This window comes from Vigna angularis, chromosome 1 (genome assembly GCF_016808095.1).
Source record: "Vigna angularis cultivar LongXiaoDou No.4 chromosome 1, ASM1680809v1, whole genome shotgun sequence".
NCBI lineage: Eukaryota > Viridiplantae > Streptophyta > Magnoliopsida > Fabales > Fabaceae > Vigna > Vigna angularis.
Window position 1 is genome coordinate 40,162,147 of NC_068970.1, and position 72,089 is coordinate 40,234,235.

Genomic DNA, 72,089 nt, shown 5'->3' on the forward strand with positions numbered 1-72,089 from the left:
TGATCACCTTCATCCTTACACACAGCCAATATCATCATCCATCTTTTGACCGTGGGCCATTGCCTCAAACAGCCATCGTCTTCATCCCTTACTGTACTGATAGGTCCTCCCAGCATAGACCGAGCGAACGGTTAACAATGCCGCCCTCCAAGATGGCAATCAGGACGAACGTCCAAGAAACCGAACGCGCTCCCATAGATGGGACGTACGCCCAAGCCCAAAATGGCAATCAGGACCAAGGCCACTCGAGCGCCACAAGGCCGAGCGTTCACCCTTGTTAAGTACCAAAGTCGAGCGCCCACCCAGGACGACTCGCATAACACAAGAACCGGACGTCTATCTAAAGTAGCACGTCCGCCCGAGATTGGACGTCCGCTCAAGGTGGACGTCCGCTCAAGGCTGGCACGTCCACCCAATAATCTGGACCGAGCGTCCAGCCAGTCAAGAACCGGACGACCGCCCAAGATGGCACGTCCGCCCAAGAATCAGGGACGAGCCTCCCATCATTCATGAACCGGACGCCCGCCCAACCGACCCTCACTTTATTGGTTACAGGTTAAATGCTAATGACACATTAAAGTCCTTAATAAAGATTAAGGCATTATTGGGCCGTTTCCAGGCCCCCAAAAGGTAAAAGCCCATTACGATCAGTATAAATAAAGGTCTCAGGTATGATTTCGAGATAGATTGCTTAGAACGCAACACATGCATGCATTATAGAACGCTCTGTCATATTACTGACTTGAGCGTCGGAGTGCCTTTAGCAGGTACCCGGCCCCCCGGCTTGGAGCAGAGGGCGAGCGCCTGGAGTAGGAGGACGTCCGCCCGGCTTGGAACACAGAGCGAGCGTCTGGAGTAGGAGGACGTCCGCCCGGCTTGGAGTAGAGAGCGAGCGTCTGGAATAGGAGGACGTCCGCCCGGTTTGGAGCGTGGAGCAGCGACCGTCCATCTTTGTGCCGCCCGCCAGTGTAGCTTGCTTCGGTTCGTGGGATTCAGCAGTGCCCGCCCGTCCGTCTTCGACAGTAAGTTTGTGTGTTTTTACAGGGTCCCCACCGATCCAGTCGAAACATGTGGCGCCCACCGTGGGGCCGTGGGATTTCAAAGACCCAAAGATGACCACGAGATATTAGCATCCGGCCCCCATTCCCGGCCGTCCGACCTCAAGTATTGGCCGTCCGGCCTCGACTTTAGCTAAATTTGATACGCCATCCGGCCATTTGGCCCCCAAGGTGCGTATTCTAGATTGTACCAATTAGCCTTTCGGCCCAGGTACTTAGCCAAATTTGGCCGCTCGGCCTCAAGTATCGGATATTAGGTCCCCATCATGGCCTCGGCCGTTCGGCCTCAGACATATTCTTGACCGTTCGGCCTCAACATATTCTCGGCCATTCGGCCTCAACACCTTCTCGACCGCTCGACCTCAACGTCATCTCGGCCGTTCGGCCATAAAGCTTTCTGCCGTCCGGCTATTATTTTCTGCCGTCCGGCCTCAACAAACTCCCGGTCATTCGACCTTAACTTCGGACCGGGCTCAGATAAGGTTGGCGCCCGCCCTCCGGCCATTTGACCTCCAAGGTACGTTATATTTCTACCACTCGACCATTCGGCTTTAGGTGCTTAGGCAAATTTGGCATCTAGAATGTGGTCATCCGGCCTCAACTCCCGGCAGTTTCAACTTCACTCCCGGAGGTCGAGAATGAGTCTCGTCCATCATGGATCAAAGGGCGCTCTTCCATCCGCCCTCAGCGAGCGTTTGCCCGTCCGGCTTCAATTAGCGCTCGTCAATTAGGCTTCAAAGAGCGCTCGTCCATCCGGCTTCATTGACCGACCGTTTGGGCCGGCCTCAAAAAGCACTCGTCCAACCGACTACAACGTACGGTCGCCCGTGCGGCTTCAACGAGCGCTCGACCGTCCGGCCTCAGCAAGCGTTCGACCACACGAACCAAATGTTGGGACGTTCGCCCTCAGAATCACCATTCGTAATTCGGCCATTCGATTCTACAAAAGCACGTCCGGCCTCGAACTTTCTATCGTTCGTCCAAAGTTACCAGGACGTCCGTCCACCAACCGTCCGGTCACTCGGCCTCCAAGGTACGTATTCGACCTCTATCTTCCTGGCCGTTCGTCCGTCCAGCTTCAAAGAGCGCTCGTCCAATCTGGACTCAAGCGCTCGTCCGTCCGGCTTCAAAGAGCGCTCGTCCAATCTGGACTCAAGCGCTCGTCCGTCCGGCTTCAAAGAACGCCCGCCCACTTGGCCTCAGCGAGCGACCGGCCGGAAAGCTTACAGTAGCGCTCGTCCATCATGCCTCATCAGGCGCTCGGCCATCAGACCTCAACTCTCGGCCGTCCGGCCTCAACATGCGACCTCCCATTAATTGGGCCATTCGACCATTATTCTCATAAGTGTTCTTTGGGAACAACCATTCTCATCTGAGCATGTTCAACCCACCAGTCCACCTTACAAGGTATGGACACATACTTTCTTTAAACTTGAAATTCGCCATATTCCCTTCATAATGCAGGTAACCCGCAACAATGGCATGAGTGCATGTTTGCAAAAGGGGCTCTCTTCAATCATCCCGCATCAAACATAGAAAAAGTCCAAGTTGATGAACGGAGAGTTCCACCGAGAACCACGACCGTCCGCCCCATTAAGACCAAGTTGGCGAAAGAGTGTTCCTCCGGGAACGGAGTGTTCTTCCGAGAACAACTCCCGGCTTGGTTGGGCCATGAAGCAAAGGACCGTCCGCCCCATTAAGACCAAGCTGGTGAAAAAGAGTGTTCCTCCGAGAACAACTCTCAGCTTGGTTGGGCCATGAAGCAAAGGACCGTCCGCCCCATTAAGACCAAGCTGGTGAAAAAGAGTGTTCCTCCGAGAACAACTCTCAGCTTGGTTGGGCCATGAAGCAAAGGACCGTCCGCCCCATTAAGACCAAGCTGGTGAAAAAGAGTGTTCCTCCGAGAACAACTCTCAGCTTGGTTGGGCCATGAAGCAAAGGACCGTCCGCCCCATTAAGACCAAGCTGGTGAAAAAGAGTGTTCCTCTGAGAACAACTCTCAGCTTGGTTGGGCCATGAAGCAAAGGACCAGCCGCACGTAACTTAGCCAAATCTGGCATTCAGCAATCGACCGGCCGTCCACAACTTAGCCAAATCTGGCACTCAGCAATCGACCGGCCGTCCATAACTTAGCCAAATCTGGCATTCAGCAATCGACCGGCCGTCCATAACTTAGCCAAATCTGGCACTCAGCAATCGACCGGCCGTCCATAACTTAGCCAAATCTGGCATTCAGCAATCGACCGGCCATCCATAACTTAGCCAAATCTGGCATTCAGCAATCGACCGGCCATCCATAACTTAGCCAAATCTGGCATTCAGCAATCGACCGGTCGTCCATAACTTAGCCAAATCTGGCATTCAGCAATCGACCGGCCGTCCATAACTTAGCCAAATCTGGCACTCAGCAATCGACCGGCCGTCCATAACTTAGCCGAATCTGGCATTTATCATCAATCTGGAGTAGGAGGACGTCCACCAAATATGACATGAACAATCAACCGTCCGGCCATTTGTCCTCCAAGGTACGCCAAGTCGACCTCCACGTGGACCCAGCAATTCGGGGGCCATCTAAAAAATCCCTTCGCACAATAAAATTATACTCGAGCTTGGGGGGCTTATGTACTGCGAGGTCCTCCCGGCATAGGACGAGCGTCCAACCATTCAAGAAGAGACGTCCGTCCAAGATGGCATGACCGTCCAAAATGACGAGCGTCCAACCGGCATAGGACGAGCGTCCAACCAGTCAAGATGGAATGTCCGCCCAAGATGGCGAGCGTCCAGCCAACCAAGACAGAACGTCCTCCCAAAGATGGGACGTCCGCCCAAAGATGGCAATCAGGACGAGCGTCCAGCTATTTGGACGTCCACCCAAGATGGCATGTCCGTCCAAGATGACGAGCGGCCACCCGTGTCAAGTACCAAAGACCGAACGTCCAAAAGAACAATTGTCCGAGCTTTCATGGATCCAGCGGTTTTCCAATGTCGCCTATCCAGGCGTGGACAACCCCTTCGCACAATAAAATTATGCTCGGGCTTGGGGGGCTTATGTACTGATAGGTCCTCCCAGCATAGACCGAGCGAACGGTTAACAATGCCGCCCTCCAAGATGGCAATCAGGACGAACGTCCAAGAAACCGAACGTGCTCCCATAGATGGGACGTACGCCCAAGCCCAAAATGGCAATCAGGACCAAGGCCACTCGAGCGCCACAAGGCCGAGCGTTCACCCTTGTTAAGTACCAAAGTCGAGCGCCCACCCAGGACGACTCGCATAACACAAGAACCGGACGTCTATCTAAAGTAGCACGTCCGCCCGAGATTGGACGTCCGCTCAAGGTGGACGTCCGCTCAAGGCTGGCACGTCCGCCCAATAATCTGGACCGAGCGTCCAGCCAGTCAAGAACCGGACGACCGCCCAAGATGGCACGTCCGCCCAAGAATCAGGGACGAGCCTCCCATCATTCATGAACCGGACGCCCGCCCAACCGACCCTCACTTTATTGGTTACAGGTTAAATGCTAATGACACATTAAAGTCCTTAATAAAGATTAAGGCATTATTGGGCCGTTTCCAGGCCCCCAAAAGGTAAAAGCCCATTACGATCAGTATAAATAAAGGTCTCAGGTATGATTTCGAGATAGATTGCTTAGAACGCAACACATGCATGCATTATAGAACGCTCTGTCATATTACTGACTTGAGCGTCGGAGTGCCTTTAGCAGGTACCCGGCCCCCCGGCTTGGAGCAGAGGGCGAGCGCCTGGAGTAGGAGGATGTCCGCCCGGCTTGGAACACAGAGCGAGCGTCTGGAGTAGGAGGACGTCCGCCCGGCTTGGAGTAGAGAGCGAGCGTCTGGAATAGGAGGACGTCCGCCCGGTTTGGAGCGTGGAGCAGCGACCGTCCATCTTTGTGCCGCCCGCCAGTGCAGCTTGCTTCGGTTCGTGGGATTCAGCAATGCCCGCCCGTCCGTCTTCGACAGTAAGTTTGTGTGTTTTTACAGGGTCCCCACCGATCCAGTCGAAACACTTACCTTCTTCATTTTCAAGACCTCACCATCAACAGCTACTGCCAGGTCCACTTCGATCACCACCATTCATCGTCAACTCCGACAGTCTGCCACTGGACCAACACTTCCACCTTGCTTCCGCCGCTATCCCCAGGTCGCCTCGACTCCACCTCCGTCGACTCCGCGAGAACCTCTCCACCCAAAACACCTCTTTTCCGCCATCCGAGGCTCTGCCTCAGCCTCTTCCCTGTCGCCCTCGATCCCAATCCGAACCACCATCATCTTCTCCATGCCTCAGCCCTTTCTCCGAAACCACCGAACAACCATCTGCTGCGTATCTCTGTTTCTCCAAATCGCGACCGTGTAAGCGGAGGCGGCGACGCGTCCGAGAGGAGACCGATGCCTCTCTAGGATTCCTACTTCACAGAGGAGGAGCTCCATTCTGTCTGGATTCAAGTGGAAGAAGAAAGGGACCCTGATTTTTGAACGTTAATGGCAAAAATGAAAAGATTCATTTGAACCTCTAATGGGTTTCTGAACAAAAAAAAAGGGGCTTTGGGCCTAGCGTCTACTGCCTCCTTTCTGTCTGTTAAGGTGCAATTCCATTTCACACCCACTTTAATTTGGGGCTTAAGCCTCTGTAAACAAAAAAAACAAAGAGAAGTAAAAGAGAAAAAAGAAATGGGCCTCGGTATTGGGCCAACATTCACCAGCGGCACCCCAAATTCCATCCTCACACCTGGACAGATACAAAATTGAAGAAAAATTATGTTGACCCAAACTAAGGAGCCTCAAGTTTATTCTGCACTTCGTTGGGTTTGTTTCTCTTGCGTTTATTTTTATTTTTTTATTTTTTTTTATTTTTTTTATTATTATGCTTTGTTTCTTTATTTTTATTTGTTTGGTTATTAACTTTTATTATGTAACCCATTTGTATGATAGCCCCCACCCCTCCTTTGTTTTCTTTGTATCTATTGGATTTTTTTTGTTTTGTTTTACATAAAAAAAATAAAAAATATATATAAAAAAATAAACAAAACAAAGTCGTGTGAGTGCTTGTGCGATCGTACGCATGAGCCTAGTGCTCATTACGCAAACAATAAGAAAAAAGTCGTGTGAGTACTCGTGCGATCGTACGCATAAGCCTAGTGCTCATTACGCAAAAATATAAATATTTTATAAAAATACCAAAAATATTTTAAAGGTTAAGCACATGTGTGATCGCATGCATCGTCCTTGTGCGAAAAACCTTTTCTGTTTATTATATAAAAATACCAAAAAAATATAAAATCTTCAAAAAACCAAAAACAGCAACACTTTCAAGCAAACAAACAATCTTTCTGGCCAGAACTACGTGATCCTTGATTCTCCATCAAAAGTGGAGATACGTAGGAGCAAGGCTAGTCCTTGTCAGGTTCACTCTCCCAAAAATCCAAATTTATCCATAATCAAAATTCTCAAACAATTCCTTAAACAAACTTTTCAAACAATTTCCAAAGAGAACTACGTAACCCTGATTTCTCATTCTGAATGAGAATACGTAGGAACGAGGTCAATCCTTGTCGGGCCCAAAAAACTAAAAAATACATTTTGTTTCTTTAGAATTTTATTTTAGGGGAAAGTTAAACATTTTGAAAACCACATCATATTCGCGTATTTAGTTAAAGGTATTGCCTTAGGGCAGATGTTGTAGGGTGCTAATATCTTCCCTACACGTAACCGACTCCCGAACCAATAATCTCAGTTTCACAGACCATGCCTTATCATTTTATGGTTTTTCCGTAGTTTTCCAGAATAAACTATGGTGGCGACTCCAAATCTCTTTTTCAAAACCGTTTTATTTTTGGATCGTCGTCCCGTTGCGATTCCGGTTGTGACAGATGGCGACTCCGCTGGGGACGCTAGAGAGTCAGGCCATTTAATTAGATATGCGAATTCGATGTGGTTTTTCATTATGTTTTCCTTCCCTTTTTCTTTATCTATGTTTGATATTTGAAGTAATTACGTGTGGATTATGTTAATTGTTTTATATTGAACCCTAGGATAGACAAACATGTTTATATCTGCTTGGATTTTTTCTGGTTTGTATTGCGGGTGAGGGTTTGGGTTTTGCATTATAATCTCCCTCCACACACTTTATGCATATCATGAGTGGGGCCCTATACCCGGGTCTGAGCGCAACTTAGAATTAGAGGGGTTGTGTAGCAGTGTCACTCTGGGATGTACTTCCTGTTTGGCTATCGTGAGAACCCCAGCTAGAGTCTGTTCTCTTCATTTGTGTCTCCGCATCTAGTTGATTACTCTGACTGTTGTGGAGAGACGGTGAAAAGAGTCATAGCTCTGGTGGCCTTGATTTAAGCATTCGGGAGCTATCCTTGTGAGTGCATATATTTGGCCTTAGAACTTTAGTCATTCAACCTCTGATAAGGCACGAAAGGGAGACTACTTTGTTTTAGTTTATCTGTCATTTCTTATTTTACAATAAATGTGTCATGTTTCTTCTGATAAAAAAAAATATATATAAAAAAAATTAATTTTGTTCTCGGAATCATTCTAAGAAAAATTTAGAATTTCTTAAAAATATTTTTGGGACATGAAAAATCTTTGAAAAAAATTATTTAAATTGTACATATTTTGGGGCAATATACACCATTGTTTCGAATTTCTGAACATTATTTTTCATACAAATTGTTGTTATCTTTCAAAAAACAAAAAAATTTGCTTTGAATGTGTAATATTTTCCTCTCAAATAAGAATTAATTAATTTTTCTCACATGTATATAAATTTATTTTTCTTAAATTTAAAAATAAAAAAAAAAAAAAACTTAAATCATTTTTTTAAGCTTTGAGAATAGTTATTGGGTCCGTTAGACTCAATTGACGTGCACGTTTTTGCTTGAGTCGGATTTCATAAAACCAAATAAAAATCATAAACAAAAAGAAATTTGAATTCATATTGTTCAATATTGTTTTTCATAGTTCATGTTTTCGTTGGTCCTCATTTCCACCATAGGCTTACCTTGAGCCCATTTTTTCATATAAATAATCCATTGAAACTTTTTCACTTCAGATCTCATTTTTTATTTCGAACATACATTATTTTCTTTTAAGCCCATTTCTTCATTTGTTTCATACGAACAATTATTAAAAATGTAAGACTTTGGAAATTTAACACTGTAACCTACCTGTCAAATCACAATTGATGCGATAAAACCCTGCTCAGACCATTAAAAATCCACTCACTAACTCTGACGCGCAACTGCCAAGTGTCAAATTGGAACATTCTGAAATCAGTAATGGAAGACAGGTGTCCGTATGAGAGAGTGTGTCCGTTTGACATTGGGAAGAAAATTGATTTTTCTGAAACACTTCTTCCTACTCTCTGCATGCACCCTTCTTCTTCCTAAAAACTGACTTCTCATTTCTCTCCACCTTCTCTCTAGAAAGCCTCCATCTTCTCTCTACTGTAACTCATTTTTCTTTCCTCCGATCACGTTTCAGAAACCGTAGAACCGTTCCCGGTGTCTTAAGCTTCGTTTTGAACCGACCACTTCAACGATCTGATACTCGTAAGTCCTCTATTTTTTTAACCGTTCGTTCTGGCCAGCATGCAAACCAAGTTCTGGTTTCATGAGTCCTTAGTTTAATTCTGAATCACTGTTGAACTGTTATTTGATTTGGTTCGTAGAGTAGTTGAGCTGTTAAGGGTAGAAGGAAACCTTAGTTCTTTGGCAAACCAACTTCAGTCAGTAGGACGTCCGTCTACACTAGAGGTAAGGGAAGCTTATTAATTTAATTTATATGACTATGTGTTGCATGAGCGTTCGTTGAATTGATTGGATATGAAAATTTATGATGCTATGTTATGATGCATGAAATGTATGAGATTTCTGTGATTTGATGATATAAGATATGATTATTTGAATATGGTATGATTGTAGATGGGTGAGACTATATGTTAAAATTGAAATTTGATAATATTGACTATAATAAGAAATTTCCCTTATGATTGTGTACGTACGTTACTGGACGGTCTTTGACCGTTCGGTTTTTCCAGTGAAAATGATTTGGTAAGGGATTCTTTCATTCGGAAAGAATCCTAGTTGTCGCAACCGGAAATTGAGACGGGACGACGATCCATAAAAAATAATCATCTTTTGAAAAGAGATTTGGAGTCGCCACCATAGTTTATTCTGGAAAACTACGGAAAAACCATAAAATGATAAGGCAAGGTCAAATAGAACCAGATTCTTGGTTCGGGAGTCGGTTACGTGTAGGGAAGATATTAGCACCCTACAACGCCTGCCCTAAGGCAGTACCTTTAACTAAATGCGCGAATGTGGATGTGGTTTTCAAAGTGTTTAACTTTCCCTTAAAATAAAACTCTAAAGAAACAAACAATATTTTTTAGTTTTTTGGGCCCGACAAGGATTGACCTTGCTCCTACGTATTCTCATGTGAGAAATCAGGGTTACGTAGTTCTTTTGAAAACTGCTTGAGAAAATTGTGTCTTAAAAATTGTTTGAGAATTTGTTTGGAAAATGATTTGGATTTTTGGGAGAGTGAACCTGCCAAGGTCTGGCCTTGCTCCTACGTATCTCCACTTTTGGTGGAGAATCAAGGATCACGTAGTTATGGCAAGGCGATATTGTTTGTAATTTGAAAAGTAGATGTTTTTTTAGTTTTTGATGATTTTATATATTTTTGGTATTTTTGAAGAAAGAGAAAAGGTTTTTGGCACAAGGACGATGCGTGCGATCACACATGCGCCTAAACCTTTAAAACGTATTTTTTGGCATTTTTGAAGAAAGAGAAAAGGTTTTTGGCACAAGGACGATGCGTGCGATCACACATGTGCCTAAACCTTTAAAACGTATTTATTTTTGTATTTTTGAAGAAAGAGAAAAGGTTTTTGGCACAAGGACGATGCGTGCGATCACACATGCGCCTAAACCTTTAAAACGTATTTTTTGGCATTTTTGAAGAAAGAGAAAAGGTTTTTGGCACAAGGACGATGCGTGCGATCACACATGCGCCTAAACCTTTAAAACGTATTTTTGTAATTTTGAAGAAAGAGAAAAGGTTTTTGGCACAAGGACGATGCGTGCGATCACACATGCGCCTAAACCTTTAAAACGTATTTTTTGGCATTTTTGAAGAAAGAGAAAAGGTTTTTGGCACAAGGACGATGCGTGCGATCACACATGCGCCTAAATCTTTAAAACGTATTTTTGTAATTTTTTTGAAGAAAGAGAAAAGGTTTTTGGCACAAGGACGATGCGTGCGATCACACATGTGCCTAAACCTTTAAAACGTATTTTTTGGCATTTTTGATGAAAGAGAAAATGTTTTTGGCACAAGGACGATGCGTGCGATCACACATGCGCCTAAACCTTTAAAACGTATTTTTTGTAATTTTGAAGAAAGAGAAAAGGTTTTTAGCACAAGGACGATGCGTGCGATCACACATGTGCTTAAACCTTTTAAAACATATTTTTTGTGATTTTGTCAAATTCATTATTATTATTATTTTATTTACTTATTTTTGTGATTTTTGTTCATTATAAAAAAGTGAGTGTATGCAGTGTTTGACAAATAAACAAGACAAATACAGTACAGAGGGATGGGGGTTATCTTACAAGGGGATTACACAATAAAAATTAATGACCAAACAAATAATAATAAAATTAAGAAACTAAAGCGTAAAAGTAAAATAAGAGAAACGACCCAACAAGAGTAGGGTAGGGGTGCAGAGATAAAACCAAGAGGTGTGGAGAGGTATGGAGAAAAATTGGGCTCTTTTGCATCTGCCAGGGGTGTAAAGATGAAATTTGGAGGTGCGTCCCGGTGTTTGCTTGTCAGACCCGAGGTACCTTTCTTGTTATTTGTGGGAGTGTGAATAGGAGTTACGCTTCAACAGCAAGAAAGGAGCAGCCCACGTCGAGCCTTTCATTTCATCATTCAGAGATATCTTCTTCTTCAGCATGGGACCAAAGGAGGCTGGGGTTTCTTCATCATCCACGGCGGCTCCATAGCCAGCGCCGCCGCACAGCTCTTTGACCAGCCGGGAAGGTTGTCGGCGACGTCGCCTGTGCTGAAAGCACCACCACTCATCGTGGCGTCCTTCCCTAGGTGCGCGTAAACTCCGCCACCGCGAAGTATAGACAGCGACACCGCTGCTCGCACCTCCACCATTCTCTGCTGCCAAGGTCATCGCCGGTCGCGCGCCAGCTGCTGCTGTCACCGAGTCAGGGTCCTCGCTCTCCGTCGAGCTCTCTCCACCATCATCGCAGGGCCGCCACTGTCGAACTTGTGTTTGGGTGCTGGAAACTGGTTTCTGTTAAGTTCAATGGGGTGAGGATGATCAAGGGTTCTTTCGGTTGAGGCAGGATGACGGTGCTTTTGGGTGGTAGGTTTGGTAAGAGATGAATGATGGATGTCCTCGGTATAAGGTGTTGGATGTAAAACAATGGAAATAAAGTTGGGATGGTTACGGGTGAGGGTGATGGCCGCGAGATGTGTTGGAGATGAAGGTGATGATGTTGGCTGTGTGTGAATATGGAGGATGGGTGCTTGGCCGTGTCAAGATGGCTGTGGTAGTGGGTGAATATGGAGGATGGGTAGTTACTAGTAACAGTGGGCGTAGGGATGAAGAGATGGATGTTGGAGGAGGTGAGGAATTGGGAGTGAAAGGGAAGTGTGGTTAGGTGGTTGCGAACAAGAGTAGCAGAGGGAACCAGCGTCCCTAGGCCATGGTCATGAGGTGTTGGCCGTGTGTAAATGATAAAGGTCGAAGTATCTGGGGAGGTGCCGCAGGGGATGGATAATGATGGGTGTTGGCTGTCCGTGATGTATTGGTAGTGGTTATGAGTATTGGGGCTCAAGAGTTGGGGCTAGGCCGTGGGGAATGAAGATTAATGGAAAGGTGTTCCTAATAACCGTGGGCCGTGATATCAAGTATTGGAGGTGGTATAAGGATAGAGGTATGGAAATTCCAGTGAATACAAGTGAGTAGTGTGAGGGGTGGAGAATTGAATTTTCAGAGAAGCTTGGAAGTGAGGGGAGTGTGGTTGGGTCACGATGGAGGCAGGATGATGACGGGAAATATGGTGGAGCAGAGGTTTATGAAGAGGAAAGGGATGAAGATCATGAGTTGTTTGGAGATTTTGGTTCAGAGATGAATATGAAGAGGTGATGATGCTGGAGGTTGACCCTGGTTTGGTGTGGTTCACGGTGATCAGCGGAGTGGAGAATCTGAGCGGTTGATGGTGGCTAAAGAAAGTAGGGGGAAGTTTGCTTCTTAATCTAGCGTTGCATTGGGTGAGGGAATGGAAGAAACTCTTGAAGTCGAAAAAAAATGAGTGGATGGTTTATTCATTGCAGGTGTCGAACATGGTGGAGACAATAAAATGACCGTGATACATACATACGCGGTTTGGAATATTCAAGCAACAAATCACACACAAGCAGAACATAGCACACACAAGAAGAGCAAGTTATTTCAACAGTGATTGTAAATTGGAAAATTGGACGTTACTTACCTCTTGGAGCTCCAAACGAAATTCTTCTTCTTCTTCTTTTCTTGGATTGATCTTTCTTGTTCCTAAAAAAAACGATCCTCCTCGTCCCAGGATGAAGATAATGATATTGATGTGTATAAGGGTTATAGGTTCAGTGGTGGAACAATGTTGGAGATGAAAGTGATGGCCGAAGGGTAGGGATGAATATGGCGGGCTGAAAATGGGTCTCCGGCAGTGTGTGTTGGTGATTGAAAAAAATGAAGATTAGGTGAAGTCAGTTTCCCCAGGTGATGGAGATGATTGAAGAAGGGTCAGGAATGTAAGCCCTTTTTTTTTTCTTCTCCTTCCCCCGCGCTCTTCAATGCCTCTGCTTAAATTGGCAGAGGATGAAACTGTCGGCAGGCTTCCATTGGAGGATGGTGGGAAGTGGGGATCGTGGAAGTGGGGAATCATTAGTGGATTTGAAGTGGGAATTAGTGGGATGGTGGAAGTTGTTACGGTGGTGATGAGTGGAGCACTTAGTGAAGTGGGAGGTTGGTGATGGTGAGTGGAGCACTCATTGTGGGAGGTTGATGATGGTGAGAGGGACGAACCGGACGAGCGGCAGAAGATGGAGTATGATCAGGACGAGCGGTCGATGAACAACGAGTGCTCAGGACGAGCTGTAAAGAGGGAGCAATCGGGACGAGCGGTAGAATAAGGGAAACGAACAGGACGAGCGGTAGTTTGAAAAAAAACCGAACGTCTGTGATATTCGGTCTTTGCAATGAAAGGAACGAATGCCTCAGACTGTTGGACGAACGCTAAGAGATCATGCGAGGCCGAACGTTAAAACCGAATCAACTGGATCCAACGTTATTGGGCCGAACATTGTCATCAAACCGAAACTAGACCGAACGCCCAAAACCGACCGCGAAACATCAATCATACACCAAGAACGAACGCCCAAAACCGAACACTAATCATCAGTCATACACCAAGACCGAACGTTCAAATGAGAATAAATAATTTCAAAACCGAACGTTCACTAATATGACCGAACGCTATTTGCTGAACACTATTTGTTGATCAAACCATATTGGGCCGAACGTTCAAAATCGAACGTTGGATGAAAATACACAATCAGTACGAACGCTGAAGAATAACATCATGGTGAAGTGACCGAACGTTCATTAAAGAAAAATGACCGAGCATTAAACGAACGGTAAACTTGAGAAGCCGAACGGTCCAATGGAGCAGTGTAGTAGCCGAACGTCAATGAGAATGGACGAACGGTTGCACGCAGGGTGAAGGGGACGAACGCTGGATCATAGGGGACGAACGGTCGTAAGCTTGAATACTTGAGGCGAAGGATGACCGAACGGTATGGGACGAGCGTTCAACAATTGGAGCGCTAGATGGGCGCTCTGGACGAACGTCCTCTTTCTCTTTGTTTTTTTTTTATTTTTGATATTATTTTTGTTTTTTTTGTTTTATTATTTTTTATGATGAAAATAAATTTATTAATCAACCCGGACGAAATTGAGTGTTGACACTAGTTAAGGACGAACGCCCTCTTGTATTAGTGCTACGTTTTAGCGTTCGGCCGAACGTAGATGCCCCGAGTGTTATGTGAGGAGTTGAGAAGCTTATAACTATACCTTTGGACACTTAGTCATTTCTAAATTCTATCTTCACCATCTCGTATTACCTTTATTTCTATTTCTATTATGAGTACAAATCTGCGATGGGTCTCGACCCAAAGCGTTTGTTATGAGTGGCGCTCGGTCTTGTACCGAACGCTCGTCCTAGTATTAAACTACCAAATGGGTGGAAAATAACGTTCGTCCAAATTTTAGTAAATCCATGTACCGCGTTCGGTCATTGACTGGCAGTCGGTTTTTATAATTAAATTATTCTCGGTATGGTCATCTAAACGTCTTGAGGGTTTTTATCTATTTTGGATTCGGTCAAGAGCCTTCCTACTTAACTTATTCTTTGAATAATGATTTGATCTTCCTAGAGTCAGTTCATTCAACTGATCCGAGTAGAAAATGACGTTTGGAAAATCTGATGTGTCGGTTTTATTCGGTTCTGAAACGAGAATCTCTCGGTCTAGTTTTTCACGTTCGTCCTCGTTATGAAGAGGGATGAACGTTCGTTATTTTATGTAACTGTAATGAAAGACGAAAATGAGGTTAAAGTGAAGAATGATAATGAACGAACAATATATGAGATGAAATAATTGTTGTGGAATTTGAACGAGCGTTCTAGGGAGGAACGACTCATGTATGGATGAATATGGAATTTTGTAAAGTATGACTGTGGGCATGCTAATGTTGGCTGTTCATCCTGATGTTCCGTGAGTACTCGTCCTCACATAGAGGAGGGTAGGTCATGTCTGGGAACGACAGGAGGTCCTAGTCCTTAGGGGTACTTTGGATAGGGCTAACCTCGGGTGGCAGCTGATGTGATTATTCCAGTTACTTCATCACCCGGGTGCAAGAACGCCTGTAGCTACACAGATTCATACAGTCTGGACGGTCTGTCTAGTAATATACTTCGTATGATGTTATATGTTGAACTATATGTTTGTGTGGATTGAAATGTTTATTTTATATGTTGATGTATGGATTAAATTACATAAGCTTACCCTTTCGTTTTTCCTTGTGTTGTCTGTTGTCTTTGTACGTTCGTACTGTCGTTGCAATGATCATCCGTGTGGATGTGAGCAGAAGGCGAGGCTACTTTGGAGGACGTTATTGAAGAAGAGAACCTAGTAGACGTGGAGGTTAAAGCTGAACCCTAGAGCGTTCGTTCATTTTAGAGTTTAGCTGTTTTAGTTTTTGAACGTTCGGTTAGTTAATTTTGTAAAACCATTCGTTCTAAATTTCTAGTAGTACTGAATTACTGTATGGAATTCTGTAATTAAGCCTTTTGGCTTTTGAACCTTGATTCTAGTGTAAGACTGCATTGTTTAACTGTTTAATGTAATTAATTCTATTATATGGTGATTACTGTATTTTGGGATGTTACAAAAAACATCAAAAAAACAACAAAAATAATAAAAAACATAAAAAAAAATTCAATCAAAATTTCAGAATAAAAAATATGAAAAATGTTCAAACAATTTTTGAGCCCATCTGGCCGCAGTTCGTGCATAATTTTCATTCTATTTCTAATATTTTTCACATTTTGTAGATAAATAAAAAATGAATGAAAAAAAAAACATTTTTAAACGTTTTTATAAATCAAGCTTTCTCATATCAATTTTTGCATTGCTCCCCCAAGCCCAGTTTTCTATATTGGCACCCAAGCCCAGTTTCCACACTGGCCCGCAAAGCCCAGTTTCCTCACTAGCCCGCAAAGCCCAATTTTCACACTAGCCCGCAAAGCCCAATTTCCACACTGGCCCCCAAAGCCCATTTTCCTTACTAGCCCGCAAAGCCCAGTTTCCACACTGGCCCGCAAAGCCTAGTTTCTATACTGGCCCACAAAGCCCAGTTTCCTTACTGGCCCACAAAGCCCAGTTTCCACACTTGCTCCCCCAAGCCCAGTTTCCATACCGGCACCCAAAGCCCAGTTTCCTTACTGGTCCGCAAAGCCCAAATTCCACACTGGCCCGCAAAGCCCAATTTTCATACTGGCCCGCAAAGCCCAATTTTCATACTGGCCCGCAAAGCCCAGTTTTCACACTGGCACGCAAAGCCCAGTTTTCACACTAGCGACCAAACCCAATTTTCTCTAAAAATTTGCAAAAAATAAAAAATAATAAAAAAATAAAAAAATAATAAAAAAAAAATCTTTTTTTTAGCTAGTATCATCATTTTACTTCATATTACATTTCTTCATTCATAAAACCCAAAAAAAATATGCATATCGTATTAAATGTTGAGTCAATTATTTTCGATGCAAATCATCCACTTTATGACATTTCATAAAAAATGTAATGGATGTCATAATCTCCTATAGTCAAATGATTAAATCACATATTCTTAAGAAATATTTGTGTGTACATTGCTTGGAAACATCATCCTGGAGCCTTCAATAAATCAAAGATTGACCCCAATCATGTTCTTTAGTCTAAATAAACGCAAACTTTTACACTGGGGCAGATTTTCCATGTTAAGATTACTTTCATTGGCTTTCATTCGGAAGATCCTTAAATCCGTTAGTTCAAAAAAATGAAGAAAAAAAAACAAAAAAATGACTCTTGTTGGGATCATTTAGTTTTGTCTTCTAATTAATCTTGTGAAAATAAAACAACCAAATTTGAAATGATGTGTGGCCATCTTTCTTCATCCAAAAATAAAAAAAGAATATATCCATTGATACCAAATTTGAGCCAATAAGAAATTTCTTTTCAAAGTTTACCTAAACAAGGGTTACCATCACATTAGAAGTCAACTCAAATTGCAAAAAAAAAAAAACACACTTAGTGATCAAATGAAGAGAATTCCTCAAAAGTGAAGCAAAAATAGGAAGAATCACAAAGTGATGACAAACAAAGAATGAAATTTGAGAAATGGCAAAATAGTCAAAACAAATTTGACGAATAGTTGATACAAGGTGTAGATGGTAACTCTTGTTTCAAATAACCCACAAACATTTATTAGGGCCTTCATATCTTTTCTTTCAATACCCTTCAGCCCAAGCCGCATTACAAGCTCAATAAAAGTCCACACAGATCGAATTATGGTTGCTTACATTTTCATAAAGTTTAATTTTGAGACAAGACAAAATGACTAACAATACAGTTGTAAAAAATGATGAAAAAAAATGTCCTCGGAAGAAAGGAAACTCCCTATTGATCAGAATTATAGGAAGGAAAATCAAGCCAATTGGGGCAATCTTTTCAAGCTAATCATTTCCATATCCATCACACAGTTTTGAACACATTCATATCCCATTCGAACTCCTTCCCCGATTCCTAAAGTAGGGGGGCAACTTTGTAGGTTTTACATAACCTTTTCGCCCGTTCTCCAAAACTAGGGCAACTTTGTTGAGTTTTATGTTTTGGCCCATTCAAAATATTAAGCAACTTTGTTAATCTCAAATTTTTCATCTGTATATTCAAAGCTCATACCAAGATTGGGGCATCCCTTGTTGGGCCTCACATGATCTTGGTTCGCCCTAAATTTCAAAAAAATCTACCACCACCAAAATTGGGGCTATTTTGTAAATCTCACATGATATTCTCACTCCCTGATTCATAACTTATCCCCTCACATTCCTTTTCCCAGACACCAAACCAAAGTAACCTTTGGGTATATCATATTTCACATTGACATTCATATATTGCATCTTCATTGATGATTGTATGAGCAATGATGTGCCCCAAAAGCCATTTCAGTCTCCTCTAAATCCTTCCAAACATCTCTTACCATTTTAACCAACCTCTCATATCAAGCATGTACACACTAGTATTTCATCAAGAAATGTCTAGCACACAAGCTTCATTTTGAACATTTGACTTTAGAATTTGACATCCATGATAAAAAAAAGAAAATGAAAGTCTAAATCTTTATAGATTTGATGATTTCAAAGAAAACAAATTGACTTAGTAAAAAAAAAGTGTCATAGTTTCATAATCTTCCATCACGGATCAAAAGTCAACATCATGTACACATTTTCATGAATGTTTATCAAATCTTCTTCCTTCAAAAAGACAAAAAAAAAATCAACATGCATCAAAGTTTTCTCTTCCAATTTTAAAATTACATATTTTCATCAAATCTTCTTCCTTCAAAAAAGACAAAACAATCAAAATGCATCAAAGTTTTCTCCTCCAATTTCAAAATTACATATTTTCACCAAATCTTCTTCTTTCAAAAAGACAAAAAAAATCAACATGCATCAAAGTTTTCTCCTCTAATTTCAAAATTTACAACAATCATGTTTCTCTTGCATATCGAAGCTTCAAAATCCTAATCCTTGTACAAAATTGCAACACCTTGTTTTTTAGTTTCGACCTTATTCAAAAAAAGGATACTCATTCCTATTTAAAAAAAAAAAATCAAAATCAAAGAAAATCGACATCTCAAAATTTCAAAACAAATTCAAAGTTTCCAATTCAAAACCATCACACAATTTTTCTGTCATTGGTATTCCAGCCCTCTGTAAGACAATGGTCGGACCCAATTTTACTTTCTATCATTGGTATCTTGACCCTCTGCAAGGCAATGGTCAAGTCCAGATTGTCTAACGGCCCTTTGCATGGCAATGGTCGAATTTAAATTTTCCTCTGCGATCTTGGCCCTCTACAAGGCAATGGTCAAGTCCAGATTGTCAAACGACCCTCTGCATGGCAATGGTCGAATTTAAGTTTTCTTCTGCGATCTTGGCCCTCTACAAGGCAATGGTCAAGTCCAGATTGTCTAACGGCCCTTTGCATGGCAATGGTTGAATTTAAGTTTTCTTCTGCGATATTGACCCTTTGCAAGGCAATGGTCAAATCCAGGTTGTTGTTATGCGATCTCGACCCTCTGCATGGCAATGGTCAAGTCCAGATTTATCTCGACCCTCTGCAAGGCAATGGTCGAGCCCAATTTTACTTTCTGTCATTGGTATCTCGGCCCTCTGCAAGGCAATGGTCGAGCCCAATTTTACTTTCTGCTATTGGTATCTCGGCCCTCTGCAAGGCAATGGTCGAGCCCAATTTTACTTTCTGTCATTGGTATCTCGACCCTCTGCAAGGCAATGGCCGCGCCCAATTTTACTTTCTGCTATTGGTATCTCGGCCCTCTGCAAGGCAATGGTCGAGCCCAATTTTACTTTCTGCCATTGGTATCTCGGCCCTCTGCATGGCAATGGTCGAACCCAATAAAAAAAAGAAAACAAACAAAAAACAAAATCATTCACTTCCATAGGGTTGGTACACCCTCCACGAGGTTTTTTACACCTCATCAACTTCATCCATAGGGTTGGTACACCCTCCACGAGGTTGTTACACCTCATCAACTTCATCCATAGGGTTGGTACACCCTCCACGAGGTTTGTACACCTCATTCACTTCCATAGGGTTGGTACACCCTCCATGAGGTTTTTACACCTCATCAACTTCATCCATAGGGTTGGTACACCCTCCACGAGGTTATTACACCTTATTCACTTCCATAGGATTGGTACACCCTCCACGAGGATTTTACACCTCATCAACTTCATCCATAGGGTTGTTACACCCTCCACGAGCTCTACACACCTCAATTCTCTTAACCTAATTCTAAAAAAAAAAAAAAAAAAATCTCGTTGTTCCTTGTTCATTTTGAAATACGGACGAAATTAGTGTTTCTTTCTTTACTTAGTTTTTACTCCGATAATACAAAAATCTCAAATTTTCATATTATCCAGTAATATCTAAGTAAAGAGGGGCAACTGTCAACACTCAATTTCGTCCGATTGACTAATAGATTTATTTTATTGGTTTAATCCTTTTTGACGTCCCTATTTGTGTAGGAATGTCTCAGATAGGTCCTCGTTTTCTAAAGTGTATCAAAATGGTCCTTAATTTTGAAAATTGAGATCAATTGAGTCCTTCCCGTTAAGTTGGGTGGACGGCGTTAAAAAAATTGATGAATGGGATGCTGAGATGGCGAAATGTTACTGACGTGGCATTGACCTGGCTTAATGGTGAGTGATGAGTCAATATTTTCTCAATTTCACTTAGCTTATTGTACCGAATTTAATCAGGGAATTGTGCTTAAATGTCCAGTATTTTCCCATTTTTCTTAATTGTGCTTAATTTGATCAGAAATTCTTATTTTAATTAATTTGAATTATTTGAGCTAATTATTTTTATTATTAATTGTAGGGAAATTATTGGACAATATTTGGGACATTTGGAGGTGAAAAGAAAATGCCACATCAATTATAATTTAAGTTAAAATGATTGAGCAGGTGTGGATTTAGTTTTTGGAGGTGCATGCGGTAATTTATTCTTGAAGAAAGAGAGCATGCGGTGGCCCAACTGTGGAGGCGACATTCAGCAATCCACACGGCCCACAAGGGGGAGCGTCCAGCAGATGGCACGCACAGCCTGGTTTGGGAGACAACGCACGTCCAGCAACTCTGAGAGAACGCACGTCCTGATTTGGCTTCTCGCGGATAGCACGAGCGTCCAGCTGGGGAAGCGAGAAGACCTTCATTTGGCGGTCCAGCACAGCAGCTGCACGCGGAGACACGGCCCTGGACTAAGCACACGCCCACGACGAACGGTCCAGCAGCTTGGGAGACAGCGCACGTCCGCACACATCCAGCACGAGCGTCCAACAAAGATGAAGTGCTACGTCCGCACACATCCAGCACGAGCGTCCAGCAGTGTCCAGCGCAGCCCACATCTTCATTCACGCATCCAGCACGAGCGTCCATCCAACAAACGTCCAGGAGCAATACGCACGTCCAGCAATTTGAAACGAGCCACGGTCCAGCACGCTCATCTTCCAGGAGGATCACGGCTGGAGCAGCAGCAAACGCTCCAGCTTCAACGAAGTCCAGCAGTAGCTTGAATGAAGGGTGAGGCACACAGCACACATGAAGAATGAAGTTGGAGAAGAAGAAGCCAGCAAGCACACCAGAGAAAGAAAGAAACTCACGATCAATGGAGGAAGCAGAGAGTTACGTTCCAGCACGGTGAAAAACTTAGCAGTAGAGAGCGTGTCTCGGCCTTGAAGAGTACACCAATTTTACCAGGGAGTGCCGGACGCCGTACGGAAGGACGCCCACATAGACGGCGCCCGCCAGTTCAAAACCGGACGACCGCCAAAGTTTGCATGTCCGCCCAAGGTTGGCACGTCCGCCTAATAATCTGGACCGAGCGTCCTCAGGAACCGGACATCCGTCCAAAGACGTCCGCCCAAGGTGTCTAACGAGCGCCCACCCATTCGGGAGCCGGACGTCCACCCAAGATGGCATGTCCGAGATGACGAGCGTCCACCCGGCACAGGACGAGCGTCCAACCCGGCACAGGACGAGCGTCCACCCGGCACAGGACGAGCGTCCAACCATTCAGGAGCCGGACGTCCACCCAAGATTGGACGTCCGCCCACCAATTTGGCTGAACGTCCAATCATCCATAAACTGAACGCCTTCCCAAACGATCCGCACTCAGTTGATAACATTGTTAAAAGCTAAATGACACATTAAAGTCCTTAATGAAGATAAGGTATTATTGGGCCGTTTCCAGGCCCCCAAAAGGTAAAAGCCCATTACGATCAGTATAAATAAAGGTCTCAGGTATGATTTCTGGACAGATTGCTTAGAACGCAACACATGCATGCATTATAGAACGCTGTGTCATATTACTGACTTGAGCGTCGGAGTGCCTTTAGCAGGTACCCGGCCCCCCGGCTTGGAGCAGAGAGCGAGCGTCTGGATTGGAGGACGTCCGCCCGGCTTGGAGCATAGAGCGAGCGTCTGGATTGGAGGACGTCCGCCCGGTTTGGAGCACAGAGCGAGCGTCTAGATTGGAGGACGTCCGCCCGGTTTGGAACGTGGAGCAGCGATCGTCCATCTTGGTGCCGCCCGCCAGTGCAGCTTGCTTCGGTTCGTGGGATTCAGCAGTGTCCGCCCGGTCCATGTATCTTCGCCGCCCGCCCGTTCGTCTTCGACAGTAAGTTTGTGTGTTTTTACAGGGTCCCCACCGATCCAGTCGAAACAAAGTTGGAGAAGAAGAAGCCAGCAAGCACACCAGAGAAAGAAAGAAACTCACGATCAATGGAGGAAGCAGAGAGTTACGTTCCAGCACGGTGAAAAACTTAGCAGTAGAGAGCGTGTCTCGGCCTTGAAGAGTACACCAATTTCAAGCAACCTTGAGAAAAGCAAATGTTTCTAAAATGGTGCACTGACAAGTAAAAGTGGGGTGCAACTTTCCCTTATTTTCAGAAAAGTGGAGACTCCCTCCTACATACGGGAGCACAGCACGTGGAAGAGAAGTGTTGAGGTGGCAAAAGAAGAGGTGTCCAGCAACACTTGGGCTTCATGCGGAGAAAAAGAGGTGTGCTGATTCACAGAGAGCAGGGGGTGTCCAAAGAAGAAGCGGCACACGCGGCCTTGGTCCAGCAAGCAAGGGTGTGAGGGGCAGCTTTCTTAGGTGGCAAAAGAAGAAGCGGTCAAGAGTTTTTGAAGAAGTAAGCACACAGCCGCGCGGAGATTAGAAGACCACGGTCCAGCAAGCAAGTCCAGCCGCAACCTTGAGAAAGGGAGGGCTGTTCACGTTTCTTGCAGAGTTCCAGTAGGGTAGTGTAGGACAGTGAGAGGATGGGGGGCTACGGCTGAAGGAGGCCAGCCGCCACACTCTCATACTTTGTTTTCTTTTTCTCGGGCTTTTGAACACTTTCTCTTTGAATGGAATGAAAGGCTGGAACGTTTTATTCTTGAAGTTTATCATTGAATGAAGCTTTGGTTTAGCACTTTGCATTATTGAAGTTTTATTTTATTCTAGCTCTCATTGTTTTTCCATTTGAACACTTGGAAGCAACAGCACGTTGGTGGAGGAAGTAGGTGGTGTGCGGAAACGGGGAGAAGGGAAGAAGCAACAACACATGATTTCAAATGGAGAGAAGAAATGAATTTACTTTCTTTTAAAAGCCACGATCAAGCTACTTGATGAAATTTTGCAGGGAGAAGTGAGGCACGGTGCCCCTTGCCACATGTAACATCCCAAAATATAGTAATTACCATAATCAGAATTAATTACATTAAGCTAATAAAACAGTGCAGTCTTACAAAACTGAACGAGCGTTAAAAGTCGAACGACATAACATACAGAAATAACGATCGCGATAAAGACAGAAGTTCAGAGACGAACGGTCTTACAAAACTATGACCGAACGTCCACAATTAAACTTAACAAAACTAATAAAATAAACATGCGAGCGCTCTAAGGCTCGGCTTTAACTTCCACATCCACCAGGTTAGCGTCTTCCAAATTTTCTTCTTCTAGCACTTCTTCAAGTGACGCACCTCCATCTGCTCACATCCACACGGATGATCATTGCAAGGACAGGACGAACGTACATATACAAGACGACAACACAAGGAAAACGAAAGGGTAAGCTTAAGTAATTTAATTCATACTTCAACATATTCATCAACATTTCAGTTCAAACAAACACATAACTTCAATATATAACATCATCCAATATATATATATATAAATACTAGACCGACCGTCCAGACTGTATGAATCTGTGTAGTTACAAGCGTCCTTGCACCCGAGTGGTGTAGTAACTGGGATACACCAAACAGCTGCCACTCGAGGTCAGTCCGTTCTTACGTCGCCCATGTTAACTTATGGGCTAAGGACCTCCTGCCGTTCCCACACATGACATACTTCCTCTACATGAAGATAGTATTCACGGAACATCAGGATGGATAGCGAGTCTTAACTTATCCACAGTCATACTTTACCAAATTTAATATCCAATATATGAGTCGTCCCTCCATGGAACGCTCGTTCAAATACCAAAATCATAATTTCCCTTCTTATAGGGTTCGCACATCTTAATATTTCCTTTTATTTACATTTTCATTCTATGTTCCACTTCCATAAGAAGACGAGCGTTCAATCCTCTACACAACGAGGACGAACGTCCAGAGTGAGACCGAGAGATCTTATTTTCAAAAATAATCAAGTTGATGTTTTGAACATGACGAACGTGACTTTCGCTAGAATCAGTTAAATGAACCGACTCTTAGCGATATAATATAAATGATTCAGAATAATTTGGATTTAAAGACTTTAGACTAAATTCAAAAGAATAAAGATACAACAAGACGAATATTTAGTACTCTGAGAACAAGTGTTTAACAGGATCGACCGCCAGTCAATGACCGAAAGCGAATATTCATTTACTGATAATTTGAGACGAACGCTATTTACGTACGTTCTGCAATTCAAAGGTATGGACGAGCGTTCGGTATAAGACCGTACACTTCTCAGGACGAACGCTAAATATAAGACCGAGCGCTATTTAGGACGAACGCTCAGTGTAAGACCGAGCACTACTTAAGACGAACGCTTGGTGTAAAACCGAGCGCTATTTAGGACGAACGCTCAGTGTAAGACCGAGCGCTACCGTTTTATAAATATAAGGGATAATGACTTAATTTAATTTACAAGATTACCACTAGGCTGAGCCGAACGCTCAACTTGGTGTTTCACGGGACGCTTGTTAAATTTCAGAACTCTTTTCAAATAAAAGAATTCCTTTTTAAGTAATTGACTAGAAACCGAACGGTATAAGACCGTACAATGACGAACATATTTTATCATAGAAAGGCTTATCAGATTCAGATTTTTCATCTATTCTAATTCAACATTTCTCATACAATTCATGATCTTATAATTTCCGATTCATCATTTAATTCACATACTTTATAGAATTCATATTAACCACTCATACTATACTATAATCAACCAGTATCTAATTCATACATATCAATCCACACATACCATATTCACTCAGGCATAACAGCGATCATTCAGGCATATTCAACCACAACATACATCTCATACATTCTATTTCTATCATGCTCGCACACAATCATATACGTATAAACTAAATTATTAAGCTTCCGTTACCTGGATAGCAGTGTACTCCACAAAGAGCAAGATTTAGTGCGACCTCTAACAGCGTCCTACCCTCAGGTTTCGCTCAACAACTTTCACTTAATCTAAAACACCAAAAATCATAAACGACTCAGACCTAAAACTCATGCATGCAACCAGAACTAGGGTTCGCACGAAACTAAAGGACGAACGCTTAGAAATGAGAACTTACCAGTACCGATCCAAATTCTGTTCGGTCCAGAATGATGCTCACGTCTCCAAGAACGTTTCTACGGTTCTGAAACGTGATCGGAGAAGAAGATGATGAGTTACAGAAGAAAGAAGGTGAACTGGTTCTAGAGAGAAGTTGGAGAAAATGAAAGGTTTGGTTCTGAGGAAGAAGAAGAGTGCGTGCAGGTGAGAGAGCGTTTTTCGAAACTCAGTTTTGTTAATTTCCACGCCCAAACGAACGAGCGTCTCCTCTGCTGACACTTGCACTCTCACTTCTGACTTCCGAAACTTCTACGTGACACATGGCGCTCGTGCATGCAGTGCAAAGTGCGTTTTTAATGCACTGGACGTGTGGCGCGGTGCATTTATGGAAGCAGCCAGGTGACTCAGCAGTGAAATAATGACAGATTTGACAGTAATCATGGTTTAAATTTCCGAGATCTCACACCACATATTATATCATAGTATATTCACCCTTCATTTTGGAAAAAAGGAGGCAATTGTTCAGGGAATGAAGAAGAAGTGCCCACGGCTGCAGCGTCCAGAGAATGGGTTTTCGTTCATATTTTTTATATATTATATATTATTAAAATTTTGCTTTATTGTGATGATATTCATTCAAAGCTGCTGCAACGTGCATTTCAAGTTAGCTAAGTTATGATTTTTTCATTTCCAACCACCGTGCAATTTACAAGCTTTATTCCAACGTGCATTTAATTTTTTAGCTCATCATTGCATTTTAATAGTTTTGGATTCCTTTTTCTTATTTCTCTAATGCATTTAAATTAGCTTTGGCTTTAGGAATGTTTAATTTACTGTTATTATCATGTTGTCTGTTCTGTTCAGTTTATTTATCTTCTTGTATTTCCAATTTCCTCACTTATTTTAGAAACCGTTTGGTATTCACGTTTTGTTAATTTATTTCACTGTTTTCAATTATGTTTGGTTGTATTTAATATCCAGTTTTAATTTAGTTCACTTGCATTCTCAAAAAAATCTTCACAAACCCCCCCACTTCGTGTTTGATCTGAGACTCGAACCACAATTTGGTCATTGAGAGACGACCTAGGAGTCACTTCCTAGTACTGTACTGCATTAATTTTGCAATCAAATTTTGTGTGAGGTGCGACCCTCTCAACAGTGAGTTTTTCAGATTTAAAAAAGTGAAATTTGTAAATCAAAATGCAACGTTTTGATTTTTAACATAAACAGCGAATGTTTTATGAGAAGGAGGAATCCTTAAATTGAAGAAATCCCCAAATTGGTTGACGAGAGCGAGGTTGGTGTTGGAGGTTGTTGACGCAGGTGGGTGGGTTTAAGAACGTAGTTGTTCGAAGACGATGTCGAAGGAGCATTCTTGTTGTTCGTCGACATGCACTGTGTGGCGGAAGGAGTACCGTAATTTGTGTTCACCGATTTGCCACTATGGACTCAGATGTGCGATGAGAACTGCTAAAACTGTGAAGAATCGTGGCAAGCAATTTTGGGGATGCTCGAAGTATAAGGTATGATTTATTTGACGTTTGTATTATGTGGAAGTGTTTTTGAGAATGGATTGTTGTTTATACAGAGTGGTGCTGAAGAGGGTGGTTGCAACTACTTCAAATGGTTCAATGATGTTGTGGAAGAGGAAATGGGCAAATGCTTGAAGTGTGAAGGAAAGAAAGAAAGTTCGGTGCACAGTGAAGAAATGGATAATAATAGGAAAATTTTAGTTAAGTTTGAGAAATCTTTGTTGGTTGTTCAGAACTGGATGAAGGTGTTGATATTTTTGGTTTTTCTTTTATGTGTAATAAATACAATTTGCGTATCAATGTTGATGAGAATGGGCTGATGGGTTGTAACCGTGTTGTACTTTTCTTCCATTTCAATGAAAGTCAGACTTCTTATTAGTGAAAACTTTATTTTTGTTATGAAATGTGATGAGTTAATAATGTTATTATGTTGAAGTTGTAATGTTTTTATGAGTCTAAAAAAATCTGCATATCTGAGGTGTTTTTATGAGTCTCCTATCATACACCTGCGTCATGCATATATGAGGCGTTTTTATGAGTCTAAAAAAATCTACATTGCTTAGGGTCACTTTTTTTCGAGCGTCCTATTCTCGCTGGTCGACCGTGCACTGAGCGTTCTCTGTGGATGAGCGTCCTCTTTTCGCTGAGGGAGCGTTCTCTAGTGCGTCCACATCTTTCTGAGCGAGCGTCCAATGTGTGTCCAGACTCAGCGAGCGTCCTCTTGTCGTTGGGCCAGCGTCCTCTCGTGCGTCCACAGGGCGAGTGTCCTGTTCTCGCTGGACGAGCGTCCTCTCGTGCGTCCACAGGGCGAGTGTCGTGTTCTAACTGGACGAGCGTCCTGTCGTGCGTGCACAGGGCGAGTGTCCTTTTCTTGCTGGACGAGCGTCCTCTCTTGCGTCCACACTGGACGAGCGTTCGTTCGGTGGTAATACAATTATTTAGAAAACAAGAAAAAAGAGAGGATTTAACATAAAAATTAGCATTATCAGCTGTGTAATAGAAAAAGATTACCAAAGTACTGTCTAATACAAAAAGAGCACCAAGTTGCTGTCTAATACAAAGAGACATAAAAAAAAACATTAAATTTGTTCAACTCCAGGGAATTTCTTTCTAAAATTAGCGTATAAGTGCCTAACACAGAAACGTTGATCAACTCCAGGCACCACTTCTTGTACAGCTTGTAGTAGTCCCTGTTGAATGAAATTATCACAGTGTTGTTAGAGATATGATTTCAACCTCAAAGATAATTAACATAATCGGGGAATAGGTCATGTGCATTACCTTTTGCTGGTCCGACATGAATGTAAATGATGAACTTACTTCCTCCACACCGAGATCTTCAACCAGAAGTTGAAGGAACCATTTCCAAGTATCCTTGTTCTCTACTTCCACCACGGCATACGCAAGCGGTAACATTTGATCATTTGCGTCTCTACCAACAGCAGTTAACATTTCACCACCATATTTTCCTTTCAGAAAAGCACCATCCAACCCAATTATTGGCCTGCAGGACACAAAACTATCCTTGCAGGCCTTTAGACATGTATAAAACCTCATAAAACTAATTCCATCCACATTCTCTTCAACTTTGACTTTTACTGTGGATCTTGGATTACGAGCTAAAACCTCATTGGCATAATCATAAATCCTTCTATATTGGTCTTTGAAAGACCCATCAACATGGTCTGAAGCAATGGCCTTTGCCCTATAAGCCATACATCTAGATACACCTACATTCCATTTTCGATTTATCTTCTCACGAATTTCCTTTCCCTTTACTTGGGGATTTTCTCTAACAGTTTTTTCCAACCTTTTCTGAGCCATTTTGCATTAAGTAATCTTAATTTGTGCTCTCTACTACATCTGTGGTCATCAACAATAGTCCTTAATTGCCACGTATGAATGGCTTCCATATAAGCACAATATGCCATCCAGGGGCACTCTCCTTTAGAACCCATACATTTTAGCCTCATTCTCTTCTTATCATTTTTAATATATTTAATATTTCTGCCATTTTCTATTGCATATGTTTTCATGGCATCCACAAAGTCTTCCTTCTTAGCAAAATAAGTTCCCACATCCCATTTATAATCTACCATTGTCTTAGGCATGCAGAAGGTTACAAACTTCCCATAACCCTCCTCTTCATCATCTTCTGCTTCACTTTCTGCTCCATTGTCTAATTCATCGGATTTCCATTCATCATCGGACAAACCTCTATGATGATCACTATTCATTCCATCATCCACATCACTATCATCAGATTGCACATCAACTTCGACATTACCAAACCAATCTGCCACTCTATCTCCTACCTCCTCTTCTAAATCACACTCAACATTAACATCAACCAGACCTTCCATACAGTCGTAATTAACCTCCTCATTGCCATCATCATGACCACTACTGGTCCAGCTTCGAACATCACAACCATCCTCTTCAACCTCACCCACACCAACATGTGTTTCAATTTCTCCTTCAACAACATCATCATCCTGACCTCTCTCACCTTCATTGACAACCACCTCAAATTGTCTTTCACTGTGTTGTTCACATTCACCCCCACCAACCTCTCTTTGAATTTCTCCTTCAACAACATCATCAGCCTCAACTCTTTCTTCTGAAACCACAATAGTTTCATTAATTCCATCACACTGCCCTCTCTCACCTTCATTAACAGCCACCTTAAATTGTCTTTCACTATGTTGTTCACATTCACCCCCACCAACCTCTGTTTCAATTTCTCCTTCAACAACATCATCAGCCTCAATTCTTTCTTCTAACATATGTATCACCTCAGGTTCAGAGACATTGTGAACAACAAATAGATGAACCTCACCATTAAGCCTGGCTAAGGTAATCATGTGCATGGCTCCTATGTCATCCAACAAAGGTTCCAACCTATTTTCCAAAACAGAACCACCACCAACGCAGTACAACAACTCCTTAAACCCATCATAACCTAGACCTTTTACTACACTAACTACAAGGAAATAGCTCCACATGTCTGGGTCAAAGGATAAACTTGTACTCTCCCCCTCATACTTAAGTTTTCCTTCATTTATGAACTTCCCACCATGGTGAAAAACAACTTCAAAATTTCCTTCCATTACGTACAACACAATAATTATATTTTAACCTATAAAGTAAGAAAAGACTTTAACAATGGGGGACCACATTGCAACCGACCACAAAAAAAAGCATTAACAATATATACAAACCACAACCCACTGAAAAAGACAATCAAACAACACTTTAATAACGAGGGACCACATTGCAATCGAAAACGAAACAATATACAACATACAACAGTGTACGACAACCATAAAGGACAAAATCATCACAAAATTCAATCAAAAGCACATTTACTAACCTGAACACGTGGTTCACTTCGAACACTTTCGCCACTGCTTTCCACGTGCTTCACCGCCAACACCTTCTTGATTCTACCGAAATACCACTGATAGATCACTCGTAAATCTAGAAACGATACCTATTGTCCGCCAAATTGGAACCACAAAAGACAACCCTCGACAAAACCCTCATCAATTTAGGGATTCCTCCTTCTCATAAAACGTTCGCTGTTTATGTTAAAAATCAAAACGTTGCGTTTTGATTTACAAATTTCACTTTTTTAAATCTTAAAAACTCACCATTAAGCTAGGTCAATGCCACGTCAGTAACATTTCGCTATCTCAGCATCCCACTCATCAATTTTTTTAACGCCGTCCACCCAACTTAACGGGAAGGACTCAATTGATCTCAATTTTCAAAATTAAGGACCATTTTGATACACTTTAGAAAACGAGGACCTATCTGAGACATTCCTACACAAATAGGGACGTCAAAAAGGATTAAACCTATTTTATTTTCATCATGAGTGTAAAATAAAAAATAAAAAAATAATAGAAAAAATAAAAAAAAAAGAAAAAAAGCGTTCGGCCTTGTACTTTAGCTTTACGACCGTTCGTTTTCTCCCGTGCGTCGTTCGGCTCCTCACCTTGCGCGACCATACGTTTGTGATCAATTTCGCTGACCGTTCGTCCTCTACCATGCGCTTCTCATCTCCATATCCTTTCGACGTTCGGCTCCTTCCCTATGCTAATTCGTTCGTCCTCTACCGTGCGTTGCTGTTCTCCATATCTTTTTGACGTTCGGCTTCTTCCACCTACATGCAATCGTTCGGTCTTTATTGAACAATACCACAGACATTCGGCCGCTCGTCCTCAACTGTTCGGCCGTTCCGTCTCATTGACGTTCGGCAATTCTCAAACTCAAGCGTTCGACAGTTCAGCCTCGCAGGTTTACCGTTCGTTCTTTAATAATTGTCAACCTGATGTCTGTTAGTAGATGTTAGCGTTCGATCTTGATTAGAGTCTTAGGATTCAATCTGAAACGTTCGGTCATATTATGTGTTAGTGAACGTTCGGTCATGTTTATTCTTAGTGAACGTTCGGTCATGATGTTTATTCTTAGTGAACGTCCGGTCTTGATTGAGCGTTCGCCCTAACAGTATATTATAGGTTTCAAAATGGTTGGCTGTGTTTTAAAGAGGTCTGAAGACGCTCCCCTCATCTACCGCTCGTCCTTATCACTCTCCCCTCTCGCCTTGGTCGCTCCCCTTGTTTAGGGCCCCAGTAATGATTCCCACGATCTTCCACTAATGATTCCCATTTAACAAACTTCCACTAATGTTTCCCACTTCACCAACCCTCTAATTATCTGTCTGCCTACCAAATTCTTCCACCAATTCCCACAATCCTCCAATCAAAGCTGCTGACAGACGAGCTCCAATGAAAGCTGCCGACACTTACCTCCTTCTGCCAATTTAATGGGTGCAGACCTCACAGAAGATAGGGGAAATTCCTCAGCCCCTCACCCGTAACCATCCCAACTACACTTCCATTTCACCCGTGATCACCTCCAACAGCCCATCATCTTCATCTTAACCCCTTATCCCACGACTATCCGGATCCTCCTCTTCGAACCCCATCTATCCTCATTTTTTCACCTCTCTGATCACCTTCATCCTTACACACAGCCAATATCATCATCCATCTTTTGACCGTGGGCCATTGCCTCAAACAGCCATCGTCTTCATCCCTTACCTTCTTCATTTTCAAGACCTCACCATCAACAGCTACTGCCACGTCCACTTCGATCACCACCATTCATCGTCAACTCCGATAGTCTGCCACTGGACCAACACTTCCACCTTGCGTCCGCCGCTATCCCCAGGTCGCCTCGACTCTACCTCCGTCGACTCCGCGAGAACCTGTCCACCCAAAACACCTCTTTTCCGCCATCCGAGGCTCTGCCTCAGCCTCTTCCTCGTCGCCCTCGATCCCAATCCGAACCACCATCATCTTCTCCGTGCCTCAGCCCTTTCTCCGAAACCACCGAACAACCATCTGCTGCGTATCTGTGTTTCTCCAAATCGCGACCGTGTAAGCGGAAGCGGCGACGCGTCCGTGTAAGTGATCAGAGAAACGATAAAGAGAAAACCAGAAAGAACAAACTGAAAATGAATTGTATTGAAAAAGTTGCAGAAATTACAATAAAACAAAGTATTTATACAGGAAAAAGAAGAAACAACTAAGAAAAGTAAAACGCAGACCGAGCAGCTTCCTAGACCGATCGTCCTAGAATAGAGACGATCGGTAAAGAGCAGATAATCGAATGGAACGACCGATCGTCCAAGAGTCCTTACCGATCAGTGGTGATGATCGGTAAGAACGATCGGTAAAGAAAAGGATTACAATCAAACCGATCGTCCGAACAGTAATGACGAGCGTTAAGGACGATCGGTAATGTAAAAGGTCTCTATCACCCTCCCTCAAGATGAACATGGATATTATGCATCTTGGAAGTAACAGTATTAAAAGGAGAAGGATAGAGAGATTTGGTAAAAACATCTGCAACTTGATTGGTAGAAGAAACATGGAGAAGTTTGATAAGACCATTGATGAATCAATATTTTCTTCACTTCACTTAGTTTACTGTACTAAAATTAATCGGGGAATTGTGCATAATTGTCCAGTATTTTCCTATTTTACTGAATTGAGCTTAATCCGATCAGAAATTCTTATTTTAACTAATTTGAATTATTTGAGCTAATTATTTTCATTATTGATTGTAGGGAAAATTTTGGAAATATTTGAGGACATTTGGAAGAAGCTAAACTACATTGATTTATTCTGTGTGTTGATCTATGGAAACTTGAGATGAAATATTTTTGTTTGGATTAACTAAAAAATTAGAAGAAGTGCACGGTTGGAAACATCCACGTAAAAGGGAAAAATCATGTCATTCACTCTTTACAATTTTAAAAGCAAAATTGGCTTGGAACTCACATACACAACACACGGCAATTGGATTTAAAGTAGGAGCCACCTTGGGAGCTCACGGTTCTTGGCCATTAATTGTAGAAAATCACACGGCCTTAAGCAACCAGCCAAGGAATCTTCTTTCTTGCTTTGTAAATTGCACTAATGAAGGGGCCACGTAGAAGAATAGCTCACGGTTTTGAAGGATACACGTGCAGAGATTGGAGAAAATTATACACAAAGGGCCCACAAAGGAATTAATTTTGGAAAATGTTATTTGGACAACGTTTTTTTAACACTGTTTTGACAACGCCACGTGTCAGCGCTTCATTGGCTCAGTAATTTGAAATTAAAACAGAGAAAGGGTTACGGGGCGAGGGGTAGTTTGGGATTTCCAGGTTAAAATTTTAAGAATTGGGTTTGGCGGTTTAGGGTGGGAAAGACGTTCGTTCTCTCGCTCTCTCGCTCTCACAATCTCTCGGAAAGACGTTCGCTCTCTCGCTCTCTCGCTCTCACGCTCTCTCGCTCTCTCGCTCTCTCGCTCTCACGCTCTCTCGCTCTCTCGCTCTCTCGCTCTCACGCTCTCTCGCTCTCTCGCTCTCTCGCTCTCACGCTCTCTCGCTCTCTCGCTCTCTCGCTCTCTCGCTCTCTCGCTCTCTCGCTCTCTCGCTTTCACGGTCTCTCGCTCTCTCGCTCTGTCGGTCGTTCAATCTTTACTGTAGTACGGACGTTTATTGGTGTAAGTAAAAATGGGCGAGCCCTGGCATTGTGTTTTACATTGTGTTTTTGGCGTTTCGTTAAGTTGAATGATATAACTGAGTGTGGAATGTTATCTTGTTAGGGCCGTTTCAATGGAAGGGAAAAAAGCAAGTGTAAGAAAAATTTAAATGTTGTGTTTATATATTATTTAATTATGGTATTAATTTTTGTTAGTAATAAATATTTATCATTTTTTTTGTAGTGGCGACTTCTTATCTCGATGGATTCATCGTTGATTATTGAAATGAATCGTTTACTACGACAATGTCATGTTGATCGGATTAGGATGACTCCATTTGTGTGGTGTTTGAATATTCAAAGCCCTTTGGAGGTGAATTTGAAATTATTGAAGGTTATGGTTTGCAGGTCGGTTGGGCATGATAACAGTTTTAGAGTAAGTCAAAAGTTGGTGCCCTTTAGAGTTATTGATGTGTTCATGAGCGTAGGTTTAGAAATAGGTGGTTTAGAGATTCCTTTTGATGAAGTAGTTGTTGGATTGGTTGGTGAAATGTTCAAATCAAAAACCATCAGTTTGAATGACTTGACGGACATGTTTAATGTCATTGTTCATGATAAAAACATTGATGTTGATGTAGTGTGTAGGTTATATATATTAGTTTGTTTGGTTGTTTTCTATTTCCCTAGGAAATCAAGGCATGTTTGTAACATGCCTTTTGTAGTGTTAGATGACTTAGACAGTTTGTGTCTATATGATTGGTGCACCGGTGTACATAAACATATTGTAGAGAATTTAAATTAATGTAAGAAGAAAATTATGGGAGCAGGTATCCCCCAGTCAGTCACTCTTAGTGGCAATGTGGCAGTGTTGCAGGTAATATGATTTGTAGTTCACTATTTTGATGTACTGCAGAACATTGTGAAATAGGTTTGAGGAAATGATTTTATGATATTGTAGGCTTGGGCGGTTGAAAGACTTTCTTTGCATGGTCATCCTTCGCACAGGTTTTTCCCGCGCATAATGCGATGGTTCCCGTATAAATCAAGGACCGAAATAATTGAACATATTTTTATGACCGGAGATGTAAGTGTTTTTTTTTCCTTATTTTGTATGTTAAAATGGATTGTGTATTTTTGCCTGAATTTGTTGTGTGATATTGGTGCAGTTAAATATGGAGTGGTATCTACGAAAGGAAGATCGTCATAGGCCGGAAATCCGTGCAGCTTTCAACATGGATGACGGAGGGATGAGTGAAGGTTCCTTGGGTGAAGGATCCAAGGTTGAGAAAGATGATGATGATGACGAAAGCTCTGATGACGGGACATGGGAAGCAGGTGCCGAGGAGAGATTGAGGAAAAACAATGAAGATATCAGAGCATTGAATGCCAAGATTGGAGTTCTTACTAGGGAGTTATTTGAAATTTGTCAAACTCCAATCTTTCATGAAGCAGATGCATGTGGCACTGATGAAGAGGTTGGTGGTGGAGTTGATGAAGCACCTGGAGTTGGAGGTGAGGAGAAGCCTGAAGTTGGGGGAGACGAAGAGGCTGAAGTTCGTCCTGATTGTGGATTTGAAGAAGAAGGTGATGGTAATGCAGTTCATGACCCCCTAGGTGCATATACTGAAGTAAGAGGGGAGGATAAAACCGCACATGAAGAGGAGATAGTTTCAAGAACTGTTGATAACATTCATTTTATTGAAATAGATGATGATGGTGATGAAGAAGAACGGGAGGTCGTGCCATTGGTTATACCCCCATTGCGCAGTTTTGTTGGTGATCCAAGCACCACTGTTGATGTAGACCAATTGTACACAGCAGTCAGCGTCAGAGAGATGACCGTATACAGGTGGTACGGCTGTCGCGGCCGATCAAATTTGATGTGCAATTAAGAATGCAGTATAACTAGGAAGTGACTCCTAGGTCGTCTCTCAAGGACCAATTTTTGTCGGTTCAGTCTTAGATTCTACACAAAGGGGGGGGGGGTTGTGATTTTTTTTGTATTTGTGCGGTAAAATTAAAATGAACTGGAAATTAAACAACACAAAATTAAAAATAACGTTTGAAATAAATTTTAACGATGGTAAAAACTGAATGGTAAAAGATGGTAAAAACGGAAAATGGAAAATTACGCAGTGTTTGAAATTAAAATGCTGGAACTGTAACTATGCATAAAACGTAACAGCAGACTGTAAAATAAAGAGAGTTCAGAAAATGGTAAATTCATAAAACGATAATTTCAGAAAACGGTAAATTGCAGAGACGGTAATTTGTAGAAAACGGTAAATGAAAATAAAATTCAACCAACATTGAGAAATGCATAATGGTAAATTCAATTGAAATTAACTGGAAATTAAAACAAGCACAAAACCTCCCCAGAGGGGAGGAGGAAGCAAGAACGTAAATTTTGCACTCCTAACTCTACTCCTAAAATCTAATGAATCTTCACTGACTGCATGCTGCTCTTTTATAACCAATTCTCTGAAGCTACTCCCGTGAGGCTTCTTGTCTTTGAGTGAGTATCTTTTCCTTGCCTTGTGAGAAAATAGTTACTTGGCTGTGAGAAAATAGGGTGAGGGCCCCTCCATCATCACCTAATCTTGTCATTTTTTTTCATTTGCATGGACTGGCTTCTCCATCCCTTCTATTTCCAGCAAGGCCGAGAAGTTGTGGATGTGCTAGATGGAAGCTGAGTTCTTTCTTGCTCTCGGTGGTTGCTAGACCGTGTGTCATCTCTGCTTCTAGATTGGTGCCAACATGCTGGGTCAAGAACCGTGAGCTTCTACTGCCATGGGGAGTGACCGAGAGCTCCACTCCAAGCTACTGCCAAGCCAGAGAAAACCGTGAGCTTTCAAGGTGGTCTCCGTGTGTGTTCTACTAGACCGTGTGAATACTTGAACTTGGATGTGGCTGCTGGATGCCTCTCCAACAAAACCGTGACAGCACCTTCTGGTGTTGGTCTCTCATGCTGCACCTTCAGCTGCTGGAATTTTAAGATCATTGCTTCTTCACGTGGACTGTGAGTGCCTCCCAAGCTCTGGATGATGCAGGTTGTGCTGCTGTCCAAACACTTCTCCTCTTGGTGGCTTCTCTTTACTTTCTCGGTTGCTGGTGGTGATGAAGCCTTGCAGGATGATGATGGACCGTGAGTGAAGATGGTGGGCGTGTGCTGGTGCAGCTGCTCCGTTCTCTTCTCTCCCGTGTGCTCCTCTCCTTGGCCTTGCTGCAGGTGGCTACTCCAGCTTCAAGCTGCTCATGGGTGTGTTGCTTCTTTCCCTCAACGTGATGGCTTTGATGGAATGAACGGGTACATGTGCTTTTGTTATCAATTGAAGACTCAAAACCGTGTAGTAGAAAAACATGGGAATTAAAATCTGCACATGTAGTCAAAGTGGGCCGTCCACTTCCCTCTGTGAGTTGCAGCCAAAATGTATAGAAAGTGGTGAAGTGCCCCCTTCTTTCAGCAAGTTTCACGTTAATTATTGGATGTGCAATATGGAAAGCAACGTGGTCCCTCTCTTTTCTCTTACTTCAAATAAAATTCAGAACTTCTTGGTGCTCACTAGCCATTAACTAAATGCCAAAATAACCTTGAATAGGGAATAAAACGTGAGTGGTGGCTTTTGTGGAGTGGAAGAGAGTTAAAAATCTGAACATCTTTTGCACTGGGCCGTGAAACCACTTCCCTTAATAACATTGATTAAATTAAATTAGATTCAGCATTTCATTCTTGCAACTCTTCCATGTGTGAACGTTAGCTTCCAACGTGGGCCATGAAGCATCTTTCCTTTTCTTGTTAATTGTTGGATGGCAAACACGTGGTCCCCTTCATTTCCATTCAGCATTCACGCTCATTTTTCCAAAACCAAAGAAACATTCTCCAATCTCCATAAAGAAAACCGTATGGCCCCTTCTTCATTTCATTTGCCAATGTGAATTGTACACATGGCCATGCTATTGTCTTCCAATTCATTTGATAAAAACCGTGGGCTGAATGCAAGGTGTAGGTCGTGTACTTGTTGCTGGTTCCATATGTCCATCATAAAATTTTCAATTTCGAATAAGCTTAGTTACGTATGGAAAGTGAAAATCTCATTTTAGTTTAGCATGTAATTGATGAGAAATTTCTCTTTCAGTCCCAAATTATTATCCAACAATTTTCCTGCATTCAATAATGTAAATAATTAGTCTCAGACAATTCAAATTAATTAAAATAAGAATTTCTGATCAAATTAAGCACAATCAGTACAAATGGGAAAATATTGGACAATTAAGCACATTTCCCGATTAAATCTAGTACAATAAACTAAGTGAAGTGGAGAAAATAATGATTCATCAACAGGTATATGGTATGAATTGTAGTTGTGGTTGACGAATCTATATTGTTTGTGATTGACTAATATTTGGTATGTTTACGGTTGTAAGCGAGATAATTGGGCAAACGTTGAGCACGACTTCATTCTATACTTTGGCCCCGATAAAATACGTTGATAACATGGTTAGTATTGTCACATTTGGTTGTGTTTCATGTTTTAGTTTATGTTAGTGATGTGTTAATTTTTTATTGTGTAGGTGGTGTTATTTGCTTGTACGATCTTTATGTACTTTGAGAAAAGGTTGTGCGGTGTTGTTAAGAGGATTCATTTTAGTCCGTTATACTTGGTAAATAAAATTTGATATTGTATGATATTTATGATTGAAGAAAGTATTTTTGATTGATTTTTGATTGATGATTTTGAAATTGTCCACAGCACCATATTCTTACAGATTACAGGAAACGTCCACAGAATCGCCATGTTTGGACGCTTCATAACTATAACAGCTATTTGCGTTCCGATCATTTTGGACTTGGAGACATTGCCACAGCGGACTTTGTGAGTAACCTTTACTTTGGAAATTTTGTCGACTTTTGGTTGTAAATGTGTTAATGAAATTGTTTATATTGTAGTTGTTTCTGCCATTTGTCCACGACGATCATTGGTGGTGTTATTCAGTGAAATTGAGGTCATTGGAGATTTTTGTGATTGACTCATTGGGTAAGGGGATCAGAGACCGCAAAAGGATAGATACAGCTGTTGTAAGATTCGACATCTTTCATTGTTCATCACCGTTTGATTATGACATAACCCTGTATTGTTTAAGTATTTATTGTATTTGTTAACTGGTAGGCTGAAAATATGGCACGATTTTTTTGCATCTTGATGAATACACCGGAAGGTAGTATCGGTCCTTTGACTGTTAAACAAGCAAATATCCCATCCCAACCAAACTTGTAAGTTTCTTGAACTGTACTGCCGGATTATATTGTGCTGTCATGTATATGGGAAAAAGTAATTTGATGTTGTGGGTATATTATTTTAGACATGATTGTGGAGTCATAATGTTGAAAGTAATGGAAATCTGGGATGGAGACGAAAAATACAACGGGAAAAGCATGCCTGAATATACAACTGTAAGTTGGAACTGTGTGTTTGATTATATTCTTGTATGTGCTGGTTTGTAATGTGGAACATGTTGGTTTCAGGAGGAGCTGCTTGGGATTAGAAAGAAATATGTGTGTGACTGGATCCTGGACAACGAGAACATAAGAAGAATGGAAGCCCTACAGTTATATGGCATTTTTTAGGATTGCTAAGAAATGATAAAATTGTACATGTATAAGATGTTGAAATATGTACCTAATGTTAGTTGACAATGTACAGTATGTGTTTGTAATAAGATTAGTGGTTTGATTTCGAAATGAATTGTTTTTGCTTTGTGTTTGTGTTTGTTATAATGACAAAATTAGTGATTCAAAAATGAACGCAGCAGTATAAAAAATTTTTGAAAAGTACGAGACCATTTTCAGTAAAATTAATGGTAATTAATGGGAAGGAGTTGATCAAGTTCTGAGTGCTGGGATAGGGTGGTGGGTGATGTCATGTGAGGCCAAGGAGTGTGGGGTGACCCGTCATGAGTTGGAGGAGCAAGGTCTGCAAGGGATGAGTGAGCGTGCTCAAAATAGGGTGTGGTAATCGTTTACAGCATCCCTGTAAACGATTACCCGAGAGGAAATGTGATTTTGTACAGAAAGTCCAACACAGGTACTCAGTCAGGTGAACTAGGGTCAGCAATGGGCAAAAAACTGACTTTTAGGCTGTTCTGCACCTGTCTAAGGCTGGTCCAGGTGTTTGAGTGCTGGGATAGGGTGGTTGGTGATGTGATGTGAGTCCAAGGAGTGTGGGGTGACCCCTCATGAGTTGGAGGAGCAACCTCTGCAAGGGATGAGTGAGCGTGCTCAAAATAGGGTGTGGTAATCGTTTACAGCATCCCTGTAAACGATTACCCGAGAGGAAATGTGATTTTGTACAGAAAGTCCAACACAGGTACTCAGTCAGGTGAACTGGGGTCAGCAGTGGGCAAAAATCTGACTTTTAGTCAGTTCTGCACCTGTCTGAGGCTGGTCCATGTGTTTGAGTGCTGGGATAGGGTGGTTTGTGTTGTCATGAGAGTCCAGGGAGTGTGGGGTGACCCCTCATGAGTTGGAGGAGCAAGGTCTGCAAGGGATGAGTGAGGGTGCTCAAAATAGGGTGTGGTAATCGTTTACAGCATCCCTGTAAACGATTACCCGAGAGGAAATGTGATTTTGTACAGAAAGTCCAACACAGGTACTCAGTCAGGTGAACTAGGGTCAGCAATGGGCAAAAAACTGACTTTTAGTCAGTTCTGCACCTGTCTGAGGCTGGTCCATGTGTTTGAGTGCTGGGATAGGGTGGTTGGTGATGTAATGTGAGTCCAGGGAGTGTGGGGTGACCCCTCATGAGTTGGAGGAGCAACCTCTGCAAGGGATGAGTGAGGGTGCTCAAAATAGGGTGTGGTAATCGTTTATAGCTGTTACCAATAAGGAGTATTGGTAAATCTTGAAGAAATTTGTTTTGATGATGCTACAAGAAGTTTTAGTTGAAGAAGATATTAGAATTAGTTAAAAGCAATTTGTAGAAATTAAATGTAGTAGGAAATTCTTGTAAACCTTGTAAACTTGCATTTTTAACTGCAATAATCGATTATGGAATGGCAATAATCGATTATCACAAAGTCATACAGGAATAATCGATTATCTCTTCATATAATCGATTATCACATTTTGAAAACCCTGTAACGGACTTGAATAATCGATTATCACTTACAATAATCGATTATTCATGGCAGTTGGGAGCTAACCTTTGGCATTCAGTGTACTTGGCTATATATTTTGATTTGGAGAAATAAAAAAAAAAAAATGTTGTTGAACAGAAGCTCTAGCAGAATACTGTTTGTCAGAGGAAGTTCTCAGAAGCTATAGTTCAAGTTCCCTTGCTTGGTCTCGTGAACAGGAGAGGCTCGCGTTTCGTGTGTCGATTGTCGGAGCAAGCTCTCTTCGAGTTAGCAAGGTGCTCTGCCTGGTCTCGTGAATAGGAGAAGCTCGCGTTTCGTTTGTCGATAGTCGGAGCGGTTCTCTTCGAGTTGGCAGAGTGTTCTTCTTCCGGTTCGTTCGTCGAAGGAAGGTTTATTTATCTGCTTTATTAACTATTTGTTGTAATCTGTTAAACCATTTTTAGTGAAAAAGGTTAATCACTATTTATAGTGATTAACGACTGGACGTAGAATCTTTTGATTCGAACCAGGATAAAAATTCTGTGTTGTTCTTCTTATTCCCTGCACTCATTTTATTTTACGTATATCAACTGTTTGATAAATTTTCTCAAAGAAAATTATTTTTACTAAAAGGACCAAATTAATTTTAATTGTGATCGAACACGCTTTCCACTCTCTTTCAAGTTTTTAATTCCGCTGTGCGACTCTATAACGGTACCGATTGTTCCAACAATTGGTATCAGAGCTTGCTTTGATAGTTTTTCAAAATTTGCGAAAATGGCCGGTCACAATCAAAACCATGTATATGCTGAGGGTGCTTCCATTAACAGACCTCCATTGTTTACTGGTGATAACTATGCTTTTTGGAAAGTGAGAATGGAGATTTTTATGGGGTCTGTTGATAGAGGTATCTGGGAAGCTGTACAAAATGGCCCTTATATTCCTATGAATACTGTTGATGGTGTAGAGACTGAAAAACCTTATTTTAATTGGACTGCCAAAGAAAATAGACGAGCTCAGTTTGATATTAAGGCTCGGAATATAATTTTATCTGCACTAACCATTGATGATTTTTTCAAAGTATCTGTTTATAAAAGTGCTCAGGAAATGTGGAAATTTTTAAGAGTCACTCATGATGAAGTATTGAATGTGGCTAAGTTGACTTGTTCGAACTCATGGTCTACATTAAACTCCTCAAGCTCAAGCGATTCTAATGAGCAAGAAAATCTATGCTTGATGGCCAACGATAAATCATCTGAAAGCAAAATCTTGAAGGAAAAGAAGGACTATCAAGGTTCCTCTTCAAGCTTCAAATGTTATGGATGTGGTGAAAGAGGCCATCTGAAAGCTGACTGTTCAAGCAACAAAAGAAGTAAAGAAAGAAAAGAAAAGAAAATTCACAAGAAGAAGAAGGTTCACATTGCCTCGAAGGATAATGCATCAACCACCTCTAGTTCAAGTGATTCTGTTGAAGAAATAAACTTGTGTTTGACAGCTAATTTTGATGATGCTGGAAGCCAAGTAAGTAATTCTAGCTATGAATCTAATGAATTTGATTTACAAAAGGCGTTTCTTGAATTACTTGATGAATCTGAAACATTGAATGCTGCTTATAAAAATATGAAAAAGGAATTTAAAGAATTGAAATGGAAATATGAAAATGCATTAGATGAGGAAGTCATATTAAGAAACAAAGTTAGTAATCTTGAAACAAAATTGTCTGAATCTAATTCAAATGAAAAACCTGTTGAGTGTTTATCTTGTAAAAGTCATATGTTTAACATTGACATACTTGAAAATTTACTTTCTAAAGCAACCAAGTCTGTCTCACATGTTTTTAGAAGGAGCAATGTTAGAAATAAAGAAGTGCATCATAAAAAGTCTAAAGTTAAGAGAACTCGTAGAGTTTGGGTTGAAAAAGGAACAACTGTAAAAACCAAACTGCATGGTGTTTGTTGCTTCTATTGTATGAAAAAAGGACATACTTCAAATAAATGTAGTATCAAACATTTTGATGTTCCTGATGGAAAATGTGCTTGGATTCCCATTATAAAGTAATTTGTCTCTAACCCTGAGGACCCAAATGAGATTATGGGCACCAAACCTCTCTTGGATGGTTTTGCAGGTTAAGTTCTCAAAAAGAGAGGAGAGATCCATGGTATTATGCTTTCGGAAATAATGATCTAAGAGCAGGAAGTGAATCCATCAAATGGCATTCAAAGCCTTGGTTCGAACTCCATGTGATTGAGCTAAGTGTTGTTTGAACTGTGTTATTGCACTTTGTTCTGGTTATCTTTCTAATTTTCCATTATTTGATTATTGTTATATTCATTTAAATGAGTTGGTTGATAGATTTTCATTGGCATTTTTAGATAATTAAGTTATTTGATGATTGAATTGGCATTTCCGTTTCAAAGATGTTTTCTGTGGAGATCTATTTATATGCATGCCATATGAGCTATGATTTGCTCCACATAAAGCTTGATTACAAACTGTGAAAATCACTGTAGAATAGTCTTTAAAAGCAGTTGTCAAAACTACATTTCCTTGTTTGAGTCAATTTTCCAGTTTTAAATTCTGGTTTGCCAATATTTCATGGATAAAATCCATTGAACCAAGATAAACAATGTTATTGAATTAAATCTGATTACTGCATATTGATGTTTTAATTTTTATATATGTTGTTTTATATGCAGAGTTGAATTCATTGGGTTGAACAGATTGGGATATGAGAGTGCATGAATCATAGCTGTTGTTTTGAAAGTTGTAAATTGTGTTGTCAAAGTTAGTTTTTTGAACTGATTGTGCTAGCTGAAATGCTTTCATATCAAACCTGTAGCAGCTGTGATAATTTCCATTTAAGCTACTGTTGCATTCATTTTAGTTTATAAATTGGTTGCTTAATCATTGATATCTTAATTGTTTGAAAAATGGTTGTTGATTTCGTGGGTTAATTGAGTATGCTAAAAGTTAAATTTGAATTGCATATTTAAGGGGGTATCTTTACTTTATGAACTTAGAAGAGAGGTTGGAGTGTTAGACATATCTTAGAATCAAAATCTATGCAAATTTTTGCATTTTTCGTAAACTTAACGCTTCATAATCGATTATCATCAAGTCATAATCGATTATTCATGCATTAAAATCAATTCTGGAAAATCTTGAGCAGATAATCGATTATCATTATGCATAATCGATTATCATGCAATTCTGGGCAGTAATTATTGAACTGATAATCGATTATCACAAGCCATAATCGATTATCACGCTGACATGTTCAAAAATAGAGTCGTTGGAGCATCCCATAACGGCTATAAACGACCATAAACGGCTAGTTTGTCCATTCTTCTTATAATGTAATATTTATTTTCATAAATAAAATGATCTCTTGATTATATGCATCCTTTGATTAATTGAGGGGGAGATCATATTTAGGGGGAGCCTTCAACATCCGATCTTTTTGCTTCTGATCAAAAAGGGGGAGAAGAATAATACAAGGGGAGAAGTATAAATTATTACAGGTATTGCTAACCTTGTTGTTGTTTGTTAGCTTGTATGTTTTGCAGGTAAGCCAAACTTGCTTTTAAAATTGAATTTTTGATCATCATCAAAAAGGGGGAGATTGTTACCAATAAGGAGTATTGGTAAATCTTGAAGAAATTTGTTTTGATGATGCTACAAGAAGTTTTAGTTGAAGAAGATATTAGAATTAGTTAAAAGCAATTTGTAGAAATTAAATGTAGTAGGAAATTCTTGTAAACCTTGTAAACTTGCATTTTTAACTGCAATAATCGATTATGGAATGGCAATAATCGATTATCACAAAGTCATACAGGAATAATCGATTATCTCTTCATATAATCGATTATCACATTTTGAAAACCCTGTAACGGACTTGAATAATCGATTATCACTTACAATAATCGATTATTCATGGCAGTTGGGAGCTAACCTTTGGCATTCAGTGTACTTGGCTATATATTTTGATTTGGAGAAATAAAAAAAAAAATGTTGTTGAACAGAAGCTCTAGCAGAATACTGTTTGTCAGAGGAAGTTCTCAGAAGCTATAGTTCAAGTTCCCTTGCTTGGTCTCGTGAACAGGAGAGGCTCGCGTTTCGTGTGTCGATTGTCGGAGCAAGCTCTCTTCGAGTTAGCAAGGTGCTCTGCCTGGTCTCGTGAATAGGAGAAGCTCGCGTTTCGTTTGTCGATAGTCGGAGCGGTTCTCTTCGAGTTGGCAGAGTGTTCTTCTTCCGGTTCGTTCGTCGAAGGAAGGTTTATTTATCTGCTTTATTAACTATTTGTTGTAATCTGTTAAACCATTTTTAGTGAAAAAGGTTAATCACTATTTATAGTGATTAACGACTGGACGTAGAATCTTTTGATTCGAACCAGGATAAAAATTCTGTGTTGTTCTTCTTATTCCCTGCACTCATTTTATTTTACGTATATCAACTGTTTGATAAATTTTCTCAAAGAAAATTATTTTTACTAAAAGGACCAAATTAATTTTAATTGTGATCGAACACGCTTTCCACTCTCTTTCAAGTTTTTAATTCCGCTGTGCGACTCTATAACGGTACCGATTGTTCCAACAATAGCATCCCTGTAAACGATTACCCGAGAGGAAATGTGATTTTGTACAGAAAGTCCAACACAGGTACTCAGTCTGGTGAACTGGGGTCACCATTGTTAAAAAATATGACTTTTAGTCAGTTCTGCACCTGTCTGAGGCTGGTCCAGGTGTTTGAGTGCTTGGATAGGGTGGTTTGTGTTGTGATGTGAGTCCAGGGAGTGTGGGGTGACCCCTCATGAGTTGGAGGAGCAACCTCTGCAAGGGATGAGTGAGGGTGCTCAAAATAGGGTGTGGTAATCGTTTACAGCATCCCTGTAAACGATTACCCGAGACAAATGTGGATTTTGTACAGAAAGTCCAACACAAGTACTCAGTCAAGTGAACTGGGGTCACCAGTGGGCAAAAATCTGACTTTTAGTCAGTTCTGCACCTGTCTGAGGCTGGTCCATGTGTTTGAGTGCTTGGATAGGGTGGTTGGTGATGTGATGTGAGTCCAGGGAGTGTGGGGTGACCCCTCATGAGTTGGAGGAGCAACCTCTGCAAGGGATGAGTGAGGGTGCTCAAAATAGGGTGTGGTTCTCAGTCACCAATTGAGAGACAATTTCAAGTGGAATACACACATGCAAAGTTTGAGGAGGTCCAAACTGAATTCCGTTCAAGGATGAATTGTTTCATCAAAGACACCTTAAAGGAGGACTTGTGGAACACTTACACTGTTAAAGAGGAACGAATGTGGGAGGGTAATCGTGTACCAGATAAATTTTACAAAGTTGAATTTGATCCCATCACACAGACAACCACTTGCTCTTGCCAACTCTTTGAGTTTAGAGGAATTATATGTCGCCATTCCCTCTTGGTATTTGGTCAAGAAGATGTTTACAGTGTTCCCTCACAATACATTTTGAGGCGCTGGAGCAAAAACATTCGAAGAAGACACACACTAATAACAGCATCCTATAATAATTCCACAAATGAACCACGCATGCAAAGATACAAACTGTTGTGCAAACGTTTTTATGAAATTGCTGAAGTTGCATGTGAGTCTGAGGAAGCTAGTACTGAATTGGAAAAAGAACTTCATTCTTTGGGTACAAAATTTGGGTTCAGTTCTTCCATGACAAATAACATCATCAGTGATGCAGGCCAACTAAGATACGATACTGGTGCATCCACGTCAAAACCACTTAGTGCAGTTGGAACATCTTATATCCTTGTACACAGTCCTGCAACTGTTAAGCGAAAAGGACGTCCACGCACAAATAGGTTGAAGTCCACTGTTGAGAAAAAAACTAAAAGAAGAAAGTCAACTTCATTCACAAACACTTCAACACCACCCACCGAACAATGCGTGAGTCATTATTTACGGTCAAAATATTTATTAAATACTTTTTTGTGTTTCAATTATGTTTAACTTAGTAGTTGTATTGTTTCAGGAAGAAAGACCAACTAATGTTGTTGACTGTGATCACCGTGAAGAATTTCAACCCGACACTATCCAACTATCAAAAGATACCGAAATGGGTCATTTTGGATTTTTGTCATTGTTGTCAGCTGTACATAACAATTTCGATAACAACATGAACTGATATATACTACTTCTTTGCTGCTTCTTTTGTTAGTTTTTATCTGCTTTTGTAATTTCAAATGGTCCTCCATGAAATCCCTTTATTTAATGTTTGTGATGCATATGACCATACCAGAAGTTTTGATTGTAATCGATTACGACGATATGGTAATCGATTACTGTGGGTACTTAATTAAACCAAATAAGCCCACTGCATAACATGTCTAACTTCCAATCGTGTACATAACCGCTCAAAACACGTCCTTCCTCAAATTCGTTTTGAAAACCTCAGTTCTCTTAGTGCAAAACCCTAAACGAAATACAATGGGTGATCGTGGAACGAAGAAACAAAAGGCATCTTCTTCCGTTGGTGGACGTCGCCGCCGCCGGAGTCCAACCCCGTCACCATCGTCATCCCCTCCAACGCCTACCAATGATCTCTTCTCGTCGGATGAGCAACAGGAGAAATATGCCCAACATTTTGTAAATCGGGACATTTTGGAAAGTAAGTATCTAGAGGTCGAATACTTTGAAGGAAAAAATTTTCACTTCTATGACATATTACACGAAGCTGGGCTGACTGAATTTGTGTCTTTAAGAAGACATTACCACCCATAATTAGTCAGAGTGTTCTACAGCAACATGTCAATATCGGATACTGGGGTTATTCGAAGCGAGGTTAAAGGTGTCAAAATTAGGGTGAGCCCTAATCTTTTTCAACAACTGACTCATCTCCCATCTGATGGTGTTTGTTACGAAGGAAAAGTTGTAGATGAGTGGAAAGAACAATACGATTCTGTGACTGCAAGGCAACTAGTGTGTAGAGATGATGCAGCAATACAATCTAGAATACTAGCGGGGCAAATGAAGGTTCAACCAAGGATACTTCATTACGTTCTGACTAGAGTATTAATTCCTCGTGCAACCAATATTGGTCAGGCATCCGAAGAGGATATTATGCTGCTATGGGCATTTTTCAATTCCATTCACATTAACTGGGGACATCTTATTAGATATAAGATGAAAAGAGCATTAAGGGAGAACGCAAAGTTGCCATATCCACATTTGATAACCATCTTCATGGAACACTTTCAAGTGCCTACTGAAAGTCATCCCATTTCAGAACTGAAGTTGAAGCAAAAAATTGGTTGTGAAGTTGTAGCATCATTTGGTTATATGCAAAATGATGAAGGAGAATGGGTTCCCAAAGGCAACTCCCCCCATCCCCCCTTACAACAAGCTGAACATGAAGAAGGACAAGATGATGAACAAGGCAGTTCATCTACAACACTAAATAATGTCATCAACCGCATAGAACAACTTCAAACCTTTGTTGCTACAAGATTTGATGCCTTTGAAACTCGATTTGATGCCCTTGAAACAAGATTTGGAAACATGGACATGGTCATCACTACAAGGTTTGATGCGTTGCAATCGCACGTTGGGAACATTGAACAACAACTGCAACACTTGCAAAGTGCTTCTGGAAACAATCCTCAAACTTAGAATAGGTTGTTTAGGCTTTATTTACTTCATTTTAAAGAACTATGTACCACAGTTCCTGCTTTGATCATTTCAAGTATTTAATTTAATGAAGTTGTTTACTTTGAAAATGGTTCCTCAAATCTCGACATTTATTATGTAATGTTCAATTTATGATACACTTAATAGCATCGCAGTTGTAAGTAAAACACCAATACCACTAACCAATACCACTTAATAACAATTGCCTAAAAGTCAGTTTTTATTTCCAATGGTGACCCAAGTTCACCTGACTGAGTACCTGTGTTGGGCTTTCTGTACAAAATCAAATTTCCTCTCGGGTAATCGTTTACAGGGATGCTGTAAACGATTACCACACCCATTTTTGAGCACCCTCACTCATCCCTTGCAGACCTTGCTCCTCCAACTCATGAGGGGTCACCCCACACTCCCTGGACTCACATCAGAACACAAACCACCCTATCCCAACACTCAAACACCTGGACCAGCCTCAGACAGGTGCAGAACTGACTAAAAGTCAGATTTTTTGCCCACTGGTGACCCCAGTTCACCTGACTGAGTACCTGTGTTGGACTTTCTGTACAAAGTCACATTTCCTCTCGGGTAATCGTTTACAAGGATGCTGTAAACGATTACCACACCCTATTTTGAGTACCCTCACTCATCCCTTGCAGAGGTTGCTCCTCCAACTCATGAGGGGTCACCCCACACTCCCTGGACTCACATTACATCACCAACCACCCTATCCCAGCACTCAAACACATGGACCAGCCTCAGACAGGTGCAGAACTGACTAAAAGTCAGATTTTTGCCCACTGCTGACCCCAGTTCACCTGACTGAGTACCTGTGTTGGACTTTCTGTACAAAATCCACATTTGTCTCGGGTAATCGTTTACAGGGATGCTGTAAACGATTACCACACCCTATTTTGAGCACCCTCACTCATCCCTTGCAGAGGTTGCTCCTCCAACTCATGAGGGGTCACCCCACACTCCCTGGACTCACATGACAACACAAAGCACCCTATCCCAGCACTCAAACACATGGACCAGCCTCAGACAGGTGCAAAACTGACTAAAAGTCAGATTTTTACCCACTGGTGACCCCAGTTCACCTGACTGAGTACCTGTGTTGGAATTTCTGTACAAAATCCCATTTCCTCTCGGGCAATCGTTTACAGGGATGCTGTAAACGATTACCACACCCTATTTTGAGCACCCTCACTCATCCCTTGCAGAGGTTGCTCCTCCAACTCATGAGGGGTCACCCCACACTCCCTGGACTCACATCACATCACCAACCACCCTATCCTACCACTCAAACACATGGACCAGCCTCAGACAAATGCAGAACTGACTAAAAGTCAGATTTTTGCCCACTGCTGACCCCAGTTCACCTGACTGAGTACCTGTGTTGGACTTTCTGTACAAAGTCACATTTCCTCTCGGGTAATCGTTTACAGGGATGCTGTAAATGATTACCACACCCTATTTTGAGCACCCTCACTCATCCCTTGCAGACCTTGCTCCTCCAACTCATGAGGGGTCACCCCACACTCCCTGGACTCACATCACAACACAAACCACCCTATCCAAGCACTCAAACACCTGGACCAGCCTCAGACAGGTGCAGAACAGCCTAAAAGTCATATTTTTGCCCAATGGTGACCCCAGTTCACCTGACTGAGTACCTGTGTTGGACTTTCTGTACAAAATCACATTTCCTCTCGGGTAATCGTTTACAGGGATGCTGTAAACGATTACCACACCCTATTTTGAGCACCCTCACTCATCCCTTGCAGAGGTTGCTCCTCCAACTCATGAGGGGTCACCCCACACTCCCTGGACTCACATCACAACACAAACCACCCTATCCAAGCACTCAAACACCTGGACCAGCCTCAGACATGTGCAGAACAGCCTAAAAGTCATATTTTTGCCCAATGGTGACCCCAGTTCACCTGACTGAGTACCTGTGTTGGACTTTCTGTACAAAATCACATTTCCTCTCGGGTAATCGTTTACAGGGATGCTGTAAACGATTACCACACCCTATTTTGAGCACCCTCACTCATCCCTTGCAGAGGTTGCTCCTCCAACTCATGAGGGGTCACCCCACACTCCCTGGACTCACATCACATCACCAACCACGCTCTCCCACCACTGAAAAACCTGGACCAGCCTCAGACAGGTGCAGAACTGACTAAAAGTCAGATTTTTTGCCAGTGCTGACCCCTGTTTACCCATGTTACCCAAAATGACCACTCAAACACCAACATCTTACAAACAAGCCTGCAACTTTCGAGACAAAATAAATTACCATTTTCTAAAATCCACAAACCCACTACTCATAATAACAATGGTATTGAATAAATAAAATATGACACCAAATCAAACCAAAACTCAAATTTTATTTCATTGAACTAAATCGGATACATTAAACATTGTTTTCTTAATCTATTTACAATGCTTACAATTATCATTACTTTCCAAATAACATTTTCCATCAACTAAATACACATATCACTCATTTTTTATTCTAAGCACTATGGTTCTGGTGTATGGAGTCCTAAATGCTCTTCCCTTGTAACGCCTTCGTGATCCAACCCTAACATACGTCTTCAAAGGTTGTTCATTTCCGACAATGTCAGTAGGGGAAACAAAACCAGTGTTCACGGATGGTTCTGTACGAGGCACACTTTGTCCAACATCATCTTTATTTTGCCTTCTTGCCTTCTCTTCAGCCAATTGTGCCTCCAAAGTTGCAACCCTCCTTTTAAGTTCTTCAATTAGAAATTCTTGTTCCTCTAACGCACGCATAAAAGTTTCTCTTCGAATTCTTTTTTGTTTCTTCTTTCCTCTTGGTTTAGCATCCTTTCTTTTAGGTGTTGGTCTGTATTCCTCCTTATCCTTCGTTGAAGGACCACCATAAACATCGTCAACAACCTGAAATTTAACAACACATTACAGATTACACAACTTTTGTCAATATATGAAAACATAACAAAACTTCCGATAACAAACAACTTACCAAACCTGTCTCCATACACCGTTTTACAAACTTGTCTCCAACACTTATATTCATCCAATACAATATTCATGGAAATTTCTCAATAGGACCTTTTGGTGGAACAAAGAGCTCAAAAAACCATACCTAAGACAAATTAATCATCTTAACTTGTAAGAAACTTAAATCAAAAAACAATTAAAGTAATTACATCAAATACTATTAATTACCTGCAGCATGTAAACACAACCATCAACGTAAACGTTTGAAATACCTTTGCCTTTCTTCAAGCCTTCTGAAGCTTTGCACAAACTACGTAACAGAAAACGATAAACTACACTACCCCAACAATAACTACCCAAACCACCTAAGTTGTCAACAAGATTAAACATTACGGGAAACACTTTCCCGCTACGTTTTGGAAATAAAATCTCACTTATCCCTACAAGGAGGTAAAGGCTACAAAAATGAGAACAAGGTATCTTTTTCTTCTGTTTTCGCATTAGAATTTTGTATATCGAATTCAATTCCTTTGTTCCTTTGCCTATGTACTTCACACATTCAGTATTGCCCAGCTCTTCCTTTAAGTTAATATTTGCACCATCTGTACTCAATCCCAACCCTAAATAAATATCATTTTCATTTATATTCAAAACTTTATTCCCAACTAAAAAACCACTACTACAGTCGTCCCACTTACCCAATAACTCACTCAATATATTTCTACCTACTTTAACATTCACATTGACATCTAAAAACCACGCAAATGGAGTCCTCGCAATCAATGACCGATGCTCGTCTGTCAATCGTTCGTTCAAAGTACATATATACTTTGTCGAAAAAGAGTGACGAACACTCAACTGCAAAAAACAAAATAAAATCATCAAAAGAACCAAACCTAATAACCCAAGAACCACAACACAAGGATACCAACCCCAAACCTTAACCCAAACCAAATAAGCATGCTACGAGATGACCAACCCCAATAACCAAGCTACGACATGGAATGGAAAACCACTTACCTTCGTCGTCGGACAATCGTCACCGGAACTTGCCATTCAGCACGATAACAGGAGACGAAACTGGACGGAGACAACACCACGCAAACGGAACAAAGTGCAGCGGCACGAAACGCGACCTTCGACCTCTCAAGAGAACGGACCTTCGTTTCCAATGGAACAGAGAAAGGGCTATTTTAGGATTTTCACTCAAAATAAGGGTTACGGTCATAGGTTTTAAAAAAAAATTATTTTTCAAACAAACCAATCAGGTGCCGACACGTGGCGTTGTCAAAATAGTGTTAAAAATACGTTGTTGGAATATCGCGGTCCATTAATTTTAGTTTATCTTGGAAAGGTTCACAAGCACATGCAGACCACATCCAACTTGAGCAAGGAGGGGGTTTCACAAATGAAAATCCACGTTTTGGAGGGCTGCATGACCAACATTTTCCTTCATCCAGCTGCAACGTCTAGCCAAGGAAAGCTCACGGCCTACACTTGGTTTGCATTCCAGCAGCCTGCACGCATCTAGCATTCAAACACGGTCCAGCACTCCTTCACGTCCAGCTTGGGAGGTGTCATGGTTGGAGCAGCAAAGACAGCTTGGTTGGAGACAAAGCAGCAGCTGTTTGATTACGGCCCTATTCTTGGAGGCCAAAAACGGTCCAGCAGCTTAAGTCTAGCACACGTCCATGGAGAAGCACAACCTATGAGCAATTAAATGGAAGCAAATCCAGCACCACTTGGTTGGTTGAAAGCTCACGGCCTAGATGCTGTCACGTCCAGGAAGATGCTTCACGTTCCAGCAGCGGCAGCAGCAAGGAGTGCAGGCAGCAGCAAGAAGAGAAGCGTTCCAGCAACACACAGTAGCTTGGAGGTGCACGGTGATAGTCCAGAAAGATGGGTCTTCTCGGTGCAGCAGCTGAAGAAGAAGACAAGAAATGGAGGGCCCCACCTTAATTTGCTTTGACAAAAGAGGAGCATTTGACGAAGGAATTCAGGAAGGCAGGGGCTGCTAATGGGAAACTAAGAAACGGGAAACCGGGCTGGAATACTGGCTGAGATGAAGGAGGAGAAATGGGAGATGGTTCTGAATCTTGGAAATAAAATGGAGAACCAGCAGCAGAAGGAAGACGGCCTGGGAGGAGGCTCTCGCCTCTTTCTATTCCTCTCTCTTGTGTTTTTATTTTCCAGCAGTAAAAATTGTATAATTTTATTTCTGAAAGCATGTAATGTTTGGATCAGTTTTACTCGTTTTATTTTTACCTTCAAGAATTTTATTTAAAGTGTTGAATCCTTAAATGAATCTTTTTCATTTTCAGTCAAGTACTTTTATTTTTTTACTGTCTCTTTTATTTTACCATTTACTATTTTATGCATCGTTAAATTTTATCGTTTCTCAATTTACCGTTTTCCATTTTTACCGTCTTTTACTGTTTTGATTTTACTATCTTTAAAATTTACTTCAGTGTTTTTAATTTTGTCTTATTTTAATTCCAGTTTTAATTTATTTTTCCGTAACAAAAATCACAAAACCCCCCCTTTTCGTGTTTAATCTGAAACTGAACCACAAATTGGTCCTTGAGAGACGACCTAGGAGTCACTTCCTAGTAACTATACTGCATTCTTTAATGCACAACTTTTGTGGGAGGTGCGACCCTCTCAACAACCATCTTGAAGCTTTTGTCTAGTAACGTGACAGTCTATATCAATATGCTTGGTTCGTTCATGAAAAGTGGGATTTTTGGCAATGTGGATAGCAGAATTGTTGTCACAGTAAACAGAATAAGGGGTCGGACACGGTATATGCAAATCTTTTAAAAGATATTGCAGCCATTGTAATTCACAAGTTAAGGAAGCTAAAGATCTGTATTCGGCTTCTGAAGAAGACTTGGAAACGGTGGTTTGTTTCTTTGATTTCCAGGAGATAAGAGCAGTTCCAAGAAAAAACGCAAAAACCAGAGATGGATCTTTTAGTGGTAGCACAGGTAGCCCAATCAGAGTCAGAATAGGCATGAATGCGGAAGGAGTTATTTGCAGCATATAATAGACCAGAACCAGGAGCATTCTTTAAGTATCTAAGAATCCTCATGGCTTGTTGCATGTGAGGTTGGCGAGGAGTGGAGATAAACTGACTAAGTTGTTGTACGGCAAAAGTAATGTCAGGCCGTGTATGAGTGAGATAAAGGAGACGACCAATGAGACGCCGATAAGAGGAAGGATCAGTGAGAAGAGGGCCGTCATCAGCATGAAGTTTGATAGAAGGATCAGCAGGGGTAGAAGCAGGTTTACAGCCTAACATACCAGCTTCAGAAATTAATTCAAGACAATATTTTCTTTGATTAATACATATCCCAGCTTGAGATCTAGCAATTTCAAAGCCCAGAAAAAATTTAAGATCTCCAAGATTTTTAATGTGAAACTTGAGGTGTAGATGATCTTTGACAGTGGTAATTTCAGACAGATTATTTCCAGAAAGAAGTATATCGTCAACATATACCAGAATAATAGTGATAGCAGAAGGAGAATGTTTGATAAAAAGAGAGTGGTCGGCAGAGCTTGGTTTAAAACCAAGAGAAAACAACTCAGATGTGAGTTTATGATTCCAGTTTCTACTAGCTTGTTTTAAACCATAAAGAGACTTTTGAAGTTTGCAGACGAGATTAGGAGTAGATGAACAGAGACCAGGAGGAGGCTTCATATATATTTCTTCAGATAAATCACCATGAAGAAAAACATTGTCGACATCCAATTGATGAAGAAACCATTTATTGATGGCAGCAAGAGCAAGAACGAGCCGAACCGTGGTGATTTTAACGACAGGTGAGAAAGTTTCATAGTAATCCAATCCTTCAGTTTGAGTGTAACCTCTTGCCACTAAACGAGCTTTGTATCGGTCAATAGAGCCATCCGGCTTATGCTTTATACGATATACCCAACGACAGCTGATAGGTTTCTTACCAGTAGGGAGATTCACCAAAGTCCATGTCTGATTTCTTTCAAGAGCAGCAAGTTCAGAATTCATAGCCTGTTGCCAACATTCAAACTTGCTAGCTTCTTTAAAGGAAAAACGTACAACTTGAGCAGAAATATTATGACAAAAGGAAGTGTGGTTAGAGGAACAATTAGTATAAGAAAGAAACAAATGCATGGGATACGGGGTAGTATGGGTTGGTTGAATTCCAGAAGTAGTACCACCGTAGTAATGATCAAGATAGTTAGGTTGAGTTTTGTTTCTAAGAGAAATTCTTTGTTCAACAGTGGGAATAATGATACTATCAGAAGTAGGATGAGAAATGTTACTAGGTGAATGATTTGAAGCAGTGGGAATAGGTAGAACAGTAGGAAAATAAAAGAAAATAACATCAGAATTATCATCATGTGTAGGAGAGGAAGGTGAAGTAGAACAATTTTTATAGGGAAAAATATATTCATGAAAAATGACATGGCGTGAAAGGATAGTAGAATGTGAATGCAAATCATACAGCACAAACCCTTTGGTTCCAGATTTGTATCCAAGAAAAATGCATTTAGTACTTCTGGAATCAAGTTTTGTACGTCCTACAGTAGCAGAGCTGGAGTATGATAAGCATCCAAAGACTTTCAGATTTGAAAAATCAGGTTTGATAGAATAAACTAATTCATAAGGAGATTTATTGTGAAGAAAAGGTGTTGGAAGTCTATTAATAATGTGAATGGCATGTTTTATAGCATAAGACCAAAAAATGTTAGGAACTTTAGATTGAAAAAGGAGAGAACGACAAACATTAAGAATATGTTGATGCTTCCTTTCAACAATGCCATTTTGTTGAGGAGTAGCAACACAAGTAGTTTCATGAAAAATACCTTTAGTAGAATAAAAATCATTAAGAAGAAATTCTTTGCCATTGTTAGATCTTAGAATTTTAAGTGTACAGGAAAACTGGTTTTCAGTTAAAAGAATAAATTTTGGAAGTAAGGTTTTAACATCAGATTTGTGTTTCAAAAGAAGAATCCATGTGAAACGACTATAATCATCAACAACAGTTAAAAAATATTTGTATCCATCAATAGAAGAAATAGAAAGGGGGCCCCAAATGTCAACATGAATGAGATGAAAGAAACAAGGAGATTTAGTTTTGCTAACAGAAAATTGAAGACGTTTTTGTTTGGCAAAAGCACAAGCATCACAATCATCAATAGATTGAAAGGAAATATCAGTATATTGAGAGGCTAAAGTTTGAAAAACTTTATTTGAAGGATGTCCAAGTTTCATGTGCCACAGATTACAAGAATCACTAGAACTATTATGAAAAGCAGAACGAAAAATGTTTAATTCAGATGTAGTTGTTGGATTATTGCTAAGAAGATAAAAAAGGCCCTTGTATTTCTTAGCTACTCCAATCGTCTGGTAAGTATCCATCTGCACAATGAGACAGCTATTTTGATGAAAAACGATGAGGAAATTATTGGAATGTAATAGTTTAGAAATAGAATTAAGATGAATAGAGAAATTGGGAACAAAAAGAGTATTATGCAAAATCAAATTGCCTAAAATGACAGTACCAGAAAATTTAGCAGTAACAAAACTGTGATTTGGTAAACGTATCGAAATAGGAGTGATGGGATGTAAAGAATGAAAAAGAAATTTTGAAGAACATATATGATCAGTAGCGCCACTATCTATAATCCAAGAAGAAGAATTAAGTGAAGAAAAAGAACCTGAGGACTGTGGAGTGCATTGATTAACACTGGCCTCCCTAGTAGTAGGAGATTAAGACTGTTTCAATAAACCAAGAATGACGTCATACTGATCTTGAGAAAAGGTGCAAGGAATTTGAGTTTTATCAGCGGAAGAATCAGTGGAGGTGTGTGAAACACCATCAGTCAGGTTGGCAGAAGGATTGAAGATGGCAGAATTAGGTTTGATGATGGGTTTATAACCTTGAGGAAGACCATATTTGATCCAGCAATTATCAGAAGTATGATTGGTTCGTTTGCAATGATCGCAATATTTGGAACGACCACCATATTTAGGAATGCATCCGCGTCCACGACCAGAAGAAACACCAGGACCATCGGTCTTATAAGGCTTGTACTGAGGATCGTGAGCATTGAAATTGGCCATGGAATCTTGTGGAATTTCTGAGGAAGAATTATGAAATTCGCGTTCTTGTTGAAGAATCAAAGAAAAAGTTTTGGTAAGAGTCGGCATGGGTTCCATTAGCATGATTTGAGAACGTACAGAAGAGAATTCATCGTTTAACCCACGTAGAAACTTGATTACAGAATCATCACTACGCTCTTGTTGAATCTTGATCAATAATCCACAATTGCAAGGAGAATGAAAGTCACAGACAAGAATGGTTTGATACAGAGAAAGCTCTTTCCAAATTATTTGAAGACGAGTATAATACTGAGATACAGTGGAATCACCTTGTTTGCAAGAGTGAAGAGCTTCTTGAAGATCAGCAATACGAAACTTATCACCATGAGAAAAACGTTGAAGGAGATCAGTCCAAATTTCGTAGGCAGATTCCATCCACATAACGGATTGTTTTATGGGAAGCGTCATGGATCGCGTCAACCAGGAAATCACCATCTTGTTGCAGCATTTCCAGGCTTGGTGAAGGACATCATCAGTAGGAGGGCAAGAAATAGTACCAAGAACAAAATTTTCTTTATTCTTGGTTTCAAGAGCAACGAGCATATCATGCCACCATTGTTGATAGTTGTTGTCAGAAAGGAGAGGAGTAACAAGAACAAGAGCTGGGTTCTCACCGGGATGGAGAAACAGAGGATTAGCAGGGTTAGAAAGATAATCGGTGGTGGAAATGGAGAAAGCCATGAGAATAGAACAGAAAAGTATTTGTGCTCTGATACCATGTAAGTGATCAGAGAAACGAGAAAGAGAAAACTAGAAAGAACAAACTGAAAATGAATTGTATTGAAAAAGTTGCAGAAATTACAATAAAACAAAGTATTTATACAGGAAAAAGAAGAAACAACTAAGAAAAGTAAAACGCAGACCGAGCAGTGATGGACAAACGCCCGAGAAGCTGACGACCGAAGCTGTGCGAGCTCCTCGAAGCTTCCTCCAGAGAGTGAAGACGCACGGAATGGAAGCGAAGCTCTAGATTGAGAGCTGACTCGAAGGAAAGCTACTAAACTATGAAGAGAATCAAGAAATCCCTAAGATCTAAGGTTTAAACGGTGGAGATGAAGGAAAATAGAAAAGGTCGAGAAAACCCTAGCGAAGGCCATAGATCGAAGAACTGTTCGGTGAAGATGAGGTTCTATGGCCAAAAAGGATGAAGTGAGGGGGAAGACGAGGTAGAATGTGGCTTACAATCGGTGAAAATGGGGAAACGGCAGATCTGAGGTTGGAGACGATGGAACTCTCGAAAGCGAGATTGAGACGCGAAAAAGTGGTGCGGTTCTGTGCGAGAGTGAAGGAACGAGAAAGAAAATGTGGATGGGCGAGTCTGATGCGCGAAGGGAAAGAAGACGCGTGTACTGACGCCACTGACGCGGATTGGAGCAATGGTGATGTTGTGTGATGAGAGAAGCACGGTGGTAGTGGAAAATGAAAGTGAGAGTGGTGCTTGGAAGGTGGCTAGAGGGAGTCTTTGGACTCTCTAGCCTGACTTTCAAGAGAGAATTGTTTCTATTTCAGAAAACTTAATTCTCATTAATCTCAAAAGTGACAATACAATAGAGGAGCTGGGTATTTATAGTAAAACATGCTCCTTAAGAGCTATGCTAGGAAAGATAAAAATACAAAAGGAAGACTAAGTCAAGTAGGATTCCATCATGCCCTCCCTCTTAAGAAAAGATTTGTCCTCAAATCTGGCAATCGCCTTATGAAGAAGCTCCACACAATCTTTGGGAGCATGGCCATCTTGGAGTGGCCTTATTCTTTTAGATCTAGTTTTCTTCCTCCTGGATCAAACACGAATCTGCAATACACATCAAATATATCTTCGGTTAATATTAATCCAAGAAAGAATTTTTCTTTAAAAACAAGAGAATAAGAACTTCTAATACTTTGATTTGTAATCTTCGAAAATTTTAGAAGTCCAAATTCAATTTTATCTTGAGTTAATTGTTTTCTTAAATATAACAATAACTCAAGATTTGAATTGTCATATTTTGAAAATGTTTTCATGATAATTGGTTTGAAAGAGAAGTCAAAATTTAAAAAGTAATCAATTATTGAAAAAGAAGTAAAGATTTGGAAACCTTCCCTTTTAGGTTCCACAGTCTTTGAAAGAATAGGATTTGTCATCAGTAAAAATTTCTCCTTTTCTTTCTTCTCTCTTTCTTGCCTTTTTCTCTTTTCTTCTTTTCTCTCTTCTTCTCTTCTTAATTCCTCTCTTCTTCTCTCTTCTCTTTTCTCTATTTGTTCTCTCTCTCTCTTCTCTTCTTCTTTCCTTTCTTCCTTTTCTTTTCTCTCAATCTCTCTTTCTCTTTTCTTATCCTTGATCTCCATAAGTCTTGCCCCAAATTCTAATTCTCTACGAAGAAACCCACGATCATTTAAACTCCCAAGAAATAATTTTCCATCATCAATGCAATCCCTAATTAGTTCTAGGTTTCTTTTAATGCTTGAAGGCACAAACTTTCTTCTCATGCAAGCTTTTAAATCATGCCAATCACGAATGGAGGACTTTCTACCTTTCCTAACATGATATTGTCTTTCATCCCACCACTCACTTGCATGCTCTTCTAACTTAGAGAGATATATGCTAAGGACATAATATTCACTCTCTTCATAAAACCAAGGATTTATTTTATCAATTTCTTTTTCCCAAGCTAGATATGTTAATGCACCTATGTCTTTACCAAAGAATGGAAGATTCCTAGCTTGTTTAAACATTTCATCAACATTATCTAACCTAGAAGACCTATATGAACCATAAGAAGACATCTTTGTTTTTAAAAGTTTTCTTAATCAAAAGGGTTCAAAACTTTCACTTAGACAAGTCCCAGGTAAGAGAGGTGAGCTAAAGAGCTGCTTAAGTACCAAGTCTTGCCTTGCCAGAAATGTCTTAGGCTACTAACTAATTACCCCTTAAACTAAAATCACCTTTAGAAACAAAGTACACAACTCAAACAATTAATCACAATTAAAAGACTAGACTCTCGGACTCTAATGTGATAAGGCTTAGAGTTTAATCCCTTTTAGCCTAAATCACTCCTAAACGTGAACACAAAAATCAAATAAACAAAAAAACACTAAAGAAACCAGCGGACTCTAATGACCCCTACGAGCTACACAAATCAAGTTAATATTAAATTCTACTCCTATGGTGAAGCTTGTAGCTTTGGCTAACAAGACACATTCACCTATCTAGCTATGCTAAAATTAAAGCAAGTTAAAGTTGCCAAGAGTTTGAAAGAGCACCAAGGACTCTTCCAAAGAACTTGGACTTTATAAAAGGCCCTTTTACAAAACAAAAGTTAAAACCAACAGTGGGCTAAGACAAGCCCATTACAAATCAGATGAATCAAACAAATACAGAGAAAATAAAAAAATCAAAACCATGATGCGGTCCTAGACCACTTCTTCATCTTGCACGAAATCTTCCAGAGGCCAAATATTCCTTTCAATTCTCGGCCTAAATCAAGAAACTAGCTTGTCCAATCCTGCAATCACACATGCACAAAACTGCTATGAGTATTCACTTGGTTAAAACAGATTGCAAAAGAGGATATAGGGCAGTAAGAACTTCCCTTTCTCTTGGCTGCACAAGCTTTCCAAGCTTTCCACTAAGAATCTGCTTAGGTTTTTGTCTTCTCAGTAAATTTCTGCTCAAGCTAAACTCTCAAGTATCAGCTCTGCACACACCAAAATCAAACCACATCATATTCGCGTATTTAGTTAAACATTTTGTAACATCCCAAAATACAGTAATCACCATATAATAGAATTAATTACATTTAACAGTAAAACAATGCAGTCTTTACACTAAAATTAGAGTTCATAAACCAAAAGGCTAATTACAGAATTCCATACAGTAATTCAAAAATAATAGAAGTTCGGGACGAACGGTTTTACAAAGACAAATAACCGAACGTTCAAAAACTACAAAGATAACATCTAAAATTAAACGAACGCTCTAGGGCTCGGCTTTGACTTCCACGTCTACCAGGTTTTCTTCTTCAATAACGTCTTCTAGCAATGCCTCTCCTTCTGCTCACATCCACACGGATGATCATTGCAATGACAGGACGAACGTACAAGTACGAGACAACACAAGGAAAAACGAAGGGTAAGCTTATGTAATTTAATTCATACATCAACATTTAAATTATACATTTCAAACAACACACAAGCATATAGTTCAACATGTATAATCATACTAAATCTATCACTAGACGGACCGTCCGGACTGTATGAATCTGTGTAGCTACAGGCGTTCTTGCACCCAAGTGATGTAGTAACTGGGATACACTCAACAGCTGCCACTCGAGGTTAGCCCTATCCAAAGTACCCCTAAGGACTAGGACTTCCTGCCGTTCCCACACATGACCTACCCCCTCTACGTGAGGACGAGTACTCACGGAACATCAGGATGAACTGCCAGCATTAGCATAACCACAATCATACTTTACCAATTCCAATATTCAATACATGAGTCGTTCTTCCCTGGAACGCTCGTTCAAATTCCATAATCGTATATTCATTCCATATAATGTTCACCCTTTATAATCCTTTACTTTATTATTATTATACTCATTAGTTACCTGGTCATAAAATAACAAACGTCCAGCCCTCTAAAGGATGAGGACGAACGATAAGAATTTTACCAATGATTTTCCTGTTCAGAATAGAATAAGACTAAGAGAAGTACTTGTAGATAAAAGGGACCAAATAAACTAAGGAAATTTGTGACGAACGTTAATTTCCACGTGAGTCAGTTAAATGAACTAACTCGTTTGAGCTCACACTGGTACTTAAAGAATAATTCCATTATGGAGATTTTAGATCGGATCCAATGTAAGGAGAAGAACCAAGAATGTTGAGAGCTATCTTTGGAGTAATTCACATACGGAAGTCCGATGCCAGTAAATGACCGAACATGGGTAAAAGGGAAATATTATTATAGTTGAACGAACATTATTTTATCAAGGTTGATTATACGATAGTACGAGCACTTGGTATAATACCGAGCACTATTTAGGACGAACGCTAGGTATAGGACCGAGCGCTATTTATTACGAACGCTAGGTGTAAGACCGAGCGTTACTTATTACGAACGCTAGGTATAAGACCGAGCGCTACTTATTCTAAAGTACGAGGGTATGAAGATATTATTATTTTATTTCAGATACTCGGATACCACTAGTCTGAGCCGAACGCTCAAACATAGCATTTCAGAAGGACGCTCGTTCTCAACCAGAATTCTTTCCGAATGAAAGAATTTCATTTTAAACTGTTTACTAGAAAATCGAACGGTAGAGGACCGTTCGATTACGAACGTACATTATCATAGTGGGAATTTCATATTTCAAATTTTCATCTATTTCTAACTCAGGATTCAATATATCAGTTCATACTTTATAAATTCATATCAAATATCGATTTACATATTTTAGAATTCACATTATTCATTCATACTTCAAAGTGATAAATCATATTCACATTCTTAAATATCAACATCATCATACAGGTCAACCAACATACACCATATTCGTTCAATCAAACAACGATCGTTCACACAAAACACAAAATATGAATTAAATCAAATAAGCTTCCCTTACCCAGATTCGTGACTGAAACGTTCTATATGCAAGGTTTTGGTTCGTCCGCTTACAGCTTTCTATCCACACGATCACTTAACAATTCCAACTTAATCTAAACACATGAAAATCGAAATACTTAGACTATACCCTTGCATGCAGCCAAAACTTGGTTTTGCATGAAACCTAAGAACGAACAGCTAAGGGAAGAAACTTACCAGCTTCAGATTCTGAAACTGTTCGGTCCAAATTGAAACTCATGACCCAGGGAACGATCCTACGGTTTCTGAATGTTGATCGGAGAAAAGAGTAGTGAGTTACAATAGAGAGAAGATGGAAGCTTTCTAGAGAGAAGGATGAGAAAATGAAAGGTCAGGTTTCAGGAGGAAGAAGGGTGCTTACAGAGAGTGGGAAGAAGTGTTTCAGAAAAATCATTTTTCTTTCCCAGGCAAAACGAACGCGTACTCTCATACGGACACCTGTCTTCCACTACTGATTTTCGAACGTTCCATTCTTGACACCTGACGTCAGTGTGCAGAGTTTGGGAGTGCGTTTTAAATGGTCTGAGCAGGGTTTTAGTGCATTAATTTTGATTTGACAGGTGGATTATGGTGTTCATGATGGACGAACGCCCGAGAAGCTGACGACCGAAGCTGTGCGAGCTCGATTCGGACTCCTCGAAGCTTCGTCCAGAGAGATGACTGATAACAGTTGAAAAACTGTTATTTTCATGCTTAAAATTGATACTAAAAGCAACCTTTAGACTTAGAAACTAGCTTGAAATCATACTTTTATCCATATTTTCAGAAATAAGAGAGCTGGACAGGTTTATTGATGGAAAACCATCAAGAAATCACATTGGACCTCTTACTAGAGCAATGGCTAGGAAGATTCAAGAAGAAGAAGGATCATCTAACATTTTACTTCTATGGAAGGTTACTTATAAAAATCCTTCTTCTCTTAACTAAAGCACTTATATTTTGTTTTGTAGGAATTAATAAATCTTGGAGAATATGATTGAGCCATCCAAGAAAGAACCAAGCAAAGGAGCCAAAAAGCAAAGGAGGTGCTTACGGCATGCACCAGCATTTTCCACGTGAATGTTGGCTGATTTGGAAGGAAGCACACACCTTGCTGGATGAGCTGGAATGAGGCATGGATTTTGCTTGATCAAAATCTGAATAATTTGAATTTTAGGAGGGAATTACAAACAGAATTTAGGCTCCTCTTCACCTATAAATAAGAGGGCCTTTTCTTTGTATTGGGTTACTTTTGAGCTTAGTAAATTGCTGCTGAAATTCACTGCCAGCCCTATTGCTCTTGAGTCATTTAATTCTCTCTACTTTCTCTTCCCTTTCCTCTAGCTTCCTTCCATTGTAGGAAGGCCTTCTGAGCTGTGAGGTTCCCACACATACTCATTCCATTCAAATACACCAACCATCAATTAATCTCACTCAATTTCCGCTGCATCCACACTGTTGTTTTCCATCCACTGCACCAATACTGTTCTCTGGTTTTGAAGCTTTATCTGTAAGGTCCGGTCATTCAAGCATGGATAAGCTTCCATCAAGTGGTATCCAGAGCTTAGGTTCTCCACGCACCAAGGAGCTAAGCATTTCTTCTCATTCTGCAATTTAATTCTGCTGAATTCCATCTCTGTTTCTGTTTTCTGTTTCTGTTTTCTGTTTCTGTTTTCTATTTCTGTTTCAGTTTTAATTCTGCTTCTGTAATTCTGTTCCAGCCTTTAATTCTGTGTTCTTACAGTGCCTTATGTCCATCTTTCATTTTAAACGGTGAATTTTATTTGTTTGAGTCATTTCTTACAGTTTTAGTGCTTTTCACCGTGCTAAGTTTCCTTGAATTGTCTAATCTGAGTTTGGTCATGCTAAGCATATTAAATCTAGCTTAGATCTGTGTTTTTACACTTCTTAGAGTCATTTCCTTTGCTGTCCAGTTTTTGATTCCATGAAAAGCTAAATTTGGTTGGTTCCTTGATGGTTTTTGCTGCATAATTTGGCCATAGCAAGGGTGATTTTCGAATCCTGCTATTTCTGTGTGTTTGGACAGTTTGAACAAGTCTAAATGGATGATTAAAAGTTGCTAATACTGTTCATTTGGTCAAAATTGAAGTTATATGCAGATTGGATACTTAAACCATCAATTTTGAGTTAAAATTGGAAGTGGACCAGTGAATTTGAGTAGTAAGCATTATTTCAGCTGTTTAAGAGTTTAAACATGTTTAATATCATGAATAAAAGTTGTTTGAACATTCATCCAAGCTGCTGAAACACTGCTACTCATTTTGGGTTCCAAAACCACCATTTTAGTTCATTTTTCTGGTGCAGTTTCTGTTTTTTTTTTCAGCCACTGTTTTGGTAATTTTAGTGTAAAATTCATTGCTGGATTGTGAAAAAGCTGGTTCAATGTTTAAAAATGAAAATACATGATCAAAAGAAGAAGTATCAAGTGTTAAAAAGCTGTTAGAACCAACCAATCCAGATTACAGGCCCTGAAAAATCAAAAACACAAAATCTGAAATTCATTGGGGCATTTTATCAAACACTTCTGAAAATTATCAAACAGTTTGCATTTGGAATAATTTCTAAACTGTGCTTGTGTTTTTCTTGCTTTCTTCATCCATTCTAGTGCCTTTGATAAGTTCATCTTGTGTGCCTACTTTCATTTGTGTGTTGTCCAATTGTTTGTGTCTATTTTTTGGCATCTAAAGTGTTCAATACAACAGTCTATACTGGTGCAGTGTGCAGAAATTTGGTGCAGATTTTTAATCTGTTTGGTGTGTTTTTGCTGAGTTTTGGAGTGTATGTGCAAGCTGTTTGGGGCATCTAGTACCAGAATTCTTCTCCTACTTTGGTAGCCTCCTAGGAAGTGGTTTGAGCATTGAAAGTGGAGCAAGAAGGAAGACTCAACAGCAGCCCAAACACCACTGTCCAGTAGCTGAAAAATTCTGTTACAGCAGCATTTCAAACCTGGAAAAAGAGCAACTCACACCTTCATTTTGAGTAGCTTTCTGCAGCAGCAAGAAGACAAAGCTCACATTATTTCTAGGCCTCATTTCAAGTTTATTTACACCAAATATCACGGAATTTGCTGTTTGAAATTGTATTTTTTTTTCTTTGCTGTTTTTGAGCCAAGTGAATTGGAAAAATGCTCTTGAAGTAATTCCAAGTTCACAATTGAACATTGTAATAGTCCAATTTCGTTTCTTAGTGTGGAAGTGTGTCAAGGGGCTCCAAGTGTCACTTGCACTTTCACTTAGGGCCGTCTAACATTTACATTCTTGCATCTTTATTGCTTTCTTTAATTTCTTGCTTAATCTTTTTGTTTGTTTTTAAGTCTCCGTGGTATATAGGATTGCATAGCATTTAGTCAACCTTTCTTTGGTTTAGGTTCATTTCATAACATTTGAAAAGAATTTGAAGAATTTCTACTTAGAAACTAAGGTAAAGGATAACTCTAAGGAAACTCTGGCTAAGGAAGAACTTGGTTTCTAAGCTTGTCCATTTGTGACTCACCTCTTCTTCCTGGGAGCTACTTAGAAACATCTTTTGCCTCTAGAATCTCTTTAGAAATTTTTCACCAAAAACAAAGAAAGCTTGTGAAAATCTTTTCACTCATTACTTGTCAAATATTTTGAAAACTTTGTGAAAACCTTTGTTTCTTTGACAAGAATGAGTCAATCAAGTGTGCAAGGAAGTTTGAAACCCAATAGTGAAATGTCTTTAAGGGAAGAATTTGAGCAAAGATTTGAACAAAGGGATAAAGAGATTAGTGAGCTCAAAGATATGATTAGTCAACTTTTGATTAATCAAGATAAAAAGAAAGAGAGGTCTTCCCATAGGAGAAGAGAAGAATCATCATCTTCTCCAAGTGAAATTGAGCAAAATAGTAGTCATCACAATGATGACCACTACCAAATGCCTCCTAGAAGACAACATAGAGTTAGAGAGCATTACCCAAGAGAGCCTAAGATTGATCTTCCTTCCTTCCATGGAAAAGATGATGTAGAAGAATACCTAGAGTGGGAAATGAAAGTTGAGCAATTGTTTGAGTGCCACCAAATAGATGATGAAAGGAGAGTCACCATGGCTTCTCTAAGCTTTCAAGGTTATGCCTTAATTTGGTGGACAACCTTAGTCAAGGACCATAGGCTAAGACACTTACCTCCCATTAGGTATTGGAATGAAATGAGAGCTGCCTTGAGGAGGAGGCATGTACCAGCCTACTATGATAGGGAGATAATGGATAAACTCCATAAACTCCAACAAAGGAATATGAGTGTTGAGGAATATAGACAAAAAATGGAGTTACTCATGTTGAGAGCTGGGATAAGAGAAGAACCTAGGATAACAATAGCTAGGTTTCAAAGTGGACTTAACTATGACATAAGAGATAGGGTTGAACTTATACCATACAATGATCTCAATGAGTTAATCCAACTTTGTGTGAGGGTTGAGCAACAACTAAAGAGGAAAAGCTCCACCAAGAAAGATTACCCTCATAGTTCTTACCATAAGAAAGAGTATAAGAGGGAGGGTAGTCAAACCAAGCCAAGATATGAAGACAGAGAGAGAGAGAGAGGAAAAGAAAAAGTTAAAGAACCTTCAAGAGATCATAAGAGTAAGGAGACTAAGTGCTTTAGATGTGGGGAAAAAGGGCACTATGCATCTGAGTGCCGCAATAGAAAGTCAACTTACATCCTTGAGCATGAGAGTGAAAGTGAGGGTTCTTCATATAGTGAGTCTGAGACATCCACTTCTGAAGAAGAAGAAGCTTTACCTTGTGATGGTGACTTACTTATGGTAAGGAGACTCTTGGAAAGTAAACATGTAGAATTAGAACAGTCACAAAGAGAGAACCTATTCCACACAAGATGCAAAGTTTTAGAAAAGACATGTTCAATGATAGTGGATAGTGGCTCTTGTTGCAACTGTTGTAGTTCTAGAATGGTAGAGAAGCTTGGCTTAACAACTACTCCTCATCCTAAACCTTACAAACTTCAATGGATCAAAGAGGATGATGGAATAGTAGTTAAAGAACAAGTAAGTGTACCTATTTCCATTGGCAAATATGAAGATCAAATTGTTTGTGATATAGTACCAATGGAAGCTGGGCACATATTACTTGGAAGACCTTGGCAATATGATAAACAAGCTTTACATGATGGAGTCACCAACAAAATCACCATTCAACACAAGGGAAAGAAAATTATTTTGTGTCCTCTTACACCTTCACAAGTAAGAGAGGACCAAATAATTCTTAAGAAGAAGTTGGATGGAGAAAAGAAAAAAGAAAATAAGAAAGAAAGAAAGAATTTGGTAACCCATGCCTCAGTCCATGAAGTTGTCCAACCTCAAACCTTGAATATTTCCAAAAATCTTTTTCTTGGACAACCTCATTTCCTTCTTTATTGCAAAGAGGCATTTGTTTCAATCACTCATGAACTTGGTTCTCTACCAAAGGGGTTGCAAAAACTTTTAAAGGAATTTGATGATATATTTCCCAAAGAGGTACCAAGTGGATTACCACCTTTAAGGGGAATAGAACATCAAATAGATTTGGTGCCTGGGGCAAGCCTACCCAATAGGCCAGCCTATAGAACCAACCCTATGGAAACAAAAGAAATAGAGAAACAAGTTAATGACTTGTTGAACAAAGGGTGGATCCAAAAGAGTTTAAGTCCCTGTGCTGTGCCTGTGTTGTTGGTCCCTAAAAAGGATGGGTCTTGGAGAATGTGTACAGATTGTAGGGCCATCAACAACATAACTGTCAAGTATAGGCATCCCATTCCTAGGCTAGATGACATGTTGGATGAATTACATGGAGCAAATCTCTTCACCAAAATTGATCTTAAAAGTGGATACCATCAAATAAGAATTCATGAAGGAGATGAATGGAAAACTGCTTTCAAGACCAAGTTCGGTTTGTATGAATGGTTAGTCATGCCCTTTGGCTTGACCAATGCTCCAAGTACATTCATGAGATTAATGAATCATGTGCTTAGGGAATGCATAGGCAGATTTGTAGTGGTCTACTTTGATGATATCTTAATCTATAGTCAAGGCCTTCAAGAACATCTTAACCATGTCAGAAAAGTCTTGCTTCTTCTTAGAGAACATCATCTCTTTGCCAACTTTGACAAATGTACTTTTTGTCAAGAAAGTGTGATTTTCCTTGGATTCAAAGTGGGAAAAGAAGGTGTACATGTTGATCCAGAGAAGATCAAGGCTATACAAGAATGGCCAACCCCTAAAAATGTAGGAGATGTGAGAAGTTTTCATGGGTTAGCAAGTTTTTATAGGAGATTTGTGAAAGATTTCTCCACCATAGCTGCTCCTTTAAATGAGCTAGTCAAGAAAGATATGCCTTTTATTTGGGGTGATAAGCAAGAGTTGTCTTTTGAGACTTTGAAACACAAGTTAACACATGCACCTATTCTAGTTTTGCCTGATTTTTCCAAAGCCTTTGAACTAGAATGTGATGCATCTGGGGTAGGAATAGGAGCTGTTTTAATACAAGGAGGACATCCCATAGCTTACTTTAGTGAAAAACTTAGGGGGCCTACCTTAAACTATCCTACCTATGACAAAGAGTTGTATGCCCTCATTAGAGCTTTAAAAACTTGGGAGCATTACTTGGTAACTAGAGAATTCATCATACACACTGACCATGAATCTCTCAAGTACATTAAAGGGCAAGCAAAGCTAAACAAAAGACATGCAAAGTGGGTGGAATATCTTGAGCAATTTCCCTATGTCATCAAACACAAAAAGGGAAGTACTAATGTTGTTGCGGATGCTTTATCTAGAAGACATGCATTATTAGTAACCCTAGGATCCCAAATATTAGGATTTGATGACATAAAAGAGTTATATGAAAATGATGAAACATTTGCATCCACTTATTCATCATGTCTTAAGAAGCCTTTTGATGGATTCTATCTTTCTGAGGGGTATCTTTTTAATAAAGGAAAACTTTGTATACCCCAAGGATCCATTAGAAAACTTCTTATCAAAGAGAGTCATGGAGGAGGACTCATGGGCCATCATGGAGTTGATAAAACTCTAAACATTTTGAAAAGTAAATTTTATTGGCCACACATGAGAATAGATGTTCAAAGACATTGTTCTAAATGTATAGCTTGTTTACAAGCTAAGTCCAAAATTATGCCTCATGGACTCTATACACCTCTTCCTATAGCTAATACCCCTTGGGAGGACATAAGCATGGACTTTGTCTTAGGATTGCCAAGAACTCAAAGGGGGTATGATTCTATATTTGTGGTAGTAGATCGTTTTAGTAAAATGGCTCATTTTATACCCTGCCACAAAGTAGATGATGCTAGCTATATCTCTAGACTCTTCTTTAAAGAAATAGTGAGATTGCATGGCTTACCCAAAACTATAGTGTCTGATAGAGATGTGAAGTTTCTAAGCCATTTTTGGAAAACTTTATGGGAAAAGCTTGGAACTAAACTTCTATTTTCTACTACATGTCACCCACAAACTGATGGGCAAACTGAAGTAGTAAATAGATCTTTATCTACATTATTAAGGGTAATATTAAGAGGAAATAACAAATCTTGGGATGAACATCTACCTCATATTGAATTTGCTTATAATAGAGTAGTCCACAAGACTACTAATCTTTCTCCTTTTGAGGTTGTTTATGGTTTTAACCCTATCACACCTCTTGATTTACTACCTCTTCCAGAATCATCTTCTTTTCTTCATAAAGAAGGTGCTTCTAAAGCGAAGTTTATCAAGAAGTTACATGAGAAAGTTAAAATCCAAATTGAAAAACAAACTCAAAAATATGTAGAATACAACAACAAAGGGAGAAAGAAAATAGTTTTTGAAAAAGGAGACCTAGTTTGGCTTCATTTGAGAAAGGAAAGATTTCCCTCTCAAAGGAAATCCAAACTTAGTCCAAGAGGAGATGGTCCATTCAAGGTGGTCAAAAAGATAAATGATAATGCATACATATTAGACCTTCCTGAAAGTTATGGTGTCAGTCCTACTTTTAACATCTGCGATTTAATTCCTTTCACAGGAGATGATCAACAGGATGAAGCAGATCTGAGGACAGATCTTTTACAAGAGGGAGGGTCTGATGGAAAACCATTAAGAAATCACATTGGACCTCTTACTAGAGCAATGGCTAGGAAGATTCAAGAAGAAGAAGGATCATCTAACATTTTACTTCTATGGAAGGTTACTTATAAAAATCCTTCTTCTCTTAACTAAAGCACTTATATTTTGTTTTGTAGGAATTAATAAATCTTGGAGAATATGATTGAGCCATCCAAGAAAGAACCAAGCAAAGGAGCCAAAAAGCAAAGGAGGTGCTTACGGCATGCACCAGCATTTTCCACGTGAATGTTGGCTGATTTGGAAGGAAGCACACACCTTGCTGGATGAGCTGGAATGAGGCATGGATTTTGCTTGATCAAAATCTGAATAATTTGAATTTTAGGAGGGAATTACAAACAGAATTTAGGCTCCTCTTCACCTATAAATAAGAGGGCCTTTTCTTTGTATTGGGTTACTTTTGAGCTTAGTAAATTGCTGCTGAAATTCACTGCCAGCCCTATTGCTCTTGAGTCATTTAATTCTCTCTACTTTCTCTTCCCTTTCCTCTAGCTTCCTTCCATTGTAGGAAGGCCTTCTGAGCTGTGAGGTTCCC

The 72,089-nt window shown here is 40.3% G+C and overlaps 4 protein-coding genes across 4 annotated transcripts; 2 read left to right on the forward strand and 2 right to left on the reverse strand.

The window, feature by feature from the left end:
- The first annotated feature begins 46,247 nt into the window (after positions 1 to 46,247).
- On the forward strand, positions 46,248 to 47,172 carry LOC128195004 (protein FAR1-RELATED SEQUENCE 1-like). Its single transcript, XM_052871760.1, has 2 exons — positions 46,248 to 46,934; positions 47,020 to 47,172. The coding sequence occupies exons 1-2, from the start codon at positions 46,248 to 46,250 to the stop codon at positions 47,170 to 47,172; spliced, it is 840 nt and encodes a 279-aa protein (XP_052727720.1).
- A 3,916-nt stretch (positions 47,173 to 51,088) lies between these two features.
- On the reverse strand, positions 51,089 to 51,807 carry LOC108327137 (uncharacterized). Its single transcript, XM_017560877.2, has 2 exons — positions 51,685 to 51,807; positions 51,089 to 51,599 (listed from the first exon to the last, which is right to left on the reverse strand). Exons 1-2 carry the CDS (start codon positions 51,736 to 51,738, stop codon positions 51,177 to 51,179), a joined length of 477 nt encoding a protein of 158 aa, XP_017416366.2. The 5' UTR covers positions 51,739 to 51,807; the 3' UTR covers positions 51,089 to 51,176.
- Positions 51,808 to 51,810: 3 nt separating this feature from the next.
- LOC128194361 (uncharacterized) lies at positions 51,811 to 52,971 on the reverse strand. Its single transcript, XM_052869888.1, has 2 exons — positions 52,683 to 52,971; positions 51,811 to 52,520 (listed from the first exon to the last, which is right to left on the reverse strand). Exons 1-2 carry the CDS (start codon positions 52,716 to 52,718, stop codon positions 51,873 to 51,875), a joined length of 684 nt encoding a protein of 227 aa, XP_052725848.1. The 5' UTR covers positions 52,719 to 52,971; the 3' UTR covers positions 51,811 to 51,872.
- A 14,617-nt stretch (positions 52,972 to 67,588) lies between these two features.
- LOC128194920 (uncharacterized) lies at positions 67,589 to 71,392 on the forward strand (the record flags this gene model as incomplete). Its single annotated transcript, XM_052871429.1, has 5 exons — positions 67,589 to 68,557; positions 68,888 to 69,140; positions 69,591 to 70,228; positions 70,355 to 71,115; positions 71,272 to 71,392. Coding segments are annotated over 5 exons (2,742 nt in total), but the record flags the coding sequence as incomplete, so codon positions are not given.
- Between the last annotated feature and the right edge of the window lie 697 nt (positions 71,393 to 72,089).

What these genes read in the sequence shown, in the direction of transcription:
- LOC128194361 (XM_052869888.1), bottom strand. Translation starts at nt 52,718, where the DNA reads ATGGCAAGTTCCGGTGACGATTGTCCGACGACGAAG. An exon ending in ACGATTGTCCGACGACGAAG is followed by an intron (nt 52,521 to 52,682) that starts GTAAGTGGTTTT and finishes TGTTTTTTGCAG; the next exon opens with TTGAGTGTTCGTCACTCTTT.
- LOC128195004 (XM_052871760.1), top strand. Translation starts at nt 46,248, where the DNA reads ATGAATTGTTTCATCAAAGACACCTTAAAGGAGGACTTGTGGAACACT. An exon ending in CACCACCCACCGAACAATGC is followed by an intron (nt 46,935 to 47,019) that starts GTGAGTCATTAT and finishes GTATTGTTTCAG; the next exon opens with GAAGAAAGACCAACTAATGT.
- LOC108327137 (XM_017560877.2), bottom strand. Translation starts at nt 51,738, where the DNA reads ATGAATATAAGTGTTGGAGACAAGTTTGTAAAACGGTGTATGGAGACA. An exon ending in GGTGTATGGAGACAGGTTTG is followed by an intron (nt 51,600 to 51,684) that starts GTAAGTTGTTTG and finishes GTTAAATTTCAG; the next exon opens with GTTGTTGACGATGTTTATGG.